Below are 72,089 nucleotides of genomic sequence, written 5' to 3'. Positions count from 1 at the left end.
ACAGCTATATATGTGGGAGAGCGTTGCTGAAGAGCAGGGCTATTCACTTAGCTTCATTCGAGGGCCGGATTATTAAATCGAAATGTTGAGGAGGGCCGGTGGGTTTAGCTGATTTATTGAAACATTATTTATTACTTATTGAAACATAACAGTATCAATAAATAAGCTAAAGTAAACCTAAAAAAATATTGTATATACTTGGAAATGCGGTACCCAACATTATGCAGATTTATGAGTCTTTAATAAATAACTTATTTACAGCTATGTACAAAAATATGAATTACACAAGATCATAGCTATTGGTAAGAAGTATTTTATTTATAATTATTATAGGTTTAAATGAAATATTCTGACAGTGAGACTTGATAACCACAGGTAAAACCATGCATGGCTACTCATTCACTACCACTGTATAACAAAATGCCTAAACACAGGTAAAAACTATACACAAAATGAATTGTATATTCCTCTACCCACCTGATTAATCTACTGCAATATAAATTACTATAAGATAGTATTCAATTTAAATATTCCACATTGCTACCCAAACCATAGTAAATTACTACAGTACATTCCTGGTAAATGTTTGTAAAGGTGGTGATTAGGGGATTTAAAGTCTTCTAACTTCATTCATGGCACAATGTTTCTGCTGTTTACCTCATCAGTTGTGTTGGGAATGTTGAGGCCGCTCGGGTAGAATGGTATTAAAGGCTGCACTGAAATCTACAAACAACATCCTTACATAGGAGCCAAGAAAGTCGAGATGGTCCAGAGCATAATGCAGGCTTAAGTTGACTGCATCATCAACTGAGCGGTTTGCCCTGTAAGCATACTGCAGTGGGTCAAGATGGGGAGCTGTGATGGGTTTGAGATGAAACAGAACCAACCGCTCAAGACATTTCATGACCACTGATGTAAGGGCCACCGGTCTGACTAGCGCAGTGCTTCAGGGTGGCAGGCGAAATTCCATCGGGCCACCTGCTTTCCTTACATTCTGCCGGCTAAATAGCCGGTACACATCCTTCTCCTCAATATTAAAGGGGACTTGATCTTGAGGGGCAATGTTCTCCTCCTCCCTGAGTGGGACTGATGATTATGAGCCAGATCCCATCTGGAAGGGCAAGGGGAAGGGGGAGGGGGAGGGCAGGGAGATCTCTCAAATCTGGTATAAAATACATTGAACTCATTGGCCAGTTTAGCAGATGGAGTGACTACTTGTATTTTATTTTTATAGCCTGTTAAGTTCTTCAGTGACCTCCAGGCTGAAGAGGAGTCATTAGTGCCAAATTGTTCCTCCATCCTCACCTTGTAGACAGCTTTTGCTTTCCTAATGGCTTTATTTAACTTTTGTCTGGCAAGCCTGTATTCATCTACATTTCCTTCCCTGTAGGCCTGCTCTTTGGTCTTCCTGAGCAGCCTGAGGGATTTTGTGAACCAGAAATTGTTGTTATTATATTTCACCACAGTTTTGGTGGGAATACAGGTATGCTCACAAAAGGAAATATATGAACACACAGTGTCTGTATATGAGTCACAAGAGGCACGCATGGATTCCCAATCAGTGGTGTTTAAACAGTCTTGTAACATCCCAATTGCCTCTGTTGTCCATCTTTTAGATGTACAGGTGCTGGTCATAAAATTAGAATATCATCACAAAGTTGATTTATTTCAGTAATTCCGTTAAAAAAGTGAAACTTGTATATTATATAGACTCATTACAAGCAAAGTGAGATATCTCAAGCCTTTATTTGTTATAATTTTGATGATTATGGCTTACAGCTTGTGAAAACCACAAAATCAAAATCTCAGAAAATTAGAATATTACATGAAATCACACAGTAATTACACAGTAATCCCATGGTCACTGAACCAGGTTTTGGTTATTTTGGCAGTGTGGGCAGGTGCAAATCCTGCTGGAAAATGAAGGAAGCATGACGTGCTCTGAAAATGTCCTGGTAGACGGCTGCGTTGACTCTGGATTTAATAAAGCACAGTGGACCAAAGTCCTCTTTTCTGATGAGAGCACATTTTGCATCTCATTTGGAAACCAAGGTCCCAGAGTCTGGAGGAAGAATGGAGAGGCACACAATCCAAGATGCCTGAAGTCCAGTGTGAAGTTTCCACAGTCAGTGATGGTTTGGGGAGCCAGGTCATCGGCTGGTGTTGGTCCACTGTGCTGTCCACTCAACGCAGCCGTCTACCAGGACATTTCCAGAGCACTTCATGCTTCCTTCAGCAGACAAGCTTTATGGAGATGCTGACTTCATTCTCCAGCAGGATTTGCACCGGCCCACACTGCCAAAATAACCAAAACCTGGTTCAGTGACCATGGTATTACTGTGTAATTACTGTGTGATTTCATGTAATATTCTAATTTTCTGAGATTTTGATTTTGTGGTTTTCACAAGCTGTAAGCCATAATCATCAAAATTATAACAAATAAAGGCTTGATATATCTCACTTTACTTGTAATGAGTCTATATAATATACAAGTTTCACTTTTTTAATGGAATTACTGAAATAAATCAACTTTTTGATGATATTCTAATTTTATGACCAGCACCTGTATACTGAACTGCTTTGGCTAGTTTTAGTTTTAGTTTGTAGGTTGGGACTATCTGAATTAAACAATGATCAGAGTTCGTGAAGGGGGCATGGGGAAGTAAACGATATGCTGCTTGTTGGACAGAATAAAAATGATCCAGTATATTTCCTCCACGAGTCGGACAGCTGACTAGTTGTTTGTATTTGGGCAGATCAAAATCCTGCTTTGCAAAACATTCCTCAAAAGATTTCAAAAAAAAACTCTAGAAGACTAAACAAAAACGGAAGTCTGTTACAAAACATAAAACAATGAAACACAGTCTCCCTTTCATTGCAAAAAGGACAATTCTCACTTACATTTGGGTTCAAAATTGCCACAAAAGAGTTAGCTGCTATAGCCCCATGGAGTATCCTCCATTGAAGATCACTAACTCTTTCAGGTAACGGAGGTTTGTACAGGATCCTCCACACTGGGCTTGTTTTTTCAGTGATCTCCAATGTGTCTCTCCATACAGTATCACTTCTATTTAACCATCTAATATTGGTCACTTTCACAATACTTCTGTACAATGCTTTCCCTTTAACTTCAAAGAAATCAATTTGCACATCAATTTCCTTCTTCAACAAGGGATTAATGTCATTAAATGAAGAAAGATCAGGTACAATACTTATATCTGGGAAGAAATCTTCACAATCTGGAAATATGCATTTCTAATTGTACTCAGCAAGTAAAATTATTTCCTGTACATTCAGAGCCCCCTGCAGTTTATCTAAAAAACGTTTAATGTATCGTGCAGACTTTACCTTTAAAAAGGCTGAAACTGCTCCTACATCGTTAAAATCAGGACATGCCTTATTTATAATGAGTTTCAACTGTAGAGATCCACTTCTGTACATCAAATCCTTAAGACCTGGTATTTCGTTACCAGATACATCGAGACCTGCTCCGCACACAATGGGCTCTTCGAGTAACCAGTACAGGGACATTAATGGTTCCATCCATTGAGGCTTAAACAGACTCCATATTTTAAAAAGACTTCGATAGAAAGCAGGAACTCCTCTAAAATATACATGAGTCCATTAAAAACAAAACATTGTCCAGGCCAAGTCCACTTATTCTGCATAAAATGCATTGAGCCACTGGTCTCCATACCAGTCTTTCAGATCCTAGAATAAACTTCTGCAAAAACTGAAGACGATAAGCAGCACATCTACTTATAAAAGTACATATTCTTGTGTGATATTACAAAAACTGTTGTCTTTTTTTATCCATGGCCATTAGTGATCGATAATGATAATAATACAGTGTCTTTGATTGTGTTATCAGTATGCTCACAGTATATTTTGTTTTGTTTTTTACAGATGTGACAATGAACTTGTCCAAGCACCTGTCCCGAAGAGAGCCAAGGCTAACCAGCAGGCAAGCAACAGGCAGTCCACTCTGGCATGGAAAACAGAGACTGATGTTGACATGGTTCCACAGACTGTGCGATTCCGTCCTGCACGAGAAACTGGACCGTAACTGAGCCCTGTAGACTCACATTCGCCCATGAGTGTATATAAACAATTTTTTTTCAGAAAGTGCTGTCTCAACTCTGTGCCACAACACAGGAATTTACTGTGAGATACCTGCCTTTACTTTTGTTTATCGCTCACAATTGCTTTGTTTATAGCAGACTGATTCATTTATTTTGCTCACATTTGATTTGCTTAGAGCAAATTTAGAACATTTAGTTCCTCCACATAGAGGAATTACAATAAAACAGATTGAAAAACAAAACCTTTGAATCTCCTCTTCTTTGTTCAGGCACTTGATGGCCCATAAGCCACTGGAAGAGTGTATGTCACACCCCTGGTCTGAATCTCATTAATATTGATGGCCATTGGGCCATTAATATTGATGGGCCTATACCCCTCCCATGCATAAACCTCTTCTGACAAAAAAACTGTTTTAGAAAGTTCAAATCAATGTACTGTTTTACGAGAACGATAAGGCAGGATGATTTTCACATCATTTTGAAGCCAGAACTCGAAGCTACAAAATTCATTAGTCAAAAGTCTTATTGACACATATTTAGTATGTTTTTTGTGGTCTTATTTCTGCAACTTTCATTTTAATTTTTTCCAATAACCACGCATAAACATTATTCTCTTAAAAATTCAAACATATACATGCATGTTGATCAGATATGTTGGTAGCCCTGTTTGTGCTATATAGAGTGAATTTACACCTTTGCCATTAACATGTTTATAAATAACTGAAAAAAGCACAAATGTCAGAGCATGTCAGAACACCTCCAGGGCCCAGAAAACAGCTCAGACTCCAGAGGGTTAAAAGACAACTGAGGAAGCAACCATTTCCATTTTTTCAAACGTCCAGTTACTTTATCTGCCATTCCTTCCCAGTTCTTCTGCATGAAAGCTTCATTGCCTAAGAAAACACCAAGATATTTTAACACATCTTTTTTCCATAATAAGCCTCCTGGTAGAATGGGATTTCCTCCTTCCCATTTTCCAATCAATAAAGCATCACTTTTTCCCCAATTTGCTGATGAAATATCCTTAAAATCATTAACAATTATTTGCAACGTTTCAACATCACCACTATAATTTATAAAAGCAATAATATCATCAGCATATGCAGATAAATGGAAAGCATTATTACACTGTGGCAATGTTAAACCCTTTAACTTGTTTCGTAACATGGACAACAGTGGTTCTATAGCCAGCACATATAATAGCCCAGACATGGCACATCCTTGTCGAACCCCTCTCTGTACACCAAAGGGAGCACATAAACTACCATTCATTTTAATCACACTCTCAATTTCACAATACATTTGTAGCAATACGTGGCCGTCTAGTAGTGACTACGCCACCCCGAATTACCGGGGAAATAATCTAATAAATAGGACACAAGTCCGTTTACTCAGGAGAGGCAAGAGACGTGAGTTCACATTGAAACAGGCAATTTTTATTAAAGAAAGCAATTAAACAAATAACACAATCAATTGTGTCATTTCGTAATCAAAAAGGCAACCAAAACAAAAAGAATATGATCACTGCAGGGGCTGAGACCACAGAGAAGCAGGCTAGCTATAGCTGCATATGGCAATCAAACACACTTTGAAGAATCACTCCACTACAAAATAGTGATAAAAAGTCACACCACACTTATAACCCCTACTTAGGGTGAAGGCCTGCAGCTAAAACCACCAGCCTGCCTCCAGGAAAACCCAGCTCCTGCAGAATACAGAAAAGAAATAAATATAGAAATGATTAGAGATAAACCAAATCACAATGAGACAAATAATGAAAACAAAAATCAAGTTATAAGATAAATGGTCATCTATAATAAAGACAAAGAAAATAAATATAAACCATTCAAACGGTCACAACACAAAAATCACACAATCAGTCCAACCTACACAAATGATGGGACCAGTTTGGTAGGCTAATTATCACTCCATGTAATAAATCACAGGTATTTAACAGTGATGATCATGCGGCTAAGGACTGGTAACAAAACCAGCCACATTCATACAACATAAACACCATATTGCCTGAGCAATAGATAAAGTGGAGTCCAGCAGTAATATTCGGCTTCCACAAAGCAGCAAACGTGGCTCAATGAAGCATGGATTGCTGACAGCAAGTTGCTAAAGTAGCTGCTCAGCCTGGCTTTAACACGGGCAAAAGAGAACTCCTAAACACAAATATTCATTAACTATCTAATTAAAAACAGTTGCAGATTAAAAGAAACGATCGTAAATGTACTCACCCTGATTCAATTTCGGCGCGCGCACACAAACAATCACAGGCACACGGAAATCATATGACAGTCATCTGATGTTAGTGAGTCAATAAACAGCTGATACTCCGACGCAGCTATGAGGAGACGTCACACCAATGGGAGACCGAAGGCACGCCACACTAAAACGCATTGCAGGTCGCTCAAACAAACAAACTACACAAAAAGTTAAAAACTAACATTAGAACTTACCACAATGTGGGTGTCGCCACGAGAACGTGCACAGCCTCGATGGCCGAGTGTCACACTAAACAGATACAGATGAAGGCACAATGAAACATCACTTAATACTAACATCAAAACAACCGGCTACACGGCTGACACACATACCTCCGCGGTCTCTTGGAATGAATGACAAAGGGGCGGGCTTTCAATGACGTATCCCAGGGAGCATCCAAAGAGTCTATATACCCCAAGGGGCAGAACCCTATTGGCCATATATGTAATGAGGGTGACGTGGCAACGAGTCACTCACTTCACCACACATTGTTTTGATCATATCAATAAAACGTGAATTAAAACCAAAGGCTTCTAAAGTATGCCACAAATAAAGGTGTTCAACCCGATCAAATGCCTTCTCTTGGTCTAGAGAAATAAGGCCAATATTTATACCAAACAGCTATATTATCAAAATTCGATCTATTTGGTACACAATATGTTTGATCGTAGTGTATCACCTTCCCTATTATTTTACTCAATCTTGTAGCTAATGTTTTAGACAGGATTTTACACTCTGAGCACAGCAGAGAAACAGGCCTGCAGGTTTTTATGTTTTGAAGATCACCTTTTTTGGGCAATAAAGTGATAACTGCTGTGGTAGATTTTTCCCTAAACCTAACTATCTGGGGCGTCTCCAAATCGACACCCAATTGATCTTATTACCTGAGGCGTCTCCAAATCGACACCAATACCTTTATACTCAAGCTCTTGCGTCTTCAGTCGACAACTGGCCGAGTTTTACTGTAACTAACTTGCTTCCTTAAACTAGCCTACTTCCTAAACTAGCTTCCTGCGCAGGAATAAATCGACAAACAGACTCAAGCAAATGTCCTTTAAATGCTTTAATCACGGCCAGGAGATCTTCCCGAGCAGTTCTCAGGGAATCTCTCCCAAGAAGCAAAGGCCGGAGGATCTCAGACAAATTCCATTGAGAATCCCACCAGAAAACACGGATACAACAGTTTTTATAGAATCGACTAACATGTCACCTTCAATATGATTGGTTCAAAAGCCCCAACCTTTATCCTCTGTCACTGTCATAAGCAAACTCTGACTACTGACTACAAACTCTGACTACTTATCACAAGGTTTGAGAACTAGTAATCTGTCTAGTTTCACTTCCCTAATTATTATTTATACACACACACACACACACACACACACACACACACACACACACACACACACACACACACTCAAAGTCACACGTTTTCCCCAAATACTTTGGACACATTTAAAAGCATATGAATGTCATTCCTGCAAGAAAAACAAATGTTAGTTAATTAATAAAAATCCTTCACACTGTCACTCTGCAACTAAGGGGAAGAAACCCATTAATAAGGCTTTCATCACTCACTCTTCAAAAAACAAAGATATCTTCTCTTAAAACGGGCCAGAAAGTTTTATAGAATTCAATGGGTAACCCATCAATCCTGGGAGATTTCCCATTCTCCATGCCCATCATTGCTGTATGTTCTTGCTCTCTCAGAGGTTGTTGCAAACTTCATCGAGTTTTGGCAGACCTTCAAAAAAACTACTAATAGTCATCTTTTCATTTATCAGATCAGCTGTATATAATGTTGTATAAAACTGTACAGCAACTTCTCTTAACTCAGAAGTTTTAGTTAATTCCTGTCCTGTATCAGAGACCAAGGAATGAATTATTCTGCTTTGACTTTTTTTTTTTCTCCATACTGAAGAAAAATTGGGAAGGTGCATCCATTTGTGTGATATTCTGGAAACATGAGCAACCAGCGCTCTCTGTGCCTTAATGTCCAACAGGTTTGCCAATAAAGTTTTCTTCGATGTCAGAGCTTCAATGTGTTCTTTTTTGCCTGTAGATGCAGACAAACTGTACAAATCAACTATCTCAGTCTCTAACGTATTCAATGATCGAGTTTTTTCTTTTGTAACATTAAGAGTGTATTGCTGGCAGAAGTTTTTGATTTGTATTTTCCCGCAATCCCACCACTGTTGTAGAGAGCTATATAAATACTTTTGTTGTTTAAAAACATCACAGAAAAAAGTAAAAGAATCTTTAAAATGTTTGTCATCAAGCAAAGATGTATTAAAATGCCAACAGGCACTGCTTGACTTCACACAACTTACTAATACAGAACAAAGAACCTGAAAATCCTACAGGATTAATTTGACAAGATTTAAAAATATTGAGCTGGTGCTTAAAGCTGTAAAACCGATCAAGACGTGCCAAAGACAATGAATTATCTTTACAATGAACCCATGCGTATTGCCTTAATTTTTTATGCATTATTCTCCATATATCACAGAGATCAAAAGTTTGAACGAGTTGCTTAATAACTCTTTGAGATGCAACATTAAATAATTTCGGTCTACTTTATCATTCTCGGTACAGTTCAAATCTCCCCCTAAAACTAAGAAATCATCTGTATTTAGGCTTTTCAAAGTAGTGTTGACTAAATTTAAGAACAAAACTCTTTCCACTCCACTATTAGGAGCATAGATATTTTAAAATATAAAAAAGATTTTTTTTTTTTTCAAATTTAACAATAACTTTTAAAAAACTACCTTTTTCAATTTCAACAGATTCATACGATACTGGAGTCATATTTTTAGAAAATAAAATTGCAACACTTCCACTTACAGAGGATTTTGTGACTAAGAAAAAGTTGACCTTCCCACTCTCTTTTCCAGTCCACCTCATTTCTTTGATCACTATGCGTTTCTTGTAAGAACATGACATCAACAGACTTCTGATTTATATATTTATATATTCATACAACATCATCCTTTTATGAACATCTCTAGCTCCACTTAAATTGAGAGTACTGACTCATAGTTTTATTTAGGTTCAACAAGAAACTCAGATGGGAAAAGACAGAGATTAATGCATATGGTAAAGAAAACCAAGCTTAAAGATTTAAACCATGGCATTCTTATCATCTCTAGGATTTTGTTTTTTTTACTTGTTTACAAATTTCCGTAAACGGTACGCTTCGAGATCTGCGAAAGCCCCTTCTTTTATCAAATATCTGGTGTCCTTCACAAACTGTGCACTATTAGGAAAATAATCCTCAATTTGCATGCATTTTAACCCTTTCGTTTCCTGAAGAAAAACACTAATGTCTCCAGCTTTGTACAAAACATTTACTGCTTCATTTTGAGAACAAGCAGAAAACTCTGAACACACAGAAACGCAAGAGTCAGAATCATCATCGTCAGAAGCTATGATTTCATCTTCAGCAGCGTCATTTATTTTGATTTGTTTACTGGCTTTATCGTTTCGACTCTTTCTTCTTTTAATTGGTGTTTTGAAAGTTGATTAAACTTCCATGTCCAATCCACAGTCATTCAATCTCAGATCTTCCTTTACAAGTTCTCTGTCTTGCTCTACAAGCACAGAAGATAATGTACTCAACCCCAGCGCGTTCTCTGCTGCCACGGACTCCGCCACAACACCTCCATCATCAACAACAGTAGAACACGACGCCCGCGTTTCCGCACTGTTCACTGCCTCGAGCGGCTCGATCGGTGTATTCGCGGGATTCACCGCTGCACTAGTTTCGGACGCGCTAGATTCATCAACAGCGCCCCCATCTTTACCTGCATCAATCTGCTCTGTGTTTGTGCTCATTTTATCAGGGCAATTACGACTAAGATGTCCGATTTTCGAACAACCAAAACATTTCATCGTTGTATAAGATGATGTGAAGACAGCATAATCAAAGCCTTCTATTTTAAATTTAAAAACCAGGTCAAGTTCATCCTCGCCATTCTTCAGAATCATAAACGCCTGTCTCCTAAAAGACACGAGATGTTTCACTAAAGGCGATTTACATCCAAGCAGAATTTTTATTAATGTTGGTTTCGGGTCGGGTCGGGTCGGGTTCGGGCTGATAAATTGCAGACGTTGTCGGGCTGGGGCCGGGTTACGGCTTGAACACCACGGGCCAGCTGGCTGGGTTAGGGCTTGAGAAAACTGCGCGAGTTTGAATTGAGTTTGTCTGTGTGTGTGTGTGAGTGTGAGTGTTGAGAATGTTGTACATAATCACCCCTTCATTTGTGTGTATGTATAATATGCATTGTGTTGGATCTATTGATTTTTTTTTTATATATATATATATATAAAAAAAAAAAAATGCTCTGAATTACAGTTTTTCCCATTCATTCCTATGGGTGCCCATTTCTGTCCATGGAGGCGAGATTAAGGAGTTTTTTTTTTTAGTTTTAGTTTTTTTTTTCACCCACTTAACATTGTAGAATCAAGTCAATTTGTCTTGTGTGTGCTCAGGTGGCAAACTTAGGAAAAGTAGCCAAGTCTTGTACCGCTCAGTATTAAAAAAAAAAAAAAAAAAAAAAAAAAAAAATATTTTGCCCACATTTGTCCCCAATACGGTTTTAATTGGACATTTCAGTGAAACTTAAGGTGTGTGAAAACCCCGTACACATCCATACACTTGAGATGCACAGAGATGATCAGATACAGGACATTTCTGATTACACACACTAGATGTGTTCAGAGATTTCCAGTATACCAGCAATTGCGGATGTTGTAATGTTTAAATCCTGGTAAGCATGAGGCCAAGAAAATTGTCAATTCTTATAGATTTATTAAAATCTTAAAGCAATCCAACAGTGCCAGATGTTACATAATGGTCAGCATGTACAACACACTTTAACTCTTACTCTACACCTTTTATAGGTGACAACATGTGGACTACAGCGCCATCTCCTGACTAATACACAAACACTACATTCCCCCATTACTTAAAGGATTAGTTCACATCAGAATGAAAATGTCCTGATAATTTACTCACCCCAATGCCATCCAAGATGTTCATGTCTTTCTTTCTTCAGTGGAAATTAAGTTTTTGAGGAAAACATTTCAGGATTTTTCTCCACACAATGGACTTCAGCGGTCACCAAATTGTTGAAGTCCAAATCAATGCAGTTTCAAAAGGCTCTGAAGTGCTTCAAAGGGCTCCTCACGATCCCAGCTGAGGAATAGGGTCTTATCTAGCGAAACGATCGCTCATTTTCTAAAACAAATAAAACTGTATATACTTTTTAACCACAATTGTTCGTCTTGTGCTGGTGTGCGACGCGCCAGGCATTATGTAATCACGTTGGAAAGGTCAAGCTGGACGTAGGCGGAAGTACCGCCCCATTGTTTACAAGCGTGGAGAATACTTAGCGGGCGTTACCCTCGGTTTGGACGGGACTGGAGTATTTTGGTGGAACAGGAAAAAACACAGGAGCAAGATGGGCTAATTCATACATCTTAAATATTTCTGTGTTCTGTATCACTGTGTTGTGTTTGTTTCCTTTTTCTGTTTAGAAGATAACTGTAAAATCTCCTTTGTAAAAGCTTTACAAGGCAGAACTAGTCCTCACTTTAGATGAGCTCACAAAAAAAGTGAACTGACCACAACTAAATGCTTTATAACTACCTGAATTAACCATTCATTATTGACACACTAAGTAACTATTACTATATGTCTGAATAATAAGATGTATGAATGTACATTTAAATAGTTGATTTATGTAACCCAGGTCATTAACTCGGGTCACTAATATTAATAATTAGTATTATTTTATTTATATCGCTATAAAACTAATAGTAAGAAAAGAACATGAAGTATAATGTATTTATTTTATTATAAATAATCCCAAAATAAAGAAAAGGTTCCTGAACTGATTCCTGATTGGTGAGGTGAAAGGTTAGCCCCGCCCCCTGTTGGAGAGTTCCAGAAGATCGCGCACAAGCAGAAATGTAAAGAGATTGCGAACGACACGAGAGTGAGAGCAGATGCGATTGAGTGATTTGAGTGAGAACAAAGTAAACTGTTTAATAATCCAGCAATAGATTATTAACAAGTTGAGAAGTAGATTTATGAGGTATTAATTCTTTAAAAAGCCCACGCTTTGAGAAGAGTGCGATGTGAATCTGAACGCGACGAGAAGAAAAGACACTGGCGTGATAGGATCTGAACTAAATCTTTTTCTTTGAGAAAATACTTTTTTTGTCTCTGATTTATATTTCTCCTTGGTGAGTACCAATTTCTTAATAAGAGATGTATTTAGGTAATGTGGATACTGTTTTTGGACTCTTAATGTGAAAAATACATTTGAAAAAGTGATGAGTGATATAAAAAATGTTTGAAGTGTTTTCTAATACAATCTGTGAGTGCATATAGTTATGTTTAAATGTTTGAACGATTATATTTTTTCTCTTGTGAAGTGTGTGCCATGCGCTGCTAGCTTTGCTAGCGCTGTACACAGACTCTAGTGTGTAGGGCCCTATAAAATCCGTTTTATTTTTTCCCAAATTCCGTTTTAATTTTTGCAAATTCTGTTTTTTCCGTTTTAATTTTTGGGAATTCAGTTTTTTTTTTACCCTTTACAGTTATTTTAGTCGTAAAAAGAGTGTTTTTAATGTTAATGATTAAAATGTACACAAATAAAATCGGAATGACCCTAAATTTATTGAGGTAACAAACAAAATTCTCATTTTAAGAGATGTTAAATGTGGTTTGGTTTGTTTACATTAGTGAATGCATTAGGCTAACTAACATGAACCACGAGCAATACATTTGTTACTGTATTTATTAATCTTTGTTAATCTTAGTTAACCCTAACCCTGTATTTTTATTATGTTACTTAACACAGTGCATTAAGCTAACTAATGTTAACAAATACAAGTTTTCATTTAAATAATGTAGGCTACTAAATGGTGAAATTAACATTAATAAAGATTAATAAATGCTGTAGAAGTGCAGTTTATTAATAGTTAATGTTAACTGATCTAGTTAACTACAATAAATGGAACCTTATTGTAAAGTGTTACCGATTTTAGTTATACACCGAACCGATTCAGTGTTGGACAGATCAGTTGTTTTCATAGATCTATGAGTTGTTTTAACCATTCATTAAAGTGAATCAGTTCAAATGAGTCATTAGTTTGCGAATCGGACGTATTATTAGCAGACTTGTACGCGTTGTGTGATTATCCCGGCAGTTAAGACATCGCACAAGATTTGTCAACACAGAAAACATTTCATCATTGGATAGGTTTAGTTTAGTTTATTGAAAGTGTTTTTTATGTCAGCTGAATGGGCGGAACGCTTTTCAGAGAAGGAAAGGTAACGTAAAAAAGTTTTTTTTTTTGCACATAGGCTAATTCACACCCAGCGGTAGCCTAATTCAGGAATAAAATGTCCGAATGCTCCACGTGAAACTTCTTTCTTCCGATCTTTTACCATTGTGTCAATTCTCAATTGATTTAGATTAATAAGCGCGAGGGAGTGAGAGAGAGCAAGACAGTTTTAAGACGCGCGCGCGACCGGGCCTCTCTCTCTGCTCGTTCTTTCAGTAATATGCGATTTCCCTTTAGACAATAGTTTTTCTCCCACACAAAAACTGAATTTTATTCCAAATATGTAAAATTCCGCGAAATTCTGCGTTGACACTAGATTCCGCGTTAATTTGCCAATTCCGCGATTCCGTCCGCGATTCTGTGATCGCGGGAAATTATAGGGCCCTAAGAGTGTTAATCAAAATCAGAAGGGATTTCTAAATTAATTTACCCAAGCTATTCTCTCTATATTAGTTCACAAAACATAAGAAAAGCAAATACTATAATTTACCAATTCATCTGGCGTAATAAAACGCACTACATCAAAAAATCACAACTTGTAAAGGACTATAATAAAGGGGGGTTAAAAACAATTGATTTTGAATCTGTGGTTGGAGTTTTTAGAGTTAACTGGGTAAAGCCTTTTTAGATAAACCTGATTCTCTATGGTATCATATTCCCAAAAATATTTTTGATAAAGTGGGAGGCTTAGAGTTTCTTTTAAAGTGCGATTTTGAGGTATTCAAATTGTCAGTAAAACTGTCTGAATATCATAAACAAGTTCTTAATTACTGGAAGATGGTATTTACTCATAATTTTACACCACATGGCTCCACCTTGTGGAACAACAGAGTGAGAACAATAAGTAGAAAAACACTTTTTTTTTCAGAAATTGGTTTGAAAAGGGAATCATTTTCATCACAGATATATTAGATGAACAAGGTAATTTTCTTAGGTTTACGGACTTTAAAATAAAATTTAATATACAAAGTTTAATAAGGGATTATAATAAGGTATGTAAAGCAATACCAATAGCCCTATTAAATATGATACAAAACTATTTACATTATTCCAAAAGTCAAATAAATTTGCCTAAACTGCAACTAAACCAAATTCCCCTAAACTATTTCATGATTTTGACCAAAATATAAAAATAAGGCATTATGATGACAAAATAACAAATACATACATCAAATTCATGAAATGGCCTATACCTCCTAAAATCAAAGAAATGCAATTCAAAATTATAAATGGATATTATCCAGCAGCAGCAATGCTTAAAAAGATATTTGGTTTTGAAGTGGAGCCATGTGTGTTATGTTCTCAGGAAGATGAAACTATTGAACATTTGTTTTTCTCTTGTCCAGTGATAAAAAGATTCTGGCAAGATGTCATGAATTGGCTGGAAACAAAAATGGAGAGAATTACACAATTAAAGTTAGAGCAAATTATTTTTGGTAATGAAAACCTTCTGAAGGAACTTTTTAGAATTTACAATATAACAATTATGGGTAAATACCATATTCATAAATGTAAATGGCAAAACAAAAATCCATCCCTAATGGTGTTTAAAATTGAACTGAGGGAATACTTTGCTTCTTTGAAACTTCTGAAAGACTCCAGTGATAACATTTACTCTCTATGTGAAGATGTCTCAAAATATTTGTCATTATAATTTGTAAAGCTTCCATGTAACTTTATTTTAAGAATATATGAAGACTGAGGACAAAATATGTATGTGAACAACTTTGAAATGCCTTATGGACTGAAGTGCCTTTGCTTAATTTATTTTATTTTACATTTATTTGTATTTATTTTCTTTATCGAAATTTGTTCCATTTAATTGTGTTTAACTATGTTCTGCACATAAGTTTCCCAACGAGAGATTTTGTAAATTGTGTTTTGTAAACAACTGTGTTTAATAAAAAATAAAATAAAAAAAGTGTGTTAATCAAGCACATGGGTTATGGGTCTTATCCCGGGTTTGGACTGGCGAGCCATCCCATCATTTCGTACCTGGAAACAGAGGAAAAGGAGTTGTGAGAAAAGGAGTTTTCTGATTGGGTAGGACAGAACTGCAGACATTGCGTTTTTCAAGTTTCCCAGGATTTCCCTAAAGACAAAATGAATTCTCTTCATGGACTGAACTGCGTTAATTTTTGAACAACTTTACTATTTTTGAACAACTTTCCTAATCCCTATTTCCATATTTTTTGGAATTTGAAAACAAGACTTTGAACTTGAAATTGAGAAACTTGAGGTTGAATTTCAGAAATTGATATTGGAAAATTTTTACGCCCGTTTCACACATCCTCCGTGTGCAGTGTGTATGCGGTGCAGGAGCAGCACGCTATAGACCCCTTTTGCGCCGACGTCACAGTTACGTCACGGCGCTAGCTGGAGGCAAAACAAACGGAAAACTGGAGGCAGCCTGAGCCAATACAAACCAGCACAGATTCGGCTACATAATAAGGAGCTTAAATTATTTTTATTATTAAATGTCATCTTGTTGTGTTGTTGCGTGCAAGAATTGATGAAAAATGAGTATGCTGTATCTGGAATTTTTATTTCTAGAAAATATTCACATCTTTAAAATTGCACCGTAGTGTCACTCTTGGCTAGGCAGAACTGCGGATCGTACCACACAAGTCTTTACATGACCATTCAGAACATAGTTATAGGCATCTAAAGATTTATATGTCCTCAGTTTCTCTTTACCCTCGGTTTCTCTATCAGGTAACTGTTAGGTGTAGAAGTCAGGCCACTCAACCGGAGGTAGCGTTAACGTTAATCCTGTCAGATCGTACATCCATTGACTGAGCGTGTACGGGTCAGCCAATCTGGTTCCGTCCGTTAAAATGAACTTTTGTAAATAACAATCGCGGTCCTGGACAGTGAGTGACCTTGCACATTAAGATAAAATTGGATTTTCTCCAGTCATTGTTAAAAAAACAAGCTAACAAATTGGCAAACTAACATTAGTGACGCGGCCAGAGGGATCGTTCTGCCTCCAGCTAAGCCCCGCCCACACAAATACGTCACCATGTTTACCAGTGCTTTCACATGCTGCGTTTGCAGTGACTGATCCACGGCTGTACCACAAACACATACTCACTATTTTTATTTCAAATCCAGAAGTTATCAGCAACTTTTATTAAAAAAAAAGTTTTTGTCAGCATTGCGATTCTCTTAAATCTCTTTAATCATGTACTTATATTACATTTTCAGGTCAATCTGTGTTCATTTTGACCACGAAACATGCACTGTCACTTTAAATCAGAGTTTGCAGCACAGCAGAAATAGACTCGGTGTGGAAACGATCTCTGCACTGCTGTATACGCACCGCTCCTGGAACGGATCGCCGGACCGCATCCGCGCGCAGTGTGAAAGCTCTAACCTGATAACATGGGCACGGAAAAATATACGCACCGCATACGCACTGCAAACAGAGTATGTGTGAAAGGGGCGTTACTCTGTGATTATCATTTATTCGAAATACTGTGTGTTACTGTTATCTGATTGTTTTTATTTAGTTTTCTTTCATTCTTTCAATTTTAAAAGATACAATTCATGCAAAAGAACAAACAAATAGAAAAACACACTTACCTTTTCATTAATTAGCTGCATTCCAGTGGTCTGAGTGGTTAATTGTTTATATTCTTTTCTTACGATCGTCTTTGCTAATTTTTGCTTCAGTGAGTCGATCCAAATCTTCTGCTTCTGGTCCATAGTTTTGCTAAATAAATGTTGCTTGCCCACTAGAGGGAGACATAGGATAAGGATGGAAACTATGAATGGAAATAATCGCATTGATCTAGTAAACAAGTTATCATGATTGAATAACATTAATCAATGGAAAATCACAAATTGTAATATTATAAAATAAAAGTACACATTTCTAAAAATTCTAAATGGGGGAGACCGGGTATGGTTGCAACACTTTTTGCTTCAGTAACTGTAACTCATATGTAGCTAGAGTTCTCAAACTTGTATTCAAAGTACCTACATGTGTTCACTACAAATGTCACCAATTCAATCCTCTACAAGATTATCCATCTTATCCCCAATTGGTGGAAATGGTGGTGTTACAACTCTCCCCGTGTTACAACCATACCCGGTCTCCTTATAAATGCATGAATGTTATATGTATATATATTTTATAATTATATGTTATTTTCATAAGTGTTTAAAACACGTATAATAAATAAATGTTGCTTGCCCACTAGAGGGAGACACAACATAAGGATGGAAACTATGAATGGCATTAATCACATTGATCTAGTTCATTTTTATAACTTATGGTGTACTGACAGAATTGTTTTATACAATTAGTGTACATAGAATCTGTGAAATGCTTATGGATTATTAAATGTTATAACATATACACATATGTTATATTTATAAGTATTTATACCATATATGGTGCACTTATTATAAATGTTGTAAACACTGATTTATTTTTCACACAGGTAAAGGATTCTCACAGGTAAAGTAATCAACAGGTTTATTTGCAGAAGTATGTGATCGCAGCGATGGAAGCAGGAGAGTAACTGATGAATACAGTGTTCAGGATAGATGTCTGTTCTGAAATGGAGATCGAGGCAATGACTGAAGACGGATGAAGGAAGCAGAGATGACTGAAGACAAGTTGTTCAGGTAGGTATCGTGCAGGTAAGGAGTCAGGTAAGTGCATGCAGGTGAGGGCCAGAGAGGATGATGGGAAATGTAGTGAGGAGGTGGTGACTAGCTGGTGACCGTGACAAAGTGCACCATAAGCGAGTAAAAACCCTCACCATTTATCCGGGCTTGGGACCGACACTGACAAAAATACAAAAATACAAAATATGGGCTAACTTTACATCTAAAAGAGTGAAGTGAACTTTTGAACAAAAGAAATGGACTGGGGCGTACTCGTCCAGCCACTCGAGATCTAACCCGTCCCCACGGCACGATTTACAACTCGCTCCACAGTCAAATACTCCTGATCAACGGGGATGTTCTGCAGAGCCTTAAATAAAACCACTTCCTGGTCTTCTCCGTTAACAACCATTTTCCAGCAGAATGTCTTTATATTGGCCGGAGGAATGATTGATGCGGCAGCCAGACGTGTCTGCTAGTGGGTGACAGCTGCAAGGGAAGGTCTGGGCATCAATGCACAGGCCTTTCTCCCCAGATTTACAAAGATACCCTGCCTCTTCCTTCAGATCCTCCATCATAGCTCTCCCCTCAGATGCTGTGATGATGACCTTGCCGTGGTAATCACAGACAGTGTCACCACTAAAAAAGTTTCTGGTCGCAAACACTCCTGTAATTAGGAAAACATTACATTTCGAGTTACTGAATATACTTTGCATGTAGACAAACGTTTCAGGATCTAATTATAGCTCTTGGTGCAGTTAATGGCTGTTAAAAGGTACAATTTACATTTTTGTATTTTCTTGCCTTGAAAATAACTGAAAATAAAAAAAATTCTTACCGAAACCTTTGGGAGGACCAACATCTTTAATAGCAAGACCTGTCCAGGCCTGCTCAGCCACACAGTGCTGCACATAAGGGTCGGTTTCGACCTTCTGCTTTGTGGACGGCTTCCACATCTTGACTACCTCCTCTGCTTTGGGGCAATTGGTCGTCCACCATAATTTGTACTGTATCTTTCAACACACCTATTGTTCATTCGTGTTTATTTGCTATTAACTACTAGTGAAGAGTAAGAGATGATCGGTTCAGGCGATACAGCGATCTGTCACGTCACATTTACAAGCGCCAAAACCGTATTTATTGTTGAATTTCGTGATAAAATGGACAGAATCTGAGAGCTGAGAGTGTGTTTCATATCAATAGTAACTAGGGCTGAAACGATTCCTCGAATAACTCGAGTAACTCGATTACGAAAAATTTTCGAGGCAAATTCCTCTGCCTCGAAGCCTCTTTTAAATAATTTTAAAGTTCACGTCACGTTATTTCTCTATTATTTTTAGTGTGACAACGCGCTTACGTCACCCACAAATCGGAAGGAGACGCAAGGAGTAAGCTGTGAAAAAAAAAAAAAAAAATTAGCTGTGTTTTGATTTGAAGGCGCGGGCGCATGCGAGCTGCAAAATGGAAGAAGGGAGCGGTAACAATGGCAATGAGCAAAGAGAAGAAACAAACAAGAGAAAACGACAGAAAATGTCCAAGGTTTGGGATCATTTCAAATTGAAAAGTAAAGAGAACGCCGTGGTGTGTGTCCATTGCAAGATCGAGCTAGCATACCACAACAGCACGTCGTCCATGCTGCAGCATCTCAACAGAAAACATCCACTCTACTCAGAGACCGGAGGACCGTCACCCGAAACGAGGTAAATTCAATGTTGCGTTAAATCAATGTGATTGCTAGTCGAGAGGAAGGCAGTTAAATAATGTACGTTCATTTTGAAAGTGATAAACCACGACGGCCAGTGCATTTCAATGAAAATATAACGTTACAGCACGACGTGTGACGCGGTCTTGATGCGCAGCGGAGGTGCGGTACATTTTTCATAGAATTGCACTGGCCCGTCGTGGTTTATCCCTTACATAATTAATAGGGGTGTAACGATTCATCAACTACATCGATGTATCGATTCATATTCTTAATGATCCAACTACATCGATCTGTGCTCGGCAAGTTATATCGATCTAGACATATATCGATCTAACATCGTTTTAAAAGGTAATGAATCGATTGTATCGATACTATGAAATAACGCATTGGATTTAAGCACGTCAGACTTTATAAGGATGTTTTTTTCTTAGCACTTTTAATGATAAAGGCGTTAAACGTTAGACATGATCGCCATGCGTGACGCGCCAGCAGCAGCGCGAAGACAACAAGCAGCGCAAAGTCTCTCACCTCAGAAAAACGGACTTTCCTGTCCTCTCAGCCGCTGTACTGCAGTAGCGCGCACTCTTCAATCGCGCTGCAGGCTTATATCGTTTCACTAGCCTATATATAAAGCACAAAATAAACTACAAGCATGCAACGTCGTTACGTTTTAAATTAGAAAAAAACGTGTTGTCCAGGTTCAGTATCTGCGGTCAGATGATGTTGTCAGGCTATATGTCAGTGTCATTATTCTATCGTTATTTTCATAACTTGTAACGAAATAAAGTCTCTCACCTCAGAAAAACGAAATCTCATGTCCTGTCATCGTTATACTGTGCTCGTAGCGTGCACTCTTTAATTGCAGGCACATAATTAATTGATTCCCTTTCAAGAATTTTTGGCTAAAAAGTCACTGAATCGATTTCAAGTCACTGAATCGTTTCGGATCGTATCGTTCTAAATGAACCAATATCGTCCTTGAATCGTATCGACAACCACGAATCGCGATACGAATCGAATCGTTGTTAAAACGAATCGTTACACCCCTAATAATTAATGTACATTATTTTACAGCTTATAAAACGTCTACTTACTTAAGTAATTAATTTACTGTCAAAAAAAGTTGTGAATGGCTTTTACGATGAAACTAGATACTTTAACTTATACCATGGCGGCTTGGATGAATACGGTTGATGCTTTCGTTTGAATACTGAATGTTGAATAACTTACATTATTGTAATCATATCCCTATGTTGGAGCCTTATGTGCTCCAACAAAGCAGGTGTGTTAATTGTAGTTTGATTGCAATGAATAGGATTTATAAATGCACAGCCATGAACTTAATATATGTATGTTAATGATATTTTGCCATAGTAATATCATCAATAATTTTTTTTACCTCTTAGTAAATCATCACAACTTCGTATGGACAGATATGTGCGGACAGCTACATCATGTTCCACTGAGCAAGCAGCTGAGTTTTCAGACAGCATTTTAAACATGATTGTCACAGACATGCGCCCACTGTCCATGGTGGAGGATGAAGGCTTTAAAGCGATGATTTCCACTTTCAATCCCAAGTACGAGCTTCCTTCAAGACCCTTCTTCATGAAAAAGATGGAGAAAAAGTATGAAGGCATCAAAGGCAAGTTGAAGAAAGCCCTGCAGGAGACTGACAGCATTGAAGAAAGCCCTGCAGCAAGTTGAAGAAAGCCCTGCAGGAGACTGACAGCATTGCACTCACAACTGATATGTGGACGAGTGTTGCAACAGAGGCTTATCTAGGGGTGACGTGTCACTATCTTGGGGAGGATTGGGAAATGTTGTCCCACTGCCTGACAACGATGCCCCTTGAAGAGAGACACACCGCGGCAAATATTGCAGAGTGGATTGAGGATGTAATTGCCAAATTTGACATTCCACCAGAGAAAATAAATGCTGTTGTTCATGACAACGGTGCTAATGTCGTAGCAGCAGCAAAGATTTTGCGAGAAAGGCATGGATGGGCATCAGTGCGATGTGCAGGGCACACCCTCAACTTGGTTGTACAAAGTTCTCTAAAGATCCACCAAGCTATCTCCAAGTGTGTGGCTGCTGTGAGATGCCTTGTTGAACATTTTAAGAAGAGTGAACTGGCATGCACCAAGTTGAAGGAGAAGCAGAAGCAAATGGGCACCGAGACAAACATGTTGGTGCAAGATGTATGTACACGCTGGAACAGCACCTATCAGATGTTGTCCAGGCTGCTAGAACAAAGATGGCCGGTGACTGCTACACTCTCTGACCCAGCAGTGACACAGAGAGGGAAACACTACCTTGATCTCAAGCCTGAACAGTGGATCCTGATTGAGGAGCTGAGCCAGGTCCTTGAGCCCTTTGAAGCAGCTACAGTGTTTCTGAGTGGACAGCAATATGTTACACTCTCTGCACTTCCACAGCTAGTGCACAAGCCTAAGAACAACATACAGAGTCCAGATCTTGAGACTGCACCAGGGAGGTCATTCCAGGCTCATGCGACAGAACAGATCACAGCAAGATGGCAAGGACTGACGGAGTTTACACCTGAATCTACAAACATCACCCTGCTTGCTGCTGCTCTGGATCCCAGGTTTCGAAAACTGAAGTTCTTGCCTGCTGACCAAGTATTCAAGGTCCAAAGCACAGTACAAACCATGGCACTTGCTGTTGCTGCCAAAAAGCAAGCGAGGCAGCCCACTGCAAGTGAAGATAGAGCATCCAGCACAGCACACAACTCCCCAGAAGCGCATGTCAAGAGGGTCACATCGTTCCTTGACATACTGGGATCAGACTCCAGCACCAGTGAAGAAGAAGAAGATGAGGAGCAGCAGCTAAACCAAGCTGTGCAGAGGGAGGTAGGCAAGTTTTTTTTTTTTTTTTTTTGTCCTCTTTAAAAAATTTCACGATAACGCTTTACACATAATAGAAAAAATGTAATACAGACACAGAAAATGACTGTTTGGCAAAAGAAAAAAAAAACAACAACAAAAAAAAGCATTTTTAATTATTTCGTTGTCACAACTATTCCACAGATCTATTTCTTGATCTATTTCAGATCTTGATGTATTTCGGAGAACATCCCCTGTCCAAGAAGGAGAATCCACTGTCATGGTGGAAAATGAATGCAGCACGCTATCCAACACTGGCAAAGCTGGCAAAGACCTTGCTGTGTATTCCGGCCACATCCACGCCATCAGAGCGTCTGTTTTCAGCAGCAGGAAACATTGCTTCAAAGCGCAGGGCAAGCCTCAGTTCTGAGCATGTTGACATGCTTACCTTTCTTCATTGCAATCACGTGCTCCTTTAAAGACTTTCACAAACAATCATAGAGAGAGAGATTTAAAGAGGTTTAGCCTATTCTCATGAATGTATTAGCTTAAAGCACTCAAAAAAAATGTGTGAAACTATGCATGCATGCATGGACTCTTGTTCCTGTCCACGCGTTTTTGCCTTCTGAATGCCACAAAGCATCCCAAGAAGAAGACCGTAAAGGCTTATTTTATGCCTGAGCTGTACATTTTGAAACTTTTTTTTTTCTGAAAGTTAAGTTGCACGACTTAAAGGCAGTGTTTTTGTATTATTATTATTTATTGTAATGTATGCTTTAGTTTTGATTAAAAAAAAAGTAATTTGAAAGTAATTTCTTTTTATTTGTTTTTGCATCTCAGAAAATGCTTTCTTTAAAACCCAGAATGTATGGCACCTAAATGCATTCAATTAAACTCAACTTTGTCACTGTTCACAGTACAAGTACAGACAGAGAAACAATGGGTAATAACTCAAATATTGTTGTATGCATACATACTATGCATTTAAAAAATAAAACTTGATTTTTCTATAAAACGAAACCTATTAGTTGTTCATTTTAAGAGACCTGTCTTATTTTCTTTTGTATATTTACTATTGCTCATTAATTAAGCAAAATTACATTTTATCCGATTACTCGATTAATCGATGGAATTTTCGGTAGAATACTCGATTACTAAAATATTCGATAGCTATAGCCCTAATAGTAACCTTGTCTGTCGGTGTCAGTCCTCTTTGCTTCATGATTTTCCTCTGTGTGAGAAACTGGATGTGTGTCGTGAGAGCGAGTGAAAAGTGTCGATTGCCTGATTCTCCGCATTGGCAGCCCTGCATGAAGTCAAATTAATTTCCATAACACACCACTGAGGATTTGTTCTGCATGATATTAGCATTGACCAGCAGGTGTCGCTGTGTGCATTCCAAACCTGGAGAAATCAACCACTTTTACACACATCAGGCTGGAAAGCTTTAAGGGCTTCATGAAGCTTCATCTCACCATCACTACCTTCAGGTTCACTGAGCTCAACAGTTATACGCTATATTAGCAATAATGATTATTTTGGGAGACATGGATGAGCTTTGATTGGTGGTTCCCATCATGCACTGCAACATTAGGCTTTATGTTTATTTCACCAGTGATGGTTGGTCGGTCAGATGAGAGGAAGTTAATAACCACAGGAGGAGCTGATGATGTTTAAAGGAGGAGCTGTATCTATATATAATGAAGAGGAAGACTGACAGAAACAGAAAATGGCTGATAAGTGTGATCTGTGTCTGCTGGGACTGATCATTCTCTCTTCACTTCTCACAGGTAAAGAAATCTGTATTTTCTCTAAAGACATTTAGTGGAATTAGTCTGGAAAAAGTTAATTTGAACATGCTCAGTTTATTCTTGCACACATTCACGTTGTGATCTCAGAGTTGTGTATTGATACACACAGATCATACTGTATTATTCCTGATACTGGACATAGTGTCACTCAAACATCTGATGATGAAGAATTATCTTCATATTAAGAGTGTGTCAGTGATTTGAACAGCTCTCTGATAAAGACTAATAGTTTATTCTGGAGAGTGTGTTGTTTGCTTTAAGTCAGGAAAAATACTATGATTTAAAACTTCTGCTTTTTATGCTGGTGTGTTTTATGTTTCATTTATTAATATATATCATAATGATCACTGAGATATACTGTGTTTCAGGAACCAGTGGAGCTCATGTGTTCATCAGTTCTGGTGAAAATGTCTCTCTGTCCTGTTATAAAGCTCTTTCTGACTGCAACTCAACTACATGGACCTACTCTGACAGCTTCGGACATCCAGGGAGAGTTGAACTGATTACTGGAGGGATAAAGAAGAACGACACAGAGAGACATGAGAGACTGAGTCTGGAGTCTGACTGCTCTCTGAACATCAAGAACGTCACAAAAGAAGATTATGGATCTTACAGATGCAGACAATATGTGAATGGAGAACCACAAGGACCTGATACAGTTGTTTCTCTGAATGTTCTTCATGGTAAGTTTATGATTATGTCGTCAATTTATTAAACTCAGATGATGATTGAAGAGTCTGTGATTTTTTTGTCTTGTGTTCAGTTTCAGTGTCTTCGTCATCATCATCATCCTCACAGACTGAAATCAGTCCAGGCAGCTCTGTGACTCTATCCTGTCAGTTGTATTCTGTATTCATCTGTAATTATTTAATCATTTCTGGGGGAGTTAAGCTGTTGTGGGTGAATCAGACTGGTGTTGATCTGAAGACAGACTCCAGATATCAGATATTCTCATCATCAGATCGAATTCAAGCATTTTCATCATGTCGCTATATCATCATCACTCTGACTACAACACTCCTGAATGAAGATGACAACAGAGAGTGGAGATGTCAGCTTACTCGCAGAAATCAACTCATGACCTCAGTCAGATACACTGTCAAGTATTCAGGTGAGAAAACACTCTTTTCTGACAGATTTGTGAAAACTTCCACAGATTGGCTCTACTCTTTCTGATGGCTTCATACGTTTTGGAGTTGTAAAATATTAGTGGTCAAAGTCATAAACTGCATAACAATCCTTATAATTCCCAATATTGGCCTCCTACATGGGTCATACATGATATATTGCATAAATCAGAAAAGTGTATTAACCCTCTGGGGTCGACAAACGCGCCCCCGCGTTTTGCTGGATTTTCTCCACATTGTAGAACTATAAACTTAAATTACTCCGTCATTTATGGTCATACAGAAAAAAGAAATATAAAAAAATAATCTGTGATGTTTCTACTTTTGTAGGCGTCCACTTACAATCAAATCAAAACATTGTGCTTTTGTAAAATAAAGAAAAATAAACAGGGTGTGTGTTCTGCCTCTCCGTCGCGGTGAACTTTTTTTTCTTGAGCACGTCTATAAACTGAAACAAAACTCAGCGAATACTTGTCACACATTTATAAACCTTTATAAACATTTAAGTGTGTACTTTTAAATGATCGGATTCAAACTGAAAACAAATATTCTCTGTTTAAGTAATTTGTATAAAACCAACAAGATGTCCAGCTTCTCAAACGCTTGCTCATTATTTTTAATTTGACCACGCCTACGAGCGCAAAAGAGATTCACATGCAAATCTCCACGTGGAACGCGGTCGCGCTCGTTACCTCAAAAACAAAACACCCAAAAACTTCACAAGTCTCTGCTTTTCGTCGAGTTTTAAAGACGCGCCGTGAGCTTACATTGGATTTACCTCAGAAGAAGAACGTGATTTGAAGACAAGAAAGATGTAAGGTAAGAAATTCTTACATATTAGTTTGTTATTGTTGCATAAACTTCACATTGCAGTTGAACTGTTGCTAGATAAATGGTGAATATTATAATATTTAGACCCGTGTTTACTGTTAAATACTGTGTTTGTGGATATCTGCTCAAATGTTGATATGTATAATATGGTAACCATAATGTTTCATATTTTGGAGCATGCTGTGTGTTTGAATGTATCATATTTTGGAGCATGCTGTGCGTTTGAATGTATCATATTTTGGAGCATGCTGTGCGTTTGAATGTATCATATTTTGGAGCATGCTCTGCGTTTGAATGTATCATATTTTGGAGCGCGATCGCGTTTGAAAAGCAAAACTCAGCAAACATTAGGATTTATGTTTTTACTATTATCTCATTTCATATCATCATAACGAATGGAAACATTTGAAGTAACATATGATAATCAATATATTTTTCTGTAGAGTAGTTGTTACTAAAATCTGTTGGAAGATTTATAGGCTGCTATAGGTTATTGTTATTATTATTTTATGCAGCACTGCGCATAGCCTATGCTTACAAGACACAACAAACCTGGTGTTCATTATATTATATATTGTGTGAAACATTTGTGTGTGTGTGTGTGTGTGTGTGTGTGTGTGTGTGTGTGTATCCTGTGAATTCTAAAAAGCAATTTTAATCAGAAAAATGTAAAATGTATTCCCAAAATCGTGGCCTATAGTTTCTCTTGATATCAGTATGTTCACTTTTTTTTTTTTTTCAGGAACCAGATGAAAAGTCCTGCTGACTTCAACATTCACATGAGTCTCTGTATATGAACATGGTAAAGTGAAAATCAAACACCTTGGAAATGAAAGGTATGTACAATGTTTTTAGGAATGGCACAAAGGTCTCTTTCTTTGTATCATTGTTTTCAATGTGCTCTTTTGTCATTAGTTGTGTATCTTTGGATTATGTTGTGTTGTAAATAAATCCAAACAATCTAAAAGCCATTCTTTTTTAAATCTCCTCATTCTTTGTGCAAGGTTGCTCAGAATGATAGGGCCTGATAGCTCCTAATAGGGCCGTTAGGGAGTGTCTTTGTCTTTCTCAGGTGTGAAAGACATACATATTAATGATGTGATCACACCTCCCGCATAAAGCTTTTTCACACAAAACACGTCGTAAAATTTGTAAATCAATATATTGTCTTATCTGAATGAGCAGTCAGGGTGATTTTCACATAGTTTTAGAGCAAATATTCTAGACTACGTCATACAATTTTCAAAAGTCTTGTGAAGAAATAATCAGTATGGGTTTCATGGCCTTATTTCAGTGAGAATTTTTTTTTGTATTTTCACAAACCACGCATAAATGTCATTATCTCAAAACTACAAACTTTTACACACATGCTGTTGATATATTATTGTAGCAGAGTTTGTGCTGAATACAGTGTAATCAGACTTAAGCCATGAAAATGTCACAAGTAACAGAAATAAGCACAAATGTTAGAGCATGTCAGAACACCTCCAGGGCCCAGAAAACACCTCAGACCCCAGAGGGTTAAAGCCCAGTATGACCCATGTAGGAGGTCGGCTTTAGGAATTATAAGGCTTATGTCCTTCATTCAAGCTGAAGGTTTATTTGCAGAAGCTCAACTGTGTTTCACTCTCATATAAACAAGGAATAAATTATACAGTAACACAGTAATACAGTACAGTCTCTTCTCAACTACTGCCACTGAAAACTGTGATGATGGAACACAAACTGCATGTCATGATCGATATGAACATATGATGTTAATGTCCTACAGATGATGCGTCTGAACATTCATCTTCTGCAGCTCCAGTCGCTTCACCAACACTGATTCCAGTCAGAAGCTCAAACTCTGAGAAGACATCAAGCCGGACTACAGCAGCAGATCCTACACAAGGTTCATTGTTTCACTCTTATATAAACCAGGAATAAATTATATAGTAACACAGTAATACAGTTATACAGTAATACAGTACTGTCTCTTCTCAACTACTGCCACTGTAAACTGTGATGATGGAACACAAACTGCAGGTCATGATCGATATGAACATATGATGTTAATGTCCTACAGGTGATGCGTCTGAACATTCATCTTCTGCAGATCCAGTCGCTTCACCAACACTGATTCCAGTCAGAAGCTCAAACTCTGAGAAGACATCAAGCCAAACTACAGCAGCAGCTCCTACACAAGGTTCATGATCACATGATCACTGTATAAATAGATTTATTTTTGGTGAATGACGATAGTCATTCTCCTCCTGACAGATTGAGAGTGAAGTAAGAAGATAATAGATGACAGACTTGTGCACATATTCATCATTTCTGTGATGTGAAGCTCCAGTATTATGTGATGATGATGTTGTGTATATGTGGCATTATGTGTTGAACTGAACTAACAGACGTGATCCACAGATCCAGCTGATACAGCATCAGAAACTGGAGTCAGTGTGACTGCTGGATCATTATACAGAGGTACGACACGTTCATTTATACTGACAGCTTTATAACATTAAACTATCAGTCAGTCTGTAAATGCTTCATCAATAACTGTTGATAGTTGAATACCCTTGACTTCAGTCATGTACAGTTTCTCTTCTTCCTCTCATGTTTCCTGCAGTGATTGTGATTATTGTTGAGATGGCAGTGTTTGCTGCTCCTACTGTGATTCTTCTTCAGATCATCTGTGCAAGAAGAGCTGGTGAGTTTTGAGCCGCACACAATCTGATGATTCACACTCATCTGATCTGGAACAATCTGCAATCATGATAAAAACACATACGAGAGGTCAGTCAATGCTTTTATTTTGCAGGGAGGAAGGACTCGAAGCACCCAGAGGAAATAGAGATGCCGACAATATTAGAATAAAATACTGATGAGTTTAGAGCCAATCTGCAGCAATATTTACAATAGCAGAAACTTACAGAGGATTGTTCATTGTTTTATTTTCTTCTTCTCAGAAAACAGAGAAAAAACTCTGAGCACTTATAGTGACATAATCAAGTTTAGATTAAAATGTGTTTTTACATATAAAAAGCCAGATTTATTTTCATTTATATGGATGTTATGGATATATTTGCCTACAGTGTTGAAAGTCATTCTCTTGCGCTTCATATGTAAACTACTTTAAATATAATATTAATACAGTAATGGACAGACTCAGACTGTATAATCTCTCTCTGTTCTGTGTGATGGAGCTGATTTGAGGATTCTTGGATCTTGTCTGTTCATTCCTGTTTTTAGCATCTTTTTTCATTTTGAATGATTGCTATAATTTTCTTAATAAACCTCTGCAGTTGTGTTTAATAAGTCTCCTTTCCTGAGATGTTTGTTACGAATATGTTATTCCCCTTCATGAGCTGGTAATGTATCTGTAAGTCCACTGAAGCGAGTTGTAGTTGAGAAGCCGCTTCAATAACCGAGAGCTAGATATTGGGTCTTAAACACCTCACGACACCCTGAAGGACCCACTGAGAGGTCAGACTTGAAGCACTGTTCCTGAGATGCTCTTCTTGGTGGTTAACTGTAAGCAGCAGACAGATCCAGCAAGAGGAGAACTGAGGATTCGGAGGCTCCTCTTGCCAGTCTCAGAGCTTCAATAACCGAGAGCAGGGCCGTCTCAGTTTAGTGGCGCTTCTGAAGCCAGACTGGTTGTTGTCCAGGAGGATGTTCTGTGTGAGAAATGTAGATAGTTGGTGGAAAACGACTCGTTCAAGTGTTTTAGCAAAGTGGTCCAGAAGTTCAGGGAGGCGGAAGTTAAATCAGTGGTGCTTGAGAAATACATCCCAGATCTTCCAGAGCATTTGTAGTGTTGATAAAGGAGTCTGGATCTGATATATTTCTCAAGGCTGGAGAGAGTAAAGCAGAACGTTATAATCCATGTGTAGAAACTCCCTGAAGACAGTTAATATCTGCTTTACAGACGCTCATGTGCAAATGCAGGCTTATTTTACCAAGCTGATGCTAATAATTACTTTACAATACTTTTAAAATCTGTTTTATAATTCAGGAAACTGCTAAAATAAGGAAGAGAGACTAACAGTAATGCTCCCGTGTGCAAAATAATATCTTATAAACTGTGTTCAGAGCAGATGTGTGTTGAGATACGCATACGCATGTAAAGCAGCACTTCACTGTGGCATCGTGTCTCTATACAGCAACTCTAGCAGGATTTAATCACTCAGTTGATCAGAACAGAGGAAGTTAATAACCACAGGAGGAGCTGATGATGTTTAAAGGAGGAGCTGTAACTATATGTAATGAAGAGGAAGACTGACAGAAACAGAAGATGTCTGATAAGTGTGATCTGTGTCTGCTGGGACTGATCATTCTCTCTTCACTTCTCTCTGTCAAGGTTCTCCTCTGACCGTTCTGTCAGTCGTGTCAGTCTAATCTGTCTATTTTAGTGGTGTTTTGTTCTTCCCGCTGTTCCAGAGGATCCTTGCTATTGTTTAGTATATTTTCCCCCTTAGTTTTCTCTGCTTATTCTGGAGCAATGTAGCTGTTATCTGATTGGCTTGAGTAAACGGTGGGTGGAGTCCACTTATCTGTGGCTTTTTCTGCATGTTGATGCTAGAAGTGTTTCAAAATCCACAGATGCGTGCAGCGATTTACAGATGCACAGATAGCGGTTCACAAATAAATGGAAATTTCAGTGAAACTTAAGGTGTGTGAAAACCCCGTACACGTCCATACACTTGAGATGCACAGAGATGATCAGATACAGGACATTTCTGATTACACACACTAGATGTGTTCAGAGATTTCCAGTATACCAGCAATTGCTGATGTTGTAATGTTTAAATCCTGGTAAGCATGAGGCCAAGAAAGTTCTCAGTTCTTAAAGATTTATTAAAATCCTAAAGCAATCCAACAGTGCCAGATGTTACATAATGGTCAGCATGTACAACACACTTCAGCTCTTACTCTACACCTTTTATAGGCGACAACATGTGGCCTACAGCGCCATCTCCTGACTAATACACAAACACTACATTCCCCCATTACTTAAAGCTGTCAATCACACCCAGGCCAGAATCTATAATAATAATAATATGAATAATGTTCAATGTTAAGTATCAAGTAAATGAATGGTGATTATAAACAACAGCTAACACATCTGGATAAACATAATAACACAAGAATTAACCTAATAAGAATTTTTTTAATGATTACTTTATTACCGAAGAAAACTGTCAAAGATACAGTAACAGTAACCACTAGCAGAGTGTAGTTAACACGGTTGGACACTTTTGAGTGGGAGTACGCAGTGTGTCTTGAGTACGTCTCAGACGGCCGTGCTTGAGGTGTAGGGCGTCCAATCGTGGCAGGTTGCCAATCCCTAACTGAACCTATTTCTCAGTATGTAGACTGGTACATTAAGCCAATTGTCTGGACATTACCCTCATATTTAAGGGACACTACTGTTTTTTTGAGTAAACTGATGAATGTCCATACATCAGATGATGATTTGTTATACACTAGGGATGTAACTAGCCTGTATACTAACATTCCACATGATTTAGGTTGATGTGCTTTGGAACATTATTTAAAATCTAGAGATGTTGATAAGCCTCCAACAAAGTTGTTGTGGGATCTGGCACACACAGTGCTGACCATCAACTATTTCAAATTTGAGAACGTTTTTTATCATCAAGTGAAAGGTACGGCTATGGGATCTCCATTTGCCCCTAATTGTGCAAACTTGTTCATGGGCAAATTTGAAGCAGACTTTGTGTATTCTCCAAGTAACATTTTCCATCACTGTTTGAAATGTTGGTTTCGATATATTGATGATGTGTGAATTCTTAAATTCCAGACTTGACTCCATACGATTTTCCTTGGAATACAGTATGTCTCCTATATCGTTTCTTGACGTTAAGGTTTTTAGATCTTGTCATGGTCGAACAAGACAGGAAGCAAAAGCAGGTACTCAAGGCGTTTATTAGACTCAAATGGTCACACAAAACAGTTCATTTCAGGGAGGGCGGCGACTCAGGCTCGTGCAGGGACTAGATGGTCTGTGGTGCGCTGGTGCATTGATGGTGAAGAATCCCAATCCCGGTGCTGGAGTGCGGTGAATCCAAGGACGGTGAACAAGAACGGCAGGAAGACAGGGCTAGACCAACACAGAAACGGCAACTCCACGGGAAACACAGACACGGCAATCACAGGACTTCAACCAACAATCCGACACTGGAACAGAGAATGGTGTGAGTATATAAAGGGAACGGAAATGAATCGCAGCTGTGAACAGTGATTGTGATGATGATGATTATCAGCTGGAGCGCTGACAGACACGTGAGCGGGACAACGCCCACTCACACATAAACAAACATAGACACGAGACAAGAAGGAAACAATGCATTCAACAACCATGACAGATCTACTGGACAGGCTCTACAGACGACAGTATTTCGTAAATCCACAGATAAGAATAATTTTTTACATTCTAAAAGCTACCATCCTCAGTCGGTTTTTGCGTATAAGGCGGATTTGTAGTACTGATGAAGAATTTGAAAACCAGGTGAAAGTAGTATATGACCGTTTCCTTTCTAAAGGTTATGATAATACGAATCTCGACTCAAGTTTGGATAGGGTACGTGACATTGAACGAGAATCAATAAGATTACACGAACACAAAAGTAACATACGCAATCACGATATTAAAGGAGAACTTGGTAACTTTTTTAACGTAATAAAACTGTCTAGAAATCATTTGGATGGTTAAACAACCCTTTCTGGTGATACTGGTGACTTTCCCCGCTCCCCCCAGCGTTTCCAGGCGGAAAACCAACCTTGCAACTTGGGGACTACCGTCCCGGCAAGATAGAAATTGGAAGTCTCGTGAGAAGCGAGAACGAGAATGAGAACGAGCGCGAAACACAAATTGCTTTACGGCAATTCGACATAAACAAACACGCATGTATGATGTATTACCAGATTACCCACCTCGGTAGACATAGCTCCACACGGTACAGTTGGCTTGCTCCGATCAAAACAAACGCACATGAGCAGCGGTAGAGAGGGGGAGGAGGCCGCCGCAAGTGAGTTATTTTCGACCGTGTTGTGAAATATACTATAATACTTTTTGGATTTATACTCTTCAAACAGTATACCCCAATGGTTTAAATGAAGAGTTGCCTTTAAATTGTTTTTTTGTAAAAAAAAAAAAAAAATATATATATATATATATATATATTTTTTTTTTTTTTGGTAATTGTTCATAAGGGTAACGTGAACATTATCTATGGCCTGTTGTGTTGTGTTATTCCTTGTGTTTCCACAATGTTGGTAATTTGATTTGAGGAATGAGGTTCACCTGTGATGTTTTTAATTTAATTTAAGTTAATTCATCATTTATAACACATGGATAGACATTAATAAGCAGTTTATGAATACAGCTATAAATGCTTTATTTTTGATTTATAAGCATATCTATAATGTGTTTAATAATTGTATTTTCTTACTTTTTAATGATCAATTTATCATTTCTTAATGAAGTATTGCATTATTTACAAACCGGTTATTTACGAGTTGTTGTCAGTGGTTTATAAGATCACTTAGAAAGTCTAAGTAAATGATTAATAAACTATTTAAATGTACATTCATACATCTTAAATATTTCTGTGTTCTGTATCACTGTGTTGTGTTTGTTTCCTTTTTCTGTTTAGAAGATAACTGTAAAATCTCCTTTGTAAAAGCTTTACAAGGCATAACTAGTCCTCACTTTAGATGAGCTCACAAAAAAAGTGAACTGACCACAACTAAATGCTTTATAACTACCTGAATTAACCATTCATTATTGACACACTAAGTAACTATTACTATATGTCTGAATAATAAGATGTATGAATGTACATTTAAATAGTTGATTTATGTAACCCAGGTCATTAACTCGGGTCACTAATATTAATAATTAGTATTATTTTATTTATATCGCTATAAAACTAATAGTAAGAAAATAACATGAAGTAATTTTTATTTTATTTTATTATAGAAAGAAAAGGTTCCTGAACTGATTCCTGATTGGTGAGGTGAAAGGTTAGCCCCGCCCCCTGTTGGAGAGTTCCAGAAGATCGCGCACAAGCAGAAATGTAGAGAGATTGCGAACGACACGAGAGTGAGAGCAGATGCGATTGAGTGATTTGAGGGAGAACAAACTGTTTAATAATCCAGCAATAGATTATTAACAAGTTGAGAAGTAGATTTATGAGGTATTAATTCTTTAAAAAGCCCACGCTTTGAGAAGAGTGCGATGTGAATCTGAACGCGACGAGAAGAAAAGACACTGGCGTGATAGGATCTGAACTAAATCTGTTTCTTTGAGAAAATACTTTTTTGTCTCTGATTTATATTTCTCCTCGGTGAGTACCAGTTTCTTCATAAGAGATGTATTTAGGTAATGTGGATACTGTTTTTGGACACTTAATGTGAAAAATACATTTGAAAAAGTGATTTTTTTTTGAAAATGCTTTAAGTGTTTTCTAATACAATCTGTGAGTGCATATAGTTATGTTTAAATGTTTGAAAGATTATATTTGTTCTGTTGTGAAGTGTGTGCCATGCGCTGCTAGCTTTGCTAGCTCTGTACACAGACTCTAGTGTGTTAATCAAGCACATGGTGACTAGCATGTATGTGTTGCCTATATCCAAATAATTGAAACAGACATTTTGGTCATTAGAAACTGTTTATTTGAATGAGTTACTGATGATTGTTTTGGCTTTGTTTTTCCAAGGCCGGGTTTTTTCCTGTCCCGGCTGTGGACTCTTATCCCGGGTTTGGACTGGCGAGCCATTCCATCATTTCGTACCTGGAAACAGAGGAAAAGGAGTTGTGAGAAAAGGAGTTTTCTGATTGGGTAGGACAGAACTGTAGGGCCCTATTTACATTTACATTTATTCATTTAGCTGACGCTTTTATCCAAAGCGACTTACAATTGCTATATATGTCAGAGGTCGCACGCCTCTGGAGCCCTATAATTTCCGCGATCACGGAATCGCGGACGGAATCGCGGAATTGGCAAATTAACTCGGAATCTAGTGTCAACGCGGAATTTCGCGGAATTTTACATATTTGGAATAAAATTCAGTTTTTGTGAGGGAGAAAAACTATATCTGAGGAAAATCGCATATTACTGAAAGAACGAGCAGAGAGAGGCCCGGTCGCGCGCGCGTCTTAAAACTGTCTTGCTTTCTCTCACTCCCTCGCGCTTATTAATCTAAATCAATTGAGAATTGACACAATGGTAAAAGATCGGAAGAAAGAAGTTTCACGTGGAGCATTCGGACATTTTATTCCTGAATTAGGCTACCGCTGGGTGTGAATTAGCCTATGTGCAAAAAAAAAAACTTTTTTACGTTACCTTTCCTTCTCTGAAAAGCGTTCCGCCCATTCAGCTGACATAAAAAACACTTTCAATAAACTAAACAAAACCTATCCAATGATGAAATGTTTTCTGTGTTGACAGATCTTGTGCGATGTCCTAACTGCCGGGATAATCACACAACGCGTACAAGTCTGCTAATGATACGTCCGATTCGCGAACTAATGACTCCTTTGAACCGATTCACTTTAATGAATGGTTAAAACAACTCATAGATCTATGAAAACAACTGATCTGTCCAACACTGAATCGGTTCGGTGTATAACAAAATCGGTAACACTTTACAATAAGGTTCCATTTATTAAACTCTAGTTAACTAGATCAGTTAACATTAACTATTAATAAACTGCACTTCTACAGCATTTATTAATCTTTATTAATGTTAATTTCACCATTTAGTAGCCTACATTATTTAAATGAAAACTTGTATTTGTTAACATTAGTTAGCTTAATGCACTGTGTGAAGTAACATAATAAAAATACAGGGTTAGGGTTAACTAAGATTAACAAAGATTAATAAATACAGTAACAAATGTATTGCTCGTGGTTCATGTTAGTTAGCCTAATGCATTCACTAATGTAAACAAACCAAACCACATTTAACACCTCTTAAAATGAGAATTTTGTTTGTTACCTCAATAAATTTAGGGTCATTCCTATTTTATTTGTGTACATTTTAATCATTAACATTAAAAACACTCTTTTTACGACTAAAATAACTGTAAAGGGTAAAAAAAAACTGAATTCCCAAAAATTAAAACGGAAAAAACGGAATTTGCAAAAATTAAAACGGAAAAAACGGAATTTGGGAAAAAATAAAACGGATTTTATAGGGCCCTAGAACTGCATACATTGTGTTTTTCAAGTTTTCCAGGATTTCCCTGAAGACAAAATTAAGTCTTGAGACTGGAGCAACATCTGTGTTGAGCTGTATGTGGGGCAGTCCTGGTACACATCCTAAACCAGTAAACACATCTTGGTATTCACTCAGAATGTCAGTTTGGTCTTTGTTCTCTGCTTTGTACACTCTTTTAACCTGTTAAACTGTTAAGCTGCAACCCCACTTTTGAAAAATCCCCAGAAAGGACATACTCAAACTGAAACAGATACAGTTCATGAACCCTTTGCACTAAAAGCACAAGTATGATCTCGTTTGAAAGCTGACACCTGGCAGTTTATTGTAAATGTAGAATTAATTATTGTCATAATGACAAAAAAAATTATAAATAGCTTCAAAGTTTTGTAAAGTTATTAGAAATTAATTTTTATGAAACATCCTCATGAAAATAAAATTGAAGTTGGCACTGTAGCAATCTAGAAATGCACTACAGCTAAAGCCACATTTCTAAACATTTTATGTTTAAAATCTGAAGATAATAAGTCCAAAACACTGTATTTAGTTAAATGTTTTTCAAGACCATGTCATGTGACTTTATTTTGATTTGAGGCTAAAATGCTACTGATGTTTATTGTCATCTTCTAACCATCTATCCAGTATATTGTCTCTATTGTTTTGTGGTGCAAACGATCCCCATTCAGTCTCAGTCTCTCCTGCACACATTCACACCTCTCCAGCCTGGTTATGGCTCGAAATATGCATTTCTTTTGTCTGCATTATAGTTATGGTGCCTTCACGTGCTATGGTAATTATGGTAAATACCAAAAGCCGACGTGGAAAATGCACATGAACACCCACTCATGTGGTATTTTCCACTGGGCAACTCGTAGAATATTTTGATGCACGAGTTGCCGAGATGAGATAACCTTTGACCTTTTCAACATGGCGGAGAGCAACGCAAGCGTCGTGAATGATAAGCATTGTACACAACTAAACGTTTTTTGCTACTGTTAGCGGATAGTTTTTGTTGCCTATACAATGTTGTGTCATTAACAATTGTAATATAATGTGTTAACACTAGGGCTGTAGTCAACCAAAGAAATGCTTAATCGACCAAAGTCCTGTCCTGCACAATGATTAGTCGACTAAAAAAAAAAAAAAAAAAAAGACGCGATGTTTTGCATTTTGATTGAACATTTATTAAACAATTGTCATATAAAACAACAACGAATAAACGTTTTATATATATATATTTATATATATATATATATATTTTTTTTTTTACACCTGGGATCCCCCGCGAAACGGTTCTTGAATTTGCGCTTGAATTTGAACTTGAATTTGCGCTTGAATAAGGCCGGCGACACACTGGCTGCGTGGCGTGAGAGTCTCAGCTGCGTGGCGTGTCTGTTTTTATTTCGGCTCCCATGTTAACAGGTTGGAGTTTGCACACTGCCTGTGTGAGACACGCGTCTCAGGCGCGGCTCGAGCCACGCGGAAAACGCGTGCATGCTATTGTCACGGGTGACAGAATGCTTGGAAAAGCGGAACCTTTTTCTATGTTCCCCGAGGGGATTATTTTGGTGTGACACCTTACTCCGGTTCCGGGTGTAGCTGAGGCATTGCCCGACCTGATTACCGCTGATGCACGGCAGGTGTGAGAGAGAGGGGAGCGGCGTTTGTATAGGCTTTTCGCTTCACAAGAGGAGGATAAAGGAGCCGTTCAGGACAGAAGAGGGGGAAGTCGTTCTTTTGGGTTCAGTCGGTCAAGACGGTTGCTTGTGGTGTAGTTGCTGGTCGGTGTTCCTTGGACTAGTGTTCGGCTGGGTCTCTGTCGTCGCGTCTGGGGGTAGAAGATCTCCTGTTTGGGCGCTTACATTGAACGCGGCAACCCTGGAAATTCGTGTAAGTGAAGAACTGCCATTGGAGTCTGTTGTTTAGAGCTGTGTGTGGAATACTACTGGATTGAACTGCTGCTTGGATCTGTGCTGGAAGAGGAAGAGAGAAAGATAAGTGAATTAATTACATCATTGAATCAAATGTAAAGCTTGAAGAAAAGACTGTGAATGTGAAACTTACTACTGAGGAGGACGTCTGTTTCAGATATACTGGAGAAGAACTGAGAGTTGAATATTCCAAATGAAATGCATGGATGAAGCGAGGCTTTTGATCAGCCCTACTGTGTGAGTGATTTGCAGTTGTTTGCCTTACCTGATGCACGCCAAATTAATGCTGTGGATTTGTAGTGAACACGAGTGCTGTGTGCTATGCTGAGAAAAGTCTCCCAATGCCTGCTTTCATTCTTGTGAAATGATCTACTTGTCTCCATCCAAATTCCAGAACGAAACAACTGAACTGGTGAAGTAATGCTTTGTAGTATCTTCTCTTCCATTGAGTACTGTTGTGGAGTATTCCTCATTGAAGGCTTTTGTTAATCCTCTCTTTTTCTCTGAAATTATAAGTCTCGGGAAAAACCGTATGGCTGTGGAAAAGTCCGAACTATTATACTTACCGACTGAGCTCTGAAGAGGTACAGCCTCGCTGGTAAAGCCGCCCATTGAGTCTCTCGCGAATGTCTGGTGAAAGTGTTTGATGCTGGGAGAAGAATCCTGACGACTGCAGCAACGCTGTGAAGTGAGTTTTAAAGTCACAATTCTCCTTTCGTGTCCTGGCAAGAGGATCTGCGGTTGAGAGAAGAAACATTACCTGTTACTTACCGTCTGAGTCCTGCAGATGTGCAGCAACGCTGTGAAGTGAGGTTTAAAGTCACAATTCTCCTTTCGTGTCCTGGCAAGAGGATCTGCGGTTGAGAGAAGAAACATTACCTGTTACTTACCGTCTGAGTCTTGCAGATGTGCAGCAACGCTGTGAAGTGAGGTTTTAGAATCACTGTCCCACCATTGTGCCCGACGACGTATCTGATACTGAGAAGAATATATTACCTGTTACTTACCGTCTGAGTTCTGCAGATGTGCAGCCACGCTGTGAAGTAAGCTTTTAGAGTTACTATTGCACTATTGTGCCCTGAAGACCGTGAAGAATCGATCCAGCGGCCACCCCGGTAGAATAGCCCTAGAAGAAAAGAGTTGCTTATCCTTCTCCCAAGTTGATTGTTATTCAATAAAGATTGTTACTTTGAACTCAATTACTTGCCTCCTCTTTTGTCCATCTGTTGCGTGCCTGTGGTGTTGGCTCCTCACGGTGGTGCCTGGAGTCAGGGGCGGCTGGTCATCCGAGTCCGCCCCGGCCTGCACCGGTGACACTATAATAGAACCGACTGAGTGTTCCTCTTGCTAGAGCGCAGAACAGCGGAGTTTGTATGGACCGAAGTGCATGTCTGAGCTTGTATTGCTGCTGTTGCTTTGACATTGTGGAAAATAGAATAATAGAAACAAAATGTATTAGACTTTTTACCCTTTATTATAAATCTAAATTAATCTCGTTTTTAATTTAGGCAAACTTTCGTTTTTTTTTATTTAAATTTCGTTTATTTAAATTTCGTTTTTCTTTATTTAAATTTCGTTTTTCTTTATTTAAATTTCATTTATTTAAATTTCGTTTTTTCTTTATTTAAATTTCGTTTTTCTTCATTTAAATTTCGTTTTTCTTTATTTAAATCTACCCTTTACTGTGTCAGTAATTTGTTAGTCAGAAAAATATTAGACTACCTTAAAAGTTTTGCTTAAGTTAACAGACTGTGTGCGTTTTATATCACTAGTGCAGTGTCCTATTCGGAGAATATAGCCGCCCTGCTCGCGTGAGGTGCGCCGCTTCCCGCTCGCGCTGTTCTGTAGTTTACTATTAATTCTGAACGTGTCGCGTCTCGCGTGTCTGTCTATATTGCACCAAATGCGACACTGCACTCCCTTGTGAAGTCGATTGGATGAACGGTTCTCGAAATAATCAAAATGCAAACGGACAGACAGACACATAGAGATTACTACCTATATTCCTTACTGAGCGCGAAGCAGCAGTGCAGCCTACGAGTGTTCTACATGGTGCGCTAAACTGTGGCGCTGTTACAAAATAGCCTAAATTAAAGCATTTAAAGTTGGGGATAAAACATAGGCTAATTATATTTAGAATACAGTAATATATAACTGCTTATAAAGGAATAAATATCAAGGAGTAAATCAATGAAAATTTCTTTATTGGTAAAAAAAAAAAAAAAATGCGACTGGTCGACCAATGAGAATGTCAGTCATAAAGTTGACAGCCCTAGTTAACACTCAGTGTCAGTTTTAAAAATACTGTTATGTTTGGTGTTACCTACCCAGAGCAGATGCTAGCTAGCAGTCAATAGGAGCCTCCTAGTAATGAGCGGCCAGGCAATTTACTCACGTGAATGTATTTTGTCTGTAGTATACGCCAGCGACACCATGCTTTACTGGGATCAGGAGATGACCCAGCCCATAACCCAAACGCTCTATCAACGGGAAGGGGAAAGTACCCTTTACATGGACCATGATTTCACCACTGCTCTGCAAATAGTGAAAGTGAAAGTGAAAGTGACACGTGACGGCCAAGTATGGTAACCCATACTTGGAATTTGACCTCTGCATTTAACCCATCCAAGTTAATGCACACACATTAGGAGCAGAGTAGTGAGTAGTTAACACACACGTGGATACACACACCCAGAGCAGCGGGCAGCCTTTGTGTGGCGCCCGGGGAGCGATGAGGGGTTAGGTGCCTTGCTCAAGGGCACCTCAGTCATTTCCCACCGGCTCTGGAATTGAACCAGCAACCTTTGGGTTACCAGTCCAACTCCCTAACCACTAGGCCATGACTGCCCTGAAATAGTTCCCCCCGTTTCTGTTTCTGAAACAGGTGAGTGCCCGCTCGCATAACGAAATGCAGTTATATTCCCTTGGTTAATCTATTGTATTAGGCTATGTTGAAATACACCAACCAGTTAAATATGAATAAAACACAAAATGGTTAGTATGAATTATAGTATGAATAATGGTTAGTCTGAATTATCTATCTATCTATCTAAATTACCTATCTGTCTATCTATCTAGATGAGAACACTACAGCAGAGTTGCCCCAGAACCAGGGTTTCACCAGGGACCAGACCCTTTTTTTGATTGACCTGATGCGCCAACATCTAATGAAAGATGACAGTGAACTTCCTCGCAACCTCGCTGAACTAAACTCTAGGATCAAAATGTCCAGGGGGAAGAAGCGATCCTTCTGGCAGGAAATTGCGGCGAAGTTGTAAAGTCAGTTCAACCAGCATTTTGATGTAGACAAGGTGTCCAGAAAGTGGACCACCCTGGAAGATGCATACAAGAAGGCAGTAGACAACAATGCATCCACAGGGAAAGCTCCTACCAAGTTCCAGTTTTTTAAAGAAATGGGGGAACTTATTGGGGGGCATCATGACGTAGATTTCCCGGTAATCGGGACAACAAAGGGGGTTACTGTTAGGCGGCCAGAGGCCTTCAAGCAACCCTTGATGTTCGGCAACTCTTCTACTGAGGAAGAATTGTCTTCATCCTCCATTGCACATTCCTCAGATTCTGAGAGCGCCGGGCCTTCAACCTTATCACCTCCTCACACCAGTGCTTTGGCACGGAAGAGGAAGCGTCGTGAAGACATAACGCAGGTGATGTCCCGTGTCATTAAAGAGTGCGAGGAAGCCACGCAGCGCCGACACGAAGAAATCATGGGGGAAATTAAAACCACTAATGCTTTATTCAAGCAGATGCTGCAGCAGTCCCATGAGCAACAATAGATAAAAGATATGTTTATTTTTTTTATTTTTTTTGTTTACTGTTTATGTTTTAGGCCTGTTTTTAATGAAGCCTACACCTCTGTACAGTATATGTTATGTTATTTTAAAGGTGCTGCACATATTTTTTACAAGAGTTTATGTTTACAGAAAATGAGTTATGTTTACAAATGAGATTTTATTTTTTCAAAGGTTTATTTTTACAGAACAAATTGTTTACAAAAAAGATTCATAAAGAATTTAAAAAAAATACAAAAATATAGTATATGTTCAAATAATATACTACGTTGAAATCAAACAGCATCAAAGTAGATAGTGTTCTGAGTTGTTGTGGAAAAAAGTCATTAAATTAAACGATTATAAGGAACCAAACCACTGTCTGATTTGTTTTCTTTTTACATCTGAACATAATGTCTTTAACTTGTTAATGAGAATTTTTCACATGTTAGGCATTGCTTTAACTTGCTTGGATGATAGTAAAAGTGTAAGGGGATGAAATAGAATGCCTATGATAAAAATTAGTTTGGATAGGCTAGTAGCATATTCATATTCAAATACTGTAGCATACAGTAATGTTCATTCATTCTCATCCTCTTCACGAGGGCACCTGATTGGGTGCTCATCACATGTACTTTCAGACTCTCCAATACACATATTGTGAAGCGCACAAGCTGCTACAATGACTTTCACAACTACATCTACACGAGAGTATTGTAGTTCACGGAGCCGTCTCCATTTACACTTTAAGCGGCCAAACGCCTGTTCCACTATTACTCTCCCACTGCATATCATTGCATTTCTGCGCAAGTCATCTTCACTCAAGGCTCCATTGTCGCGTTTTGGAGTGACAATGAATGGGAAGCTGTTGCAGACATATGCTCCATCCCCGAGTAGTTTGTAGCCTCCCAACTTCTGTTCATGGGTATTGAAGAATGGGGATAGCCTAAGCATGCGTGCATCATGTACTCTACCGGGAGGCCCAGCAAAAATATCTGTGAACCTTCCTAGGTCGTCTACAATACCCTGCAGCAGCACAGAATAGTAGGCCTTCCTGTTTAAATAATCCCCCCCCCTAACAGGTGGCCGCTGGATTCTGAAATGGCATCCATCAATTGCACCAACTATCCCATCAATTCCGCACGACCTTCTGAACAGAGCTGCTTGGATGGTCTTTTGACAGTCATTTGGCCAGACAATGTAGTGTTCTGCAAGGGCACATGTACGGTCAAGCATTTCAATGATGACATTATGCGCTGCTCCTTGACTGACATCAAATTTATCAGAGATCTCACGAAATGAGTTCTGATTTGCGAGATACCAAAGCAGCATCACCACCTTTTTCTCTACAGGAATTCTTGCAGGACCTCCTGGTGAGTGATCATCAGTCATCCCATGTTGCCTTAATTTATTGCAGAATAGGTGGAACTGCTCTCTGGTGAGCCTCAGATGACTCTTAAATGTGCTGTCCTGCATGTCTAGAACAGTCATCCAGGCAGTTCCGGTTTTTAAGACCGCCGGATTGTCTTGCTCCAGGCAGTGTAGTATGACAAGTCTTCAGAAAAAAAACCCGGGGTCAGTTATTCATTTTATGTATGCGTGTATGTATGGTAGGCCTTATTACAACAACACTGTTTTTTAACTGGTAGGAAAGATTAGGTTAGTAGCTATGCTTCACATAAGGGTAGACCTAGCATTTGCTGCTAAAACAGAAATATTAGCTCTATTAACTCCCTTGTCCTTAAAAAAAAAATCTATTCATGATCTAGAAAATATACAGCATTAGCATATTTTTTACCGTTTGAGTTTTGACAAATCATCTTCTTGCTGTAGCAGATGACTTAAGCAATCTACAATCGTTTTAGGCAGATAACAAGTCTGGATCTGTGTGTCCATCTTTTTCCTACATTACGACAACAAAAGCACTTGAACACAACACACTGGTAAATACCAGTTCACAAGTGGAAAATATCATCTTTTCCACAGCACGTGAAGGCACCATTACTAACGACTGGCTATTCACAGGCTATTCATAGGGTTTCAGTCCCTAATTTCTTTTCTCAAAGTTCACCTCACATTTTAAACTGTATCAAATGCATTTCTTGAATAAAGAAACATTTCAGTAAGCATTCAAAAAATAATAAAAGTATAACTTCTAGGTAGCAGGTGCACCTAGGGCTAGCTAGCATGTTAGCTTAGCACACCATCAACACACAACAATTTATGAGATTAAAACCATGTTTGTGCTGCAAACTTACTTTATAACGCAAGACGAGTATTTTAAATAATCTTCTGTGATCTAATTTGGCTTCAGATAAAAAAATCAGACAGAAAATATACTATTGGATAGTGTTCTGCACAATGATAGTCTATATAGATTAGCATTACATTATAAATATAATCTATTATTATGAAAATACCTGGCATGGCTTGAAAAACACAGGTAACTCAAATATCATTGCAATCATGTTTATTGTCTTCAAAACTCGATCTCTGTAGCTTTGTGTGTATCAGTGACGTCCTGGAATGTCACATGGTCATGGCTCTTCTTCATGTTCTATATATGGACTATTATTGTGCATATAGCGCCCTCAGGCTATTGGTATGAATTGAAAACACAGTATCAGAGTACCAAACGCTCATAAAGATTACATCGGTGCATTTGGGTATAAATTCAATAAATATTATTCCTGTCTATAGAAATATGATGTAAATCTATGAGAATCTATCAATATTTCTCCAAATCTGCACATTTTTGAGCTAAAGCCCTGAGGGACGTTGTTTTGTGTATCGCTGTCATGACGACAGCACAGAGTTTTTTATGAATGAAAGCGGCTGACGCGCATAATTCATATTAAAGGTATCGACTCATTTTTTCATTTCATAACTCCTGACACAAATTAAGACATAACTGTCACTATGAGTTTCTCAGAATACAATAGTGGTCAAATACTGAAACTTGAGTATTATATCTTTTTAATTATGTATAGTTTGTCAAGGTATAACCAGAGAATGTCTAATATGGCGAGAAGTTTCACTCTCAGTACACTTCCGGCTTCTGAACTGGTTGCAGTTCCTCTCTGATTCCATATGAGGGCGCTCACAGGACGAGTGCAGAATGAATGGAGGTCTCCCATATGGAAAAGGTTTGCTAAAAACACCTGTGATTCTTATATGTTCTAACAGAATATTGTAAGGGACATATATGCTGCAAAAACCACATATATGAATTGCATAATATTAATGTATTTTTAATCATACTATGTCATATATGTCCTACACAACTAAAGCCATATAGATTTTCATGATGTAAAAACATAGGAAAAGGATGCTAATTTGATATGAATGTCCAGCATGGACGTGTATAAAACGCAGTGCAGTTTACCAACTAATTTGGATGATAAAATGTCCTCGGAACTGTGCACTGTTTGTTTGTTTGTTTATTGGCAGGTTATGGAGTCAGTCGCGTCGCAGCATCTTTCAGCTGTGAGTGACGCAGGACGGCGGTGTAAAGTTAGAGGTTCCCCCGCAGAGGCGAGTCCATCTCCGGCTGGAGAAACAGCGCTGATCCGGTGGATACTGGATAACAGACCGGTTGATTACACTTGAATTACTTGAATGTTTAGGCCTAAATGTTTAATTTTTACTTAGAAAATGTTTCTTACATGAGTAGGCAATATTGTATACGTGTTAAAAATAGTATAAAATATGCTGTATTGCTGTAGGCTACTCATCGACAAAAAAGGCTAATGTCATGTAGTTATACCGGTGGTTGTATGGAATATTTTTACAAAGGTTTAGAGGAAATACAAAAGTTTATATTACTGGCATGTAAACACAGTTAATATTACTCATAAATATTTGTTTTTAAATGACTTCCATAGTAACAAAAAAATATACTATGGAAGTCATTGAGACCAGAAACTGTCTGGTTACTGACATTCCTCTAAATATCTTCCTTTCTGTTCAGCAGAAGAAAGAAATTAATAAAGGATTGAATCAACATAAGGGTGAGTATATGATGACAGAAGTTTCATTTTAAAGTGGAGTATCCCTTTAAAAATGTGCCAACTGCATATAAGTGAATCAGATGTTGGTCATCAACACATGAAATCTGTATGAAACATAAACAAATGACACAAAATGTGTATAAATTCTATATGACTTTAATTTGACTAGCATATGATTCAATATAAGAACTTTAAATGATTTTTATATGAGTTTTATATATTTCTACTAATACCATACACATTTGCATACTTTTGTCATGTAAAACTCATATAAGTCTTTTAACAGTATTCATATATAACGCAAAAATCCCCTACAAGTTGTATGTGTGCTATTTAGTATGAAAGTGGCCGTAATCGGTCTGATTTTGTATAGGACATATATTGGCCTTATATGAAACACAGAAGGTAATTCTGGCCGATTTAAATAAGGAAGATATATGGTTGCTGTATATGAACCATGCAGGTTTTTTTCATATGGGCTATGGCGCTATACCAATAAAAATCCACTTTTCTCAGGATATAATTTTTTGTCTAGTAATTTGAATGTTGTATTCGAAAGGAGATGCAAATAAATTACACATTGCTGGGTGTTAGATTTTTTTGAGTCAATTATTTGCTTTAAAAAGTCTTTTAAAGTGTCAATGACGTCATACACATGTACGACCAGAGATACTGCTTAACGGCAATCCTTCACTCACTCTGGTGCGTTCACGCTCTGCACTTTCTTTTCACTCGAGGCATCGACAACACAGCTGACACAGGTAAACACACGTGCTAGAAGAGTTTTTGTTTTGTTTGTTTCTGGTCCCGCTGCGGATGACACGATGCCATCAAGCGGTATCTCTGGTCGTAATCAGTCCTTCACTGACCAATCAGCGTTCATTAGCAGAATGCTAGCGTGTTATGGGCAACAACAACTCAACCTGTAAGAAATCAAAAGGACATAAGTACTCGTTCATTCAACTTTCGACCTAAAACCCATGTTGAACTTGCAAAATCTACAATCAGATCTGAGATTTCTCAACGGCAATCGAGTGAAAGAGACAAATTTAGATGGTCTAGCCCCATAGACTCCCATTCATTTTGCACTCATGGCGATCGCCCCCAGTGGAACTCTGGTGGAACTACAACCAAAATTCGGTACAATAGGACTTAATAGGGAGTGGGCAGGCTCTCCGTAGACGGGCTCTGGTATAACATTAAATCTGATAGTAATTTTGAATTAAATAAATAACGCTTCAGTGCGCGGGCGCACTGGCAATGGTTAACAGGTTAAAAAAATAAAAAAAATAAAAACTTACATATTGTAGCTTTAAACACCTTACATTTTGATTCCCTGTTAACTGTAGTAACAAACTGTCAGAATAATATACCCATTTATTGACATTTAGCAAGAAACCTTATAATTTAGAAAATAAAATCGTATGTCAGAGGTTATGTCTACCTTCAACAATAAGGGTGTCCTCCCTTGAGATGTAGCCACATCCTCCAGTGTCATATTGCATCAACCAAAACCATTGTATCATTTAAAGAAATAGTGTATCTTTAATTAAAGGCCATTGTCATGCTCTTAAAGTGTTAACCCATTGAGCACAGTAAATCAAACTAAACGGCCCACTTTGCCTGCATTCACCCTACATTTATTTTTAAGAGTGCATTTACTATTGGAAGCTATGGCCAAAAAGCCCCTGAAAAGACCAAGAAAAAAAAGAAAAAAACATGGGAATGTTCAGGTTATGAAATATACTTTAATGTAGGACACATATAAAGAATACACAAGGAAAATCATGATTATCCTATTTGAATCTGCCCTTCCACCATATCCGACTCCCTCATCTTTGACTCTCAGTGCCTTCCTCCACATATTTTCTTGGGGGGCACTTCAGTCTTCTGCCACAGACTTGGAGTAGTAATACCAATCACACCGAGAGCAATTATCGGTCCAGCATTCCCACTGAGTTTACTCTCCTCATCTGAACCCATTCCCAGATCATCCTCCTTCTCATGAACCGCCACCGCACGTCCCAGAATGGAATAAGGCCCAAAGAGCTTGGCGTCTGGAAGCGTCAGGAACTGCCTTATAACTCCTTTCTCGGAAGCAAAGTTGCCCAGGTCTCCAGGATGATGAGGGTGGTCAACGCCGTTTGGATTATAATGAGGACCAACAGTGATGCAGCCTTGACTGAGGTCTCCATACTGATGGATGTGCATGGCACGCTCTTGACGATCGATGGCAGGCAAACCACGGAGGTTGATTTTCACTTCTAAATCTCCATTGGGGAAGACCTGCTTGAAGAGGATTTGCCCAAAGATCTTTGGCTGGTTACGTGGCAAATTGGAGCCGGGAGTTACTTCACAAGTGGCATAGATTGTGTTGTCAAACTCCACGACTTCCGGCTGTGGAGCTTCGGCAGGCAAACACTCCTCGTTGTGGAACTCTCCTCCTTGTATATGCAGCACCAGCAATATCAGAGGGAATATTAGGATGATTTTCTCCATGTTGATCTTTAAAGCCTACAATGAAGAGTGGATTCAGTGAAATCATGCCATTTGGTTTAAGAATGTAATATTTTTGATAAAAGGTCAAAGCTTTGTTGCAGGGAACTTTGAGAATGGAAGTTGCATTAGGTAAAATAGCACAACCAGATTAGTTTGCAACGGAAAACCATACAAGAACCCAGACAGCAACCAGATCCGGCCCACATCTGGGCCGTGTGTAATCCATGTGTACCAGATGTGGGCCGACACCATGTTGCTGTCTAGAAAACTATAATTTTTGAATTGCTATGTACCCTTGTGAAAATAAAATAAAAAAAATGCACTGATTGGTATTGGATGTGTACCTGTACCAAAAAACAAAACAAAAAAACAAAAAAAAAATAAAACCAATGCCAAACTAAGAGTTTTACTTTAAAGTAAAACACAACAAAAAGATTTTTAAAACATAATGTAAAGTACACTTAATTTGATCTGTTGTAGCCTACATGTTATTCAATATTAAATATAAAGTTAAGATTTTCTGATTCTGATATTTTTCACAAGGACAGGTAAAATAAAAGACAATATTTATACTTTTGCTTAAACTAAACTTTTTTTAGTTGTACTAAATCAAGTCAGTTGATGGAGAAAATGGAATAAAAAAAAAAAAGCCTAAACCAGCAAAGGTGCACTACCGTACAGCTGAAAAGTTGTCCTCAATCCGTGTGGAGCCTGAATATTGCAGTCACAAAACTACTACAATGCTTAATCCGTGTGCAGTCCTGACCTGGGGTTGAGAGAATGTTCCTTTTGGCTGCTCTTATAGGAACTCATGTTGAGCTACAAGTTAACCATGATAGTCTGTTAGTCATTAATTAAGTTCACCTGTGTTTCATTTAGCTCCCTTTGTTTGCCTGTTTATATATAGCACTCAGTTTATTCAGTTCTTTGTCTTGCATTGCACAATGTGTTCTCCAGTGTTTTGTGTTTATTAAAAGAAGTACTGCTATAGATTCCTTTTCTCTTCATTTGGTGGCTCATTTGTGACTCAATGATAACATTCTTAGTGTACAATTCCACTTGACGTTCATGCTTGACACCACTTCTTATAGCAGATATTCATCAAACATAAGTGAATAGCTGACAGTTCTTCCTTTTCAAGAAACCATTTCTACAGACTGATGTACCAAGCCTGACAAGCCTATATTACACATGCAATTGGACTGTTATTTGCAGTTTTTTTTTACAATTGCTATGACAGATTTTTCAATACAATTTTCCAAAACTCTTAACACGGTTAGTTAGCACTACATCCGTCTATGTAAGCTATACTATTAACACATTTCGTGTTGCTTTAACACAAAATGCATACAATTAACACAAATTTAAAATGCTTGAACTTCTTTTACACACAAGCTCAAACAAGACCAAAACAATGGATTTGTACTGCCAAATTGACCAATGCTTTAACACTGTATGTCAGAACAGATAACACCATGTTCTAAACCTAACCTTACAGGCTAAAGTCAAGGTAAACAGCTGTTTATATTGTGAATTGAAACACAAATATATCCCCTGTATTTTATCCTATTGTTACTGAGAAACAGCTGATTGAATTATGCAATAATATAAATCACAGCTGATTCCCATCTAGGAAACACACTCAGGTGTTGAGGTTCTTTCAATCGCATGACCATATGGTATACTGTAACCGTACATTCTATAAAGCACTCTGAGATGGGTCTTTTTTTATTGAATTTCTGCAGCAAAAGACCTACAGTAAACCCAACAAAACAAAAATGTAGAGAGGCTTCAAAAGAAACTGCAGTGCAAAACACAATCTATGATCAATACAATATACTGTCTGTTGTATAAGGGCAGACCTGACACGGATACAATAATGCAGTTTCTGTCCATCTGATGTCCATCTGATGTTAGTGTTTTTATGACATTGTGCTATGATTGACTAAATCTTCCTGTTGGACGGCATAGTGTATTATTGTATTTAGAAAATTAGTGTTGGAGCTTAGTGTGTTGTAGGTGTGTTGGTGCGTTAAGAGTTTAGGAAATTTGTTAAAAGTATTGAAAAAATTGTCATAGCATTGTAGGGGTGACCCCGAATAGTCGAAGATTCGATGCTTCGATAGGAGGAGCCTGATTCGACTACCGATCTCATGGTCGAATCTTCGCCGAGGTGTTATGAAACGAGGATCATGCCACTTTGGCTATATGAGGGCGCTCAATTTCACATAGAACTAGCTTTTATGTCAATACGTTAATATTCAGCCTATTATGATAATGCTGTATATAAAAATGTGCAAAGAAAGAAGCTTTTAATAAATATTTTTTTACGTGCGTGAATAAATCCAAACCCCCCGTGACAGATTTAAGTTTCACTTTCGATCCGTGACCGACAGAGGAGCGTCTTCGCGGCAAGGATTTAAATCTTTAACAATGTCTGGGATAAGAAAATCTAAAGTGTGGATGTACACCATCAGAAAGGATATTCTCCCAGGCTGGATTTAACATCAGGAAAACCATGATCGCACTTTTGCCGGCCAGCGTTAACACATTTCACGCATAGACTGGGTTTCACGTTAGAATGTTTTTTATCCGCGCGCACAATTTGAACATTTGCAAGACATGACGATTCTGATTCGACTATGAAAATCCATAGTCGGGGACAGCCCTAAGCGATTGTAAAAAACTGTACTTGTCTTTGAAGGCAGAAGTAAAAATTTCTGAGGGAATGATTCTTCTATGGCATCAATGTTAAAATCCCCTTTTAGTAGATTGAATGCAGGTAAGGTGGGACACTTGTCATTTAGATACAGTACCTAGATGTTTCTTTCTTTTTATTACTTTTGTTAACTTTAAGGTCCGACTTTAATATTTCATTTTGAATACAGTTGATATGTGTTATTTGCAAGGTATATACCAATAAACATTTTGAGATCATGCACTCCAGACAAATTTCTTTTCAGGTAATGTGACCCATCCCTAATTTATCAAAAATGATCCTGGATCTTAAAAACACATGATTTATTAACACATCACACAAACATATTCCACAGCATATTTAACAGACCCAAAAGCACATAGATAGGCTATGATGAGTAATACTCATCAGTTCACTCAATGCATGTGTAAAGTTCAAAACAACTAGAACATGTTGTGTTGACATGAAATTTTATGAAATTTGAATTTCAGATATCTTAATGAACTCTACAGCATATTACAAATGGAACTACAACACATGCAACAACAAATAGGCTAACAAAAATTCAATAAGAGGAACATTTTAAATGGTAACCATATTGTAAAACTTTTTTTCTGTCTGTTTTCTCTAAACACTGTAGATGAACTTAAATTGTGTCCATATTTTAAAGCGTTATATTCTGCATCTACATTTTAAGAATAATAATAATAATAATTCGTTACATTTATATAGCGCTTTTCTGGGTAATCAAAGCGCTTTACATGGAAGGGGGAATCTCCTCAACCACCACCAATGTGCAGCATCCACCTGGATGATGCGACGGCAGCCATATTGGGCCAGAACGCCCACCACACACCAGCTTACTGGTGGAGAGGAGACAGTGATGAACCCAATCAGTATATGGGGATGATTAGGAGGCCATGATGGACAGAGGCCAAGGGGCAAATTTGGCCAGGATGCCGGGGTTACACCCCTACTCTTTTTCGAAGGACATCCTGGGATTTTTAATGACCACAGAGAGTCAGGACCTCGGTTTAACGTCTCATTGGAAGGATGGTGCTCTTTGACAGTATAGTGTCCCGATCACTACACTGGAGCGTTAGGTCCCACATAGACCACGGGTGAGCACCCCCTGCTGGCCTCACTAACACCTCTTCCAGCAGCAACCTGGTTTTCTCAGGAGGTCTCCCATCCAGGTACTAACCAGGCTTGCTAACCTCTTACAATAACAAAGGTGTAGATTGATGACGCATAAGCGGAATTATGGAACTTGTCGTCATGCCGATGGATCTAATAATGTTTATGGGTGAGTGAGTACATTGATGTTTTTAACATGACTGTGGTATGAAGCAGGTCGTGATTGCCAATGAGAGACAGATATCAGAGCCACATGCGAGTCCCGCGGATATAAAGGAATAAGGACATTTCATTCTACCGATCTACCCGCAAGTGCTGAATTAATACTCACACATACCCCTTTTCCACCAGCATGAACCAGGTGCCAGTTCAGAGCCAGAGCTGCAGTATTGCCAGTCCGGAGTTGGTTCGTCTGACGAGCTCTCTAAGATCCGGTTTGCCTTTCCACAAGGTCACTGTATACATCTCATGTTGCCCAGCAACGCTAGCGTGGCAGCGCCAAACACAAACACACCAGGCTTGTTCGAGATGGTTCGGCTTCTCGCAGACCGATCGGCTCATGACATCAAAGCACTGCGAAAGCAATCCAAAAGCACAAGGACTCGTATGCTCTCCAAACACTCCCGCAGCTCCGATCGGTCCGTGCCACTCCGATGCATCTCGAACAAGCCTTCCATCAACAATGGAGGTCGTTGCGTTACTACAGTATTGATGCTCATGGCTTTGCGAACCTACATCGGCATCCAAACACGGCGAATCCAACGTGTCTGTGCAGCTCGCCGTAACTTGCATAGACGGAGATTACAATCAAGCTGCTATTAGCTCGATTAGCTGCTATTTGAAAAATGGCGGTCACAAGTTTCTGTTCGTCTTGTTGGTCACGGTAACCCCGCCCCCAGCCCCTGACGCAAGCGGTTCTTACTTCTAGACCAGCAATGTTTTGGTGCTACTTAAGAACCACTTTTCCTGGTTCAGAGCTGGTGCTCTGGGTGTCAAAAAAACAAAGAACCCATTTGAAACTAGGCTCTAGCCGTGAACCAGCACCAGCACTGCCTTGGTGGAAAAGGGTTAACAAGTCAGTTTATTTGGCGAATTAAACTTGTGAGGTAACGCAGCGCTGTTTCACTTGGTCTACACTATCACACTAAACTGCATTTGAGGTGTAGGTCTTTTGCTGCAGAAATTCAATAAAAAAAGACCCATCTCAGAGTGCTTTATAGAATGTACGGTTACAGTATACCATATGGTCATGCGATTGAAAGAACCTCAACACCTGAGTGTGTTTCCTAGATGGGAATCAGCTGTGATTTATATTATTGCATAATTCAATCAGCTGTTTCTCAGTAACAATAGGATAAAATACAGGGGATATATTTGTGTTTCAATTCACATTATATAAACAGCTGTTTACCTTGACTTTAGCCTGTAAGGTTAGGTTTAGAACATGGTGTTATCTGTTCTGACATACAGTGTTAAAGCATTGGTAAATTTGCCAGTACAAATCCATTGTTTTGGTCTTGTTTGAGCTTGTGTGTAAAAGAAGTTCAAGCATTTTAAATTTGTGTAAATCGTATGCATTTTGTGTTAAAGCAACACGAAATGTGTTAATAGCTTACATAGACGGATGTAGTGCTAACTAACCGTGTTAAGAGTTTTGGAAAATTGTATTGAAAAATCTGTCATAGCAATCGTAAAAAAACTGCAAATAACAGTCCAATTGCATGTGTAATAAAGGCTTGTCAGGCTTGGTACATCAGAGTCTGTAGAAATGGTTTCTTGAAAAGGAAGAACTGTCAGCTATTCATTTATGTTTGATGAATATCTGCTATAAGAAGTGGTGTCAAGCATGAACGTCAAGTGGAATTGTACACTAAGAATGAATGAGTCACAAATGAGCCACCAAATGAAGAGAAAAGGAATCTATAGCAGTACTTCTTTTAATAAACACAAAACACTGGAGAACACATTGTGCAATGCAAGACAAAGAACTGAATAAACTGAGTGCTATATATAAACAGGCAAACAAAGGGAGCTAAATGAAACACAGGTGAACTTAATTAATGACTAACAGACTATCATGGTTAACTTGTAGCTCAACATGAGTTCCTATAAGAGCAGCCAAAAGGAACATTCTCTCAACCCCAGGTCAGGACGGCACACTGATTAAGCATTGTAGTAGTTTTGTGACTGCAATATTCAGGCTCCACACGGATTGAGGACAACTTTTCAGCTGTACGGTAGTGCACCTTTGCTGGTTTAGGCTTTTTTTTTTTTATTCCATTTTCTCCATCAACTGACTTGATTTAGTACAACTAAAAAAAGTTTAGTTTAAGCAAAAGTATAAATATTGTCTTTTATTTTACCTGTCCTTGTGAAAAATATCAGAATCAGAAAATCTTAACTTTATATTTAATATTGAATAACATGTAGGCTACAACAGATCAAATTAAGTGTACTTTACATTATGTTTTAAAAATCTTTTTGTTGTGTTTTACTTTAAAGTAAAACTCTTAGTTTGGCATTGGTTTTATTTTTTTTTTTTATTTTTTTTTTTGGTACAGGTACACATCCAATACCAATCAGTGCATTTTTTTTATTTTATTTTCACAAGGGTACATAGCAATTCAAAAATTATAGTTTTCTAGACAGCAACATGGTGTCGGCCCACATCTGGTACACATGGATTACACACGGCCCAGATGTGGGCCGGATCTGGTTGCTGTCTGGGTTCTTGTATGGTTTTCCGTTGCAAACTAATCTGGTTGTGCTATTTTTACCTAATGCAACTTCCATTCTCAAAGTTCCCTGGAACAAAGCTTTGACCTTTTATCAAAAATATTACATTCTTAAACCAAATGGCATGATTTCACTGAATCCACTCTTCATTGTAGGCTTTAAAGATCAACATGGAGAAAATCATCCTAATGTTCCCTCTGATATTGCTGGTGCTGCATATACAAGGAGGAGAGTTCCACAACGAGGAGTGTTTGCCTGCCGAAGCTCCACAGCCGGAAGTCGTGGAGTTTGACAACACAATCTATGCCACTTGTGAAGTAACTCCCGGCTCCAATTTGCCACGTAACCAGCCAAAGATCTTTGGGCAAATCCTCTTCAAGCAGGTCTTCCCCAATGGAGATTTAGAAGTGAAAATCAACCTCCGTGGTTTGCCTGCCATCGATCGTCAAGAGCGTGCCATGCACATCCATCAGTATGGAGACCTCAGTCAAGGCTGCATCACTGTTGGTCCTCATTATAATCCAAACGGCGTTGACCACCCTCATCATCCTGGAGACCTGGGCAACTTTGCTTCCGAGAAAGGAGTTATAAGGCAGTTCCTGACGCTTCCAGACGCCAAGCTCTTTGGGCCTTATTCCATTCTGGGACGTGCGGTGGCGGTTCATGAGAAGGAGGATGATCTGGGAATGGGTTCAGATGAGGAGAGTAAACTCAGTGGGAATGCTGGACCGATAATTGCTCTCGGTGTGATTGGTATTACTACTCCAAGTCTGTGGCAGAAGACTGAAGTGCCCCCCAAGAAAATATGTGGAGGAAGGCACTGAGAGTCAAAGATGAGGGAGTCGGATATGGTGGAAGGGCAGATTCAAATAGGATAATCATGATTTTCCTTGTGTATTCTTTGTATGTGTCCTACATTAAAGTATATTTCATAACCTGAACATTCCCATGTTTTTTTTTCTTGGTCTTTTCAGAGGTTTTTTGGCCATAGCTTCCAATAGTAAATGCACTCTTAAAAATAAATGTAGGGTGAATGCAGGCAAAGTGGGCCGTTTAGTTTGATTTACTGTGCTCAATGGGTTAACACTTTAAGAGCATGACAATGGCCTTTAATTAAAGATACACTATTTCTTTAAATGATACAATGGTTTTGGTTGATGCAATATGACACTGGAGGATGTGGCTACATCTCAAGGGAGGACACCCCTATTGTTGAAGGTAGACATAACCTCTGACATACGATTTTATTTTCTAAATTATAATGGCTATTATTCTGACAGTTTGTTACTACAGTTAACAGGGAATCAAAATGTAAGGTGTTTAAAGCTACAATATGTAAGTTAGTTTTTATTTTATTTTTTTAATAAAATGACCAAAAATCACTTGCAAAGTATGATATATTTCCTGCAGTTGTGTACTTCCAGTATCCCAAAAGTTCCCAAAGATTTTTAATTTCAGATAAATTTTAAATTAAAGCTGCAAGCAGCATTTATCGGGGTTCAAGCATTTAAGGCCTTTAAGCACAAATGCATAAAAAGACATTAAGTTTTATTTGGCAACCATTTAACCACTGACATCATACATGGAAAAGACCATTTCCAGCCAATTTAACATAGGAAATAAATGGTTTTCAAAGCTTTTTAAAAGTTATAGCGCCACCTATGGTCTGATCTCCATAAAATTGTGCATGCTTGTTTACAATGTTATTTCACATATGCTCACCAATTTTCGCGAAGTTCTGAGTTTTCGTTTAGGATTTAAAGGCTTTCGAGTTCATTTTCTAAATGACCCTGTTATAGCCATCCAAATGCAAAAGTTCAACACACAGTTTTGAGATAAATAAATAATCAGTCAGCTGTAAATAAAGCAATTGTGAGCGATAAATAAACAAAAGTAAAGGCAGGTATCTCACAGTAAATGCTTATGCCCTGAGCATTGGTGCAGTGGCACAGAGTTGACACTGCATTCTCAGAAAAAAACATTTTGAAGAGACTCTGAGGAGTGTGTGCGTCAGCAGGACTCAGCTGTCGTCCAGGTTCCCGTGCAGGCAGGAATCTCAGAGTCTGTGGAACCATATCAATGTCAGTCTCTGTTTTCCATGATAGAGTAGACTGCTTGTTGCTTGTCTGAATGTTTGTCTTGGCCCTCTTTGCAACAGGTGTCTGATGATCACCATCATCTTTATAGCTGTAAAACAAACAAACAACTGTGAGCATGTTTATTACACAAAATACAACAACTGTATTTCAATCACTAAAAGTAATAGTGCCCAGATATTGAAAAGATATGGATGGATTTTTTTTTTTTTTTTAAAGCCATACAGACACATAATGTTTGTATGGACTATGTAAAATCGGAATATGTAAACAGAATTATACTAATATCTGAAAGAAAGGGAATAAGTGTACTTACTTTTCAGTTGTTCTCAAAACTGAATGACACCTGTCGTGTGCCCTCCCAGTGCGAGTCGCAGGTGAAGTTGAGAGTGATGCTACCACATTACTAAAACAATTATAATATTAATAAAGGTTTAACAAAGTACTATGCCAGCACATGCATAACTGATGGGCAATCAGCATGTTGATAAAACAACAAAAATAAGCTATTTTATGTTAACATTACCAATCACTAATTGTAATATTGTGCATACATGACACCACAATTTTTGCAAAGCCACACAGGCACATGTACATTTGTATCATCACGAAGTATATAAACAAAATTGAACTAACATGGGTAAGTATGTACTTACTCTTTCTGATTTTCGACTGTGTTGCTGCGTGGAGTGCGCGCCCTCCGAGCTGCAGGTGAAGGTGATGCAGCTACATTCCTTTTTAAAAAAAAGTTGAAAACTATTATTACATAAATATTTCATTTCATTGCATTACATAAGTATAGTACCATTAGTCTATATGAATAACTGATGCGAATAATTGTAGACACGTGCTGTATGCCTAGATATTGCGTGTCAATGGGCCATTACCGGAGATAGCACAACGCAAACATTAACACATTTGCAATTCATCAGCTGGGCATATTTACACATTTCAGCACATTTACACACATTTGCAACAGATATTTGCAAGCACTCTTCGTTGATGATAATAAGGCAGCATAAACGCTATAGTCAAAATATAATCTAAACATAATATTTTTTTAATTAATTTCCAAATTCTAACTGTCATACATACTAGGCCTATGATCTAAACCAGTGGTTCCCAAACCTGTCCTGCCGGCACCCCAACACTGCACATTTTCTTTGTCTCCCTAATCAAACACACCTGATTCAACTCATCAGCTCATTAACCCATGTGATAATGAATTTAAAAAGACTTAGGCCACGTCCACACGAAGCCGGTGCGTTCCCGATCCGATATTTTTTTTTCCTCGTTTTAAAAAAAAATTCCGTAAACACGGCGTCGTCTCAAGAAATATCTGCGTACACACGAAACCACTGAAACCGACTGAAAACGGTGTAGTATATATGCCAGACCAGTATGGGGCGCTGTAATTCTGCCACAGAGATACACTATACACGGAGAAGAAGAGTTTGAGCATGCGCATAACCTTGCGCGCTGTATACGAACCAAGAAGAAGAAGACAAAGATTATCGCTTTTTGCTCACCACAGTTGCAGAGAAGCAATAGATTTTGCTGTAATAAAGCTAGTAGGCTTAGTAGCTTCTGCAGCACGAATACAATCATATAAGTCCGCCATTATTGTTGTTGCTGTTACTCGTGACACAGACGACACGTGATGTGATGACATCATCGTTTCACAAAATATACGGATTGGCTGTACACACGAAACCGCAAGGGTGTCGTTTTCAGATTTATCCACTTTGGGACCCGGTTTAAAAAAATAGTGGTTTCAGTCTCCCAAAACGCCGGATCCGTGTGGACGAAACGCCAATACGATAAAAAATTTATACGTATACAGCGAAACGCGTCTCCGTGTGGACGGGCCCTTACTCATCCGAAATATTATCCACGGCTGGATCAAGTCGCCAGGACGAGCCTATCCAGGACGAGCTGAAGGGCTTCCTCACCGGTGTATCGTGTCATCTTCCAAGCACGCAGGAAAGTGAATGAATGAAACTTGCTGGTTTTAAGACATTTGCCTGGGCGTATTTTAAGTCTATGTTGCTGCTATGTGAAAAAAATCCAGCAAAACGCGCGGGCGCGTTTCTCGACCCCAGAGGGGTTTTCTGGGCCCTGGAGGTGTTCTGACATGCTCTGACATATGTGCTTTTTTCAGTTATTTATAAACATGTTAATGACAAAGGTGTAATTCACCCTATATAGCACAAACAGGGCTACCATAATATGTGATTATCAAGCATGTATATGTTTGAATTTTTAAGAGAATAATGTTTATGCGTGGTTATTGAAAAAAATAAAAATGAAAGTTGCTGAAATAAGACCACAAAACTCATACTAAATATCTGTCAATAAGACTTTTGGATGTTGTCACTTCGAGTTCTGGCTTCAAAATGATGTGAAAATCATCCTGCCTAATCGTTCACATGAAACAATACATTGATTTAAACGTTGTAAAACAGTTTTTTTGTCAGAAGAGGTTTATGCATGGGAGTGGTAATGGCCTATCAATATTAATGAGATTCAGACCAGGGGTGTGACATAGACACCCCCAATGACTAATGGCCCATCGCAGCCTGAACAAAGAAGTAGAGGAGGTTTTGTTTTTCAATCTGTTTTATTGTAATTCCTCTATGTGGAGGAACATAATGTTCTAAATTTGCTCTAAGCAAATCAAATGTGAGCAAAATAAAAAAAATAATCAGTCTGCTATAAACAAAGCAATTGTGAGCGATAAATAAAAGTAATTTGTACAATCCGACCCCCCAAACATGAAAAGAGCTGAAAGAAGTTAAAGAGAAAACAAATAACGCACACTATAACCTTATAAACAATAATATGTTATAAATTATATGCGACTTTTAATACTGTAGGGCAGTAGCCTACTATTCCCGGAAGCAACCTCCGAGTGGCCCAGCCCATGGTCCCGTGTCGTCAAAAACGTTACATAAATTCGAAATAGTGCGCGCAGAAGCACATGCGCAAAACCGTTTTGTAAAATGATATATGAATTATTTTTATTTTATCATATGTCATTTTAAAAAAAAGGACATTTTACAAACCTACGTTTTGCGCATGTGCTCCTGCACGCACTTTTTCAGTCAGAACACAGCAATCAGAGGAGGACGCGCTGAGGAATTTGTGACTGTTTCACCTGTTCAACCACATCAAAGTTTCGTAATTAGTAAGTCCGTGCTTTTTCTCTTTTTTTCTTTCTCTTATGTGCTGAAGGGCCGCTGTGCCTTAGTGAAACGGTGTTTGTACGTGAAGAGCTCTTTTCCAAAACGCCATAAACCTAAAAAGCTGTCTCAAAGATCCAGCAAAAATAATGATTATGAATATGTAAAATATTGCAATAAGACATTTTAATTGTTTATTATCTTCTGGCAAAGATGAAGTTGACGATAGGCTATTGACTCGCAGGCTAGTGAACGCACCAGAGAAATGCACATTTATTAGGCTACATAGTTTTTTGTTTTGGATGGTTTTGTTTAGAACCAGCTTTCTGTAAATATATTTCACATTTTTTAGACCTGCGAGGCGAGTAGGCTACGGTCTGGTTCATGATGATCTCCAGTTCAAGCACCTTATGTTGTGATTGCTAGCCTATTTACTTTTTATGTATTAAATCCAGGAAATTTGTTAATGAAAATAATATTAAAATTAAGATACAATTAATACAAAACTAAATTCGTTTTAAAGAATGGATTTGTGCTTTCTGTTTTGAGGTCTCTGTGAAAGTTTGAAAGTCTTTTAGTGCTGCTTCAGAGCGCTCGCGTCCATAATGGAGAACTGTCACGTAATATTGTTTTTTCCTCATAAATGCGAACATGTGTCAACTAATGCAAGTAAATTTAAAAAGACTTACTCACCCGAAATATTATCCATGGCTGGATCAAGTCGCTCAACGTTCGTCGCTCAAAATACAAACGTTCATCGTCAGAGTCCTGCTCTTCTTCTGAGCAAAATTTGAACTCGTGTCATCTTCCAACAGCGCAGGAAAGTGAATAAATGAAACTTGCTGGTTTTAAGGCATTTCAGGGGGCGTTTACCTTATTTTGCATAGATCACCTCAGCTCATTATCTTATGAATAGCGCACTCTGCGAGTGGGTGTGAACTCATTACCGATAATTAGGTGAGACGGGAGAAACTGTACTTCTCTTTAGTTTCATACAGATTACATTGCAGGAGAATATTTGTTTTGAATGTGAATTGTTTTATTTAAAAGTAGAAATTTAAAGCTTTCTTTAGACGCATGTTTCATGGTTGTGTGATAAGTATTAGCTGAGTTTCAGTTCATTTTCCAGACTTGTTTCAGAAAGATTTTTGCGGAGACAGAGTGAGCTGAAAGCGCACCCTGTTTATTTTATTTATTTAAAAATAAAAACAAGGTTTTGATGTTAATGTGAGTGTACACAAAAAAAGAAGACCCTCTATAGTTTATAATCATGTATTTATTTTATTAATATGACCGTAAATTACGGATTTTTTTAAGTTTATGTTGCTGCTATGTGAAAAAAATCCAGCAAAACGTGGGGGTGCGTTTGCCGACCTCAGAGGGTTAACTGTAAGCAGCAGACAGATCCAGCAAGAGGAGAACTGAGGATTCGGAGGCTCCTCTTGCCAGTCTCAGAGCTTCAATAACCGAGAGCAGGGCCGTCTCAGTTTAGTGGCGCTTCTGAAGCCAGACTGGTTGTTGTCCAGGAGGATGTTCTGTGTGAGAAATGTAGATAGTTGGTGGAAAACGACTCGTTCAAGTGTTTTAGCAAAGTGGTCCAGAAGTTCAGGGAGGCGGAAGTTAAATCAGTGGTGCTTGAGAAATACATCCCAGATCTTCCAGAGCATTTGTAGTGTTGATAAAGGAGTCTGGATCTGATATATTTCTCAAGGCTGGAGAGAGTAAAGCAGAACGTTATAATCCATGTCTAGAAACTCCCTGAAGACAGTTAATATCTGCTTTACAGACGCTCATGTGCAAATGCAGGTTTATTTGACCAAGCTGATGCTAAAAATTACTTTACAATACTTTTAAAATCTGTTTTATAATTTAGGAAACTGCTAAAATAAGGAAGGGAGACTAACAGTAATGCTCTCGTGTGCAAAAGAATATCTTATAAACTGTGTTCAGAGCAGATGTGTGTTGAGATAGTGCGGTTCACAATACTCATGTAAAGCAGCACTTCACTGTGGCATCGTGTCTCTATACAGCAACTCTAGCAGGATTTAATCACTCAGTTGATCAGAACAGAGGAAGTTAATAACCACAGGAGGAGCTGATGATGTTTAAAGGAGGAGCTGTAACTTTATATAATGAAGAGGAAGACTGACAGAAACAGAAGATGTCTGATAAGTGTGATCTGTGTCTGCTGGGACTGATCATTCTCTCTTCACTTCTCTCTGTCAAGGTTCTCCTCTGACCGTTCTGTCAGTCGTGTCAGTATAATCTGTCTATTTTAGTGGTGTTTTGTTCTTCCCGCTGTTCCAGAGGATCCTTGCTATTGTTTAGTATATTTCCCCCCTTAGTTTTCTCTGCTTATTGTGGAGCAATGTAGCTGTTATCTGATTGGCTTGAGTAAACGGTGGGTGGAGTCCACTTATCTGTGGCTTTTTCTGCATGTTGACGCTAGAAGTGTTTCAAAATCCACAGATGCGTGCAGCGATTTACAGATGCACAGATAGCGGTTCACAAATAAATGCCAGGCAGAGTTGTGTTCGTGACAAAACACATTTGTTTAATTTTTTTATTAATTTGTAAATCTCATTTAGTTTTATACATTTTTGTGAAACTCTTACATTTATTTTTGGATCTTAATCTGTTTATTTGTGAATTTGATCATTTTTGTGAATATCTTTACATTTGTTTGTGAATCTCTTTACATTTGTTTGTGAATCTCAATCTATTTATTTGGAATAATGCAACAATCCTAACCCCATACTTTGGGACTTTTAGGATATTGGAAATTTCAGTGAAACTTCAGGTGTGTGAAAACCCTGTACATGTCCATACACTTGAGATGCACAGAGATGATCAGATACAGGACATTTCTGATTACACACACTAGATGTGTTTAGAGATTTCCAGTATACCAGCAATTGCTGATGTTGTAATGTTTAAATCCTGGTAAGCATGAGGCCAATAAAGTTCTCAGTTCTTATAGCTAGGCAGAACTGCGGATTGTAGGCTACCACACAAGTCTTGTACGTGACCATTTAGTACAGTTATAGGCATCGAAAGATTTATATGCTTTAATAGACTTTGGGGAGAGCTGATGATACTGTAGCAGGAAGCATGACCTCTTACCTCCACGATTTTGGAGGCTCTTTTTGTTAAAGACATTAAAAATCTAAAAACTTCTGAAATGGCGACGCAAAACCTGATCGAGAGCGACTGCCGTTGAGTTCTGGCGATGCTGTGCACAAGCAGCCGGAGGTGTGTGAGTGCGCCACGGGCAAAGAATGTCGTTTAAGAGCTACGTTAGACAGTATGTTTAAAGATCATTTTAGAGGCCAGATGGTTGGCTTGATGCACAGGATCATCGATGCTGCGTGTGATATGAAAAACGATTGTGCGCAGGATATCAAACATGTAACAAATCTCAAAAATGAAACGGATGTCGTAAGAGGTCTGACAAATTCACGGACAGATGTGACCTCCATTTTTTTTAACGGCAAAGAGCCGATCGAATCCTCAGAAAAGTTCTGGATGTGTTGCGTGTATGTAGTGACGAGTTCGGAGTCACCGAAATACTCTGTATGTGTACATTTGTGACAGATCTCTGTGTGTCACAGGTGTCAAAAAATGCAAAAACTGACATTGGTGAAATAGTTGAAAGTCTGGTCAGCTATACCTAGAGCAAAACATGATAGCGTGCAGATATTTTCTATTCTGGTTAGACCGTCTGTAAATATCGTTATTGTTTTACATTTAGCTGACGCTTTTATCCAAAGCGACTTACAATTGCTATATATATGTCAGAGGTCGCACACCTCTGGAGCAACTAGGGGTTAAGTGTCTTGCTCAGGGACACATCCATTGCGCCACACCACCCCAAGTTTTACTTTATGTATGTTATGCCAGTCTATAATTTTCTTCACTACCTCAATGTATGAATGTATACTGAAAAGTATAATGTTGAAATGATTAAGGTCAAAAGGTCAAACCCATCAATCATAATTATTAAAAAGCCATCAATCATTTTGACACAAGCTGAATCTTAAAACTATTAATAAAACAATCAGGGTGCGCTTTCATGGTCTCCGTGAACTGGAGTCTCAAAAATAGCGCATCTTGATATTTCAAGCACATAATGTTGTAAGCACATAATAAGCACATAATGTTAGATGTTCTGTTTTGACTACTTTTTGAATTGTGGATAATAATATAATGTATAAAGATATATTTACAATAAAATCGTATATATTACATAAAACATGTATAAAATACATATATCTAAAAAAGGGCCTTATTGATTAACTTTGCCTGGGGCCCCCACTCGCTCTATTGGTCTCTTGTGTTACTGAGAACATGCTGTGTATAATGGATCCATGTTTGTGTGTGTGTGTGTGTATGTGTGTGTGTGTGTGTGTGTGTTTTAATCAATGTCAAATTGAGTTAAATAATGGGGACCAATCACAAACTGGCTTATCCACCTGGCACGCTATTGGAGGGTTGCATCCAATCCAATTCCTTTTAGCATATTTGAAATTTCAGTGAAAATTAATGTGTATAACCTGTGTGTGAAAACCCTGTACACGTCCATACATTTGAGATGCACAGAGATGATCAGATACAGGACATTTCTGATTACACACACTAGATGTGTTCAGAGATTTCCAGTATACCAGCAATTGCTGATGTTGTAATGTTTAAATCCTGGTAAGCATGAGGCCAAGAAAGTTCTCAGTTCTCAAAGATTTATTAAAATCCTAAAGCAATCCAACAGTGCCAGATGTTACATAATGGTCAGCATGTACAACACACTTCAGCTCTTACTCTACACCTTTTATAGGTGACAACATGTGGACTACAGCGCCATCTCCTGACTAATACACAAACACTACATTCCCCCATTACTTAAAGGATTAGTTCACATCAAAATGAAAATTTCCTGATAATTTACTCACCCCAATGCCATCCAAGATGTTCATGTCTTTCTTTCTTCAGTGGAAAAGAAATTAAGTTTGAGGAAAACATTTCAGGATTTTTCTCAACACAATGGACTTCAACGGTCACCAAATTGTCCGAATCAATGCAGTTTCAAAGGGCTCTGAAGTGCTTCAAAGGGCTCTGCACGATCCCAGCTGACGAATAGGGTCTTATCTAGTGAAACGATTGCTCATTTTCAAAAAATAAATAAAAATGTATATACTTTTTAACCACAATTGTTCGTCTTGTGCTGGTGTGCGACGTGCCAGGCATTACGTAATGACGTTGGAAAGGTCACGCTGGATGTAGGCGGAAGTACCGCCCCATTGTTTACAAGCGTGGAGAATACTTAGCGGGCGTTACCCTCGGTTTGGGACGGGACTGGAGTATTTTGCACCGTACTCCCAAATGCCATGGCTTGGTGGAACAGGAAAAAACACAGGAGCAAGATGGGCTAACGCCACACTATTTAAAAAGTGATCACTTAGAAAGTGTAAGTAAACAATAAACTATTTAAATGTACACACTCTAAATGTATAAATCTTAAATATTTCTGTGTTCTGTATCACTGTGTTGTGTTTGTTTCCTTTTTCTGTTTAGAAGATAACTGTAAAATCTCCTTTGTAAAAGCTTTACAAGGCATAACTAGTCCTCACTTTAGATGAGCTCACAAAAAAAGTTAACTGACCACAACTAAATGCTTTATAACTACCTGAATTAACCATTAATAATTGACACACTAAGTAAATATTACAATATGTCTGAATAATATGTATGAACGTACATTTAAATAGTTGATTTATGTAACCCAGGTCATTAACTCTGGTCACTAATATTAATAATTATTATTATTTTATTTTATTTATATCGCTATAAAACTAATAGTAAGAAAAGAACATGAAGTATAAGGTATTTATTTTATAATAATCCCAAAAGAAAGAAAAGGTTCCTGAACTGATTCCTGATTGGTGAGGTGAAAGGTTAGCCCCGCCCCCTGTTGGAGAGTTCCAGAAGATCGCGCACAAGCAGAAATGTAGAGCGATTGCGAACCACACGAGAGTGAGAGCAGATGCGATTGAGTGATTTGAGGGAGAACAAACTGTTTAATAATCCAGCAATAGATTATTAACAAGTTGAGAAGTAGATTTATGAGGTATCAATTCTTTAAAAAGCCCACGCTTTGAGAAGAGTGCGATGTGAATCTGAACGCGACGAGAAGAAAAGACACTGACGTGATAGGATCTGAACTAAATCTGTTTCTTTGAGAAAATACTTTTTTTTTTTTTTTTGTCTGTGATTTATATTTCTCCTCGGTGAGTACCAATTTCTTCATTAGAGATGTATTTAGGTAATGTGGATACTGTTTTTGCACTCTTAATGTGAAAAATACATTTGAAAAAGTGATGAGTGATATAAATTTTTTTTGAAAATGCTTTAAGTGTTTTCTAATACAATCTGTGAGTGCATATAGTTATGTTTAAATGTTTGAAAGATTATATTTTTTCTGTTGTGAAGTGTGTGCCATGTGCTGCTAGCTTTGCTAGCTCTGTACACAGACTAGTGTGTTAATCAAGCACATGGTGACTAGCATGTGTGTGTTGCCTATAGCCAAATAATTGAAACAGCATTTTGGTCATTAGAAACTGTTTATTTGAATGAGTTACTGATGATTGTTTTGGCTTTGTTTTTGCAAGGCCGTTTTTTTCCCTCTCCTGCTGTGATCCTGAATCCTGTCCTGGCTGTGGACTCTTATCCCGGGTTTGGACTGGCGAGCCATCCCATCGTTTCGTACCTGGAAACAGAGGAAAAGGAGTTGTGAGAAAAGGAGTTTTCTGATTGGGTAGGACAGACCTGCATGCATTGCTTTTTTAAGTTTTCCAGGATTTCCCTGAAGACAAAATTAAGTCTTAAGACTGGAGCAACATCTGGGTTGAGCTGTATGTGGGGCAGTCCTGGTTAGGGTTGCCAACTCTCTGAAATGAAAATAAGGAACGGGGTGACACGCCCCCGTGACACGCCCCCCAAGGAATAATTAAAAAAAAAAAAAACTCCTGAAATGATGACTTCTGGTGAATATTGTGGAAACTAATTGATATATTTAGATAAATATATTTAATACATTGTAGCATATTATAATACAACTTATAGGCCTATAGAATAGCAAAGTAGGCCTAATCAATATACAAGACTGAACCACATAAGTTAGATGTGAAATATAAAGCCTATCATGATCATTTTGCCAACAATGAACCATGGATTTGTTTAGTTTATAATACATTTTATTTTTAACTTAAACAAATACAACATCTAACATTCAAAACTTCTGTAGCCTTGTGCAAACTTATTCAATAGAATTAGACTTCTAGAATGTTCTTTCCAGTGCAAAAAAATATATTTTTAATTTAATTAGACAACATTTTAAGGAGGTGTAGTGCAAATATATTTATATAATTATACTTCCATTATAGTTAACTTTCTTTCCAGTGCAAAACAATAATATAAAAACATAAATAAAAAAAATATTGCACTCAAATACTGCATTCAAGCAATACAACACCTGTATGTATGCACATGGAAAATCTCACAGAAATAAATAAACCTCCAGACTAAGCACATTGTGCAGCTATTTTTTCCATGTGTACTTTTTTGATTTCTTTACAATGTTAGGCTAAACTTGTAATATCTCTTTTAATATAATCACTTTCTTATGAACTAATTTGAGTCTTAAAATTACATAGCCTACCATATCAGCTGGAGACGTCTGACGGACAAGGAACCGTGACATCGCTCGGCCGTGTATTCATTGTCCCTCACGCATTCCAGCCACGGGTAGTCATTTTCCCATTCAATTCTATATTTTTGTGCTCTTTTCTTTTTCGCCGGCTGCTCGGAGGAAGTAATTTTTACATTTCCCGCTGTTGTCACTTGTCGTCATCGTTGCTACGATACGTGACTCACAATGACTGAAACGACCAATTAAAAGGGCATTCTCTGATGATGTTCCAAGATGTTAAAAACGCTACGCTGATCATAGACAATCCGGGGGAGAAATTAGTAGCCTATCTACCGCACCGTCGGGGTTTTTTTTCACTGCACTGAATTGATTCTCAAAAATACGGAACAAAGTGCGTTCCGTATCAGTTCAATACGGAACAAGACTTTTATGTGTCAAATACGGAACGATTCCGTATTATACGGAATGGTTGGCAACCCTAGTCCTGGTACACATCCTAAACCAGTAAACACATCTTGGTATCCACTCAGAATGTCAGTTTGGTCTTTGTTCTCTGCTTTGTACACTCTTTTAATCAGTCTGAGTTTTGAGCACGCTTCTCTTCCTAGGATTGCTGGTGAATCCTCTTCTACAGTGTGGAATTCTGGGTCAAACTCATTGTCTTTGTAACCACATTAGAGCCTTACTTTACCCTTTGTCTCCATCGTGTGGCCAGAATATGTAACTAATGTGCAGTCTGACTTCTTCAGAGGTGTTTTCTTGTCAGAGGTTTTCTCAAAGTCTTTAAAGGACCGCACGTTCCTCTCTGCTCCTGTGTCTAGCTTAAAGGTAAGTATGCAGTTGTTTATTCTGAATTCTTGAGTCCATTTCTTCTTTTCACTTTCCATGGTAGAGACTGTATTCATTTGTGTCAGCCATTTGCTAGCTGTTTGCTCACTTCGTTCAATTTCGATGGTACGTATAAACAATTCAGCATCTTCTTGTTGTTCAATCTCATGGACTTATTTCTACAATCTTCTAGGTTTGCCTTTTTGTTGTGGTGTTTTGCACATGTGGCTAACACGGTTCCTCTGCGAGCGATCATTACACATTTTGCCATAAGCCGCACACTTCCTTGGCTCATGTATGTCACAACACCTCGTGCACTCTTCCTTCTCTGTCCCCGTGTGCTTGACATTCGCCTGTCTGACAGTTGACTTTGTCTTCGTGATTTTGTTCACAGCCTCTTCTGCTTCTTCATGCAGCACTTTCATAATATGGCTTTGTGTTATTTCATTGGCACGACAGATATCCACTGCCTTTGCTAGGGTCAAACCCATTTCCCTGAGAAGCCTAGCTCTCACGGTGTCATTGTTAACACCACAGACAATGCGACCTTTACTCAAGTCATCAGTTAATCGTCCACATTCACAGTCTTTCGCCTTATTCTTCAAGTGAGTGACGTGTGCATCAATGGTTTGGTTCGGACCCTGTGCTCTGGTGAACATATGGAGTTAGGAGGCTTCAACTGCTCCATGGTTTTCCTCTGACACCATGTGATGTTTGTTGACTGTGTATTTTAATAATTCACTGAGACACCAGATTAATGCGTCTAACTTTATCATTTAATTATTTCTCTTTAAAAAACATCTACAAATGGCATCAGAGTCATTAAAACAATTTAACGAATGTCTGGAAGTGGCAAACACCATGGCTGATGAGTTGGAAACCCAAAAAGTAGTTTTTCATCATGGCATTTACCAAAATTTAAAAGAAAATGGCTCTGCACATGCCTCCCCCAAATATATCATTTAGTTTTTAGTTTTAGACTAAAAAGAAAAGAAAGAAAGGGAACTGAAGTCTCCAATGTTTAGAGGCCAGCACGGGATCATCCTAGCACAACGTGTTTGGAGGAAAAATTAGCAAAGACGATCGTAAGAAAATAATAAAACCAATTAACCACTCAGACCACTGGAATGCAGCTAATTAATGAAAAGGTAAGTGTGTTTTTCTATTTGTTTGTTCTGTTGCATGAATTGTATCTTTTAAAATTGAAAGAATGAAAAAAAAAAACTAAATAAAAAAATATAACAGTAACACACAGTATTTCAAATAAATGATAAACACAGTGTCAAAATTTTTCCAATATCAATTTCTGAAATTCAACCTCAAGTTTCTCAATTTCAAGTTCAATGTCTTGTTTTAAAATTCCAAAAGATTTGGGGAAAGTTATTCAAATATTAACACATTCTGTATATTCATAATTAATTGTAATTCGTTGTGGTTAATTGTTTATATATAGAGATACAACTATATGGGCTTTGTATTACCTTTTTGGGTAATTTAAAGTGTGTAAGTGACAGTGTTGGGAACGTTACTTTAAAAAAGTAATTAGTTATAGTTACTCACTACTTGTTCCAAAAAGTAACTGAGTTAGTAACTGAATTACTCTATAATAAAAGTAACTCGTTACCAGGGAAAGTAACTATTTGCGTTACTGTAAAAAAAAAAAAGTTGCTATATGTCAAAGAATTTGGATTTTTTAAGCATTTTCACAAGTCAGTTGAAATGAGTAGAACAGACAGGTGTTTAACTTTAGATATTTATTGCACGTCGACAGACAGCAAGAGGTTTATCCTGCACTTCAAGCATTCTTTGTAAGAAAAGTAAACAGTTACACCATATAAAGTGCATTTAACTCTGCAAATTAAATCAACCTCTCTCAACTTTTTATTTAAAAGTTTTATTAATAAAGTAAAGGCATTGAACCAGTTTATTTGTAGTGCACTGACTGTGCACATTATATAAGATTAATATATTTGTTTTCCTTAAAATTTTAATTAGCAGTAACTTAAACACTTTGCAGTTTGAATGTCCTATATAAACAAAATTACAGATTATGTTTTTGTTTCCACTGTTCGATCGCGTCCGCGCCTCACACACACACACACACACACGCACACAAATGTAAACAATTTGCGCCTTTTCGATCGCGCCTCTCTCTCTCTCTCTCTCACACACACACACACACACACACACACACAAATGTAACCACTTTGCAACTTTTCAATCGCGCCCGCGAGTCTCTCTCTCTCTCTTTCGGTTCAATACGAATACATGTACCGTTCCACTCCTAGTTCTAGCCTTTGACCTCAATGAATTTGAAGTAGTGCTTATATCTTCACCTTGAAAATGCCAACTTTTCATCGGATTGCTCCTGACCATAGACTGCTACTGACTCGCCATCTCTGCTGCTTAATCGAATCTCTGTTTAGCTGGTGTGTGTGTGTGTGTGTGTGTGTGTGTGTGTGGCGCGTGTGCTGGCGTGTGTGTAAAAACACTGGCGCTGATTGGCTACCATGAAAACATGACCCTGCCTTAGCCAATCATAATCGCTTACCTCGTTATTAACCCACCTCCTCACTCGCTGTGCGAGCCAGGGGTGCGTTCGGATT

At 38.2% G+C, this 72,089-nt stretch overlaps 4 protein-coding genes across 5 annotated transcripts; 2 read left to right on the top strand and 2 right to left on the bottom strand.

The window, feature by feature from the left end:
* Positions 1 to 24,484: 24,484 nt before the first annotated feature.
* On the top strand, positions 24,485 to 29,946 carry LOC311301601 (uncharacterized protein). Its single transcript, XM_084426852.1, has 8 exons — positions 24,485 to 24,667; positions 25,057 to 25,371; positions 25,452 to 25,799; positions 28,418 to 28,537; positions 28,712 to 28,831; positions 29,053 to 29,112; positions 29,258 to 29,338; positions 29,450 to 29,946. Exons 1-8 carry the CDS (start codon positions 24,607 to 24,609, stop codon positions 29,503 to 29,505), a joined length of 1,161 nt encoding a protein of 386 aa, XP_084282978.1. The 5' UTR covers positions 24,485 to 24,606; the 3' UTR covers positions 29,506 to 29,946.
* A 13,228-nt stretch (positions 29,947 to 43,174) lies between these two features.
* LOC311301369 (uncharacterized protein) lies at positions 43,175 to 44,011 on the bottom strand (the record flags this gene model as incomplete). The annotated part of the gene is made up of 1 exon (XM_084426396.1): positions 43,175 to 44,011. The coding sequence occupies exon 1, from the start codon at positions 43,985 to 43,987 to the stop codon at positions 43,175 to 43,177; it is 813 nt and encodes a 270-aa protein (XP_084282522.1). The 5' UTR covers positions 43,988 to 44,011.
* Positions 44,012 to 48,429: 4,418 nt separating this feature from the next.
* Positions 48,430 to 49,909, bottom strand: LOC311301732 (extracellular superoxide dismutase [Cu-Zn]-like). 2 transcript variants are annotated; one of them, XM_084427039.1, is made up of 2 exons: positions 49,784 to 49,909; positions 48,430 to 49,119 (listed from the first exon to the last, which is right to left on the bottom strand). In XM_084427039.1, exon 2 carries the CDS (start codon positions 49,102 to 49,104, stop codon positions 48,451 to 48,453), a length of 654 nt encoding a protein of 217 aa, XP_084283165.1. In that variant the 5' UTR covers positions 49,105 to 49,119; positions 49,784 to 49,909; the 3' UTR covers positions 48,430 to 48,450. The 2 variants fall into 2 exon arrangements, with proteins under 2 accessions (XP_084283165.1, XP_084283166.1); XM_084427040.1 differs by having other exon boundaries at positions 49,779 to 49,887.
* A 5,073-nt stretch (positions 49,910 to 54,982) lies between these two features.
* On the top strand, positions 54,983 to 56,520 carry LOC311301743 (extracellular superoxide dismutase [Cu-Zn]-like). Its single transcript, XM_084427063.1, has 2 exons — positions 54,983 to 55,171; positions 55,831 to 56,520. The coding sequence occupies exon 2, from the start codon at positions 55,846 to 55,848 to the stop codon at positions 56,497 to 56,499; it is 654 nt and encodes a 217-aa protein (XP_084283189.1). The 5' UTR covers positions 54,983 to 55,171; positions 55,831 to 55,845; the 3' UTR covers positions 56,500 to 56,520.
* The last annotated feature ends 15,569 nt before the right edge of the window (positions 56,521 to 72,089 follow it).

This window comes from Rutilus rutilus (assembly GCF_951802725.1).
Source record: "Rutilus rutilus genome assembly, chromosome: 1".
Lineage (NCBI taxonomy): Eukaryota > Metazoa > Chordata > Actinopteri > Cypriniformes > Leuciscidae > Rutilus > Rutilus rutilus.
This window is presented reverse-complemented; position numbering and strand designations above follow the sequence as displayed.

Excerpts from the sequence above, each read along its gene's own strand:
- LOC311301743 (XM_084427063.1), top strand. The coding sequence starts at position 55,846 with ATGGAGAAAATCATCCTAATGTTCCCTCTGATATTGCTGGTGCTGCAT.
- LOC311301601 (XM_084426852.1), top strand. The coding sequence starts at position 24,607 with ATGGCTGATAAGTGTGATCTGTGTCTGCTGGGACTGATCATTCTCTCT. Across the intron at positions 25,800-28,417 it reads ATACACTGTCAAGTATTCAG|ATGATGCGTCTGAACATTCA; the intron begins GTGAGAAAACAC and ends AATGTCCTACAG. Across the intron at positions 28,832-29,052 it reads AGCAGCAGCTCCTACACAAG|ATCCAGCTGATACAGCATCA; the intron begins GTTCATGATCAC and ends CGTGATCCACAG.
- LOC311301732 (XM_084427039.1), bottom strand. The coding sequence starts at position 49,104 with ATGGAGAAAATCATCCTAATATTCCCTCTGATATTGCTGGTGCTGCAT.